At 39.1% G+C, this 72,089-nt stretch overlaps 1 pseudogene; it reads right to left on the bottom strand.

Annotated features, from left to right (window-relative positions):
* Nucleotides 1-30,231: 30,231 nt before the first annotated feature.
* On the bottom strand, nucleotides 30,232-51,389 carry LOC127195328 (60S ribosomal protein L12-like; annotated as a pseudogene).
* Nucleotides 51,390-72,089: the final 20,700 nt, after the last annotated feature.

The following is a 72,089-nucleotide window of genomic DNA, read 5'->3' as shown; positions in this document are numbered from 1 at the left end:
GGCTGGCAAAAAGTGTTCATAATCCATGGTAAAGGAAAGCTAGAATAAAATTTAATTCTTCCTACATGTGAATCAGATCTGAAAAAAGATCATATTGTAGAGCCGTTTCTCTATAGACTGGCCCTGTACCTTAGGCCCATGCCATATTTTCTAGTTGAATTGTTAGAATTAGGCTTTAAAAAATGGTGAATGTGGATTTGGTTTTGTTTTAATCTCAATTTTTTGATAGAAAAAAATTTATAATAGTGTGATGTGGCTGTGTACATCTCTATCACAGAACTGGGGAATCAGAAGCAAAAGTACCACGAGGATGAAAGGTACTCAGTCTAGGTTTCACTGCTACGCAGTATCTTGAAGAAAAAAAAAGAAAATAGAGGGGACATGGAAAGAAGAGAAGGGAGAAGAGAAAGGAAAGAGGAGGGGAAAGGAAGGGAGAAGTGGGGGAAGGGAAGAGAAAGAGGTGGGAAACAGAAATCTTGCAGGAGAAAGGATTCTAGAATAAACCCAGGAAAGAACTAACCCTCAAGTCATTGTAAAGCAGAGACTCCGGCAAAGTAACTAAAGCTACACTCTAGTACTAACGTGGCTCAACATCCAATGGGATCCAAGCGGTAAGTCCCTTTTCCAAAGAATTCTCTCTTTGAGAAAAATTAATGCATAATTTTATTTCAGTGGTTCTTCTCTGTACAATGTCCAGCAAGTAATAGTTAGGAAATATCATCTATAATTAAAACATAGTCAACAGAGGTACATTCATGTACATTGCAGATATCAGAATTACAAAAAATAGTCTTTAAAATAACTACTGTAAAAGTATTTCTAAAATTGAGAAAAATGAATAAAATATAAGAAATAGTGAAATTTTTCAATAGACAAGCAGAATATTTTCTAAGATGCTAACTGGTAAAAATTTAATTATCTAAATGGTGTATTCTTGTACTTGACAAAAAAAAAATCATAGGCACAAAGAGACCGACTAGTGAACTTAAACGCAGATGATGGGGACACAATGGAGTGACCTAAAATCAACCACTTGCAGCAAATGAAGTGTCTGCTTCTATCTTGGTACACTTTATTGACTGCAGACAGAGAAGAGATGCATTTTTTTTATCCTGTGGCATTATGCATTATGACTTTGCCAAACTAATCTATGCTACATAGTAAGCAGTGACTATACCCGCCATTGTTACAACCACGACTATCCAGACACAATTGTAATAGATCTGACACCAATTCTGCCATGACCTAATATTTTAGCTCTCTTAACTTGTCCAAACCTACAGCAGACTATCTGGATCAATAGTTTGCAGTGATGGGAAAACAGCTTGTAGACATGAGAAATCTGAATATGTGGGGGATAGTTCCAAATGTACTCTTTATTAAATGGATACCTTGCTGATAAAATGTAATTCTGATATAATTCACACAGTAGTAGCTCAATCCCAATATGTCTGCACTTTTTCAAAGTGTCTATCTCTTTTGTTCTCCCAGCCCCCATCCAATCACGACATACTGAATGATAGGAGTAGAAATGAAAAAAATCTGCGAAATAGGAATAAAAATGAAAAAAAATCAAAATGCTGTGTAACTGAACTCTCAAATGGGTAACAAATATGTTTGTTAGTTGGGTCACAGCTCTTCCATACAGTCAAGATGACGAGTTCCCACAGTCGCTCTCTGCTGACTGATGTTTAGTGAATGCTTCCAACAAATGGTAGTTTGCATGTGCTTTAGACAGAAAAGCTTGTGTGGTAATTATCATTCGCATATCTTTTCTGCAAGCTCAGGAAATACTTAATCTATCATTACTAAAAGCAAGAACAGAAGTGATGCTGAGCAAACTCTTTGTAACAAGTAATGATGCTTATGCAAAGAATTGTCTTTAAGTTCTAAAGGTTGCTAAGAGATACTTATTAAATTTTGAACATCCTTAGATTGTTTTGGTCAACTTTAGACTAATAAAAGTAACATAGAAGAAAATGTGTTTAAAACTTACAAGTATGAATATCCTCAAAAGTATGAAAGGAAAATTATAATTGTTCTCAGCAGTTTTGTTGAAGAAAAAGTTGATAGGATGACCTAAGTAGTAATTTCAAGCATTACAGATGATTAGTTTTCTTTTTAAAATTACGTGTGTCTTTTTCTGACAAATGTGTGCACATATATGTATATGTGTGTCACGTGAGTATAGTGTCCATGGAGATCAGAAGAGGTCATCAGCTATCCTAGAACTAGAGTTACAGGTGCTGGCTTGCGAGTTAGGGATGCTGGGAGTCAAACTCTGATCCTTTGGAAGAACAGCAGGCGCTCTTGCCCACTGAGCCATTTATCCACCCTGACTATTATGTAACATAAAAGTTTCTGTGAAGAATGATTAGCAACACAACTCCAAGAAGAAAAGAACGTGACAGAGAGTCAGGGAGTAGTTACTGCCACTTAATACAGTTTAGCGTCAGATAAAAGATGTCAAAGGGAGCACGTTATCTCTCAGAAATTTCAGGCCAAAATTAATCAAAACTTAAATCAGAAAATATTATTGTCAAAGACTATTTTTTGGACTTTGATTCCATGAAGTATAATAATCATACTAAAGGACGCTGCTACTGAGGCACTATCATTGTTTTCAGCTAATAGACGTTGTTGCTTCAAGGTAATAGCTAAAAACAAAGGACCGCAAGGACACAAGTTTCTGAAAGGTGATGTGTGACATGGCATAAGCTGCCATGGTGTGAAGTCAGAATCATGCTGAGAATGAGAAAGCTTAGCGCCTTGACTGGCACACTCATGAATAAGCTTCATGAATTTTAGAGACAAATGTGACTTTTCTAACATATAGTTGCTTGGAGTCTCCTTCTCTGCTTTCTCTCTTTCTTCACATACCGCCCCACCCCCACCCCCACCCTCACAGAAAAATCTGGAAAAAAAACATTATCCAGTGAACATTGTCATTCACTGTCATCAGTAAGTTTACTCATTTTTATTGAATTCTTGGGGTTTAGGGAGGTTTGAAAAACATCTAGCTATCTTATGGTGGATTTTAATGTCAACTTACCACAAATTAGAACCACCTGGGTAGAGAGCCTCATCTGAAGAACTATCTCAATTGTATAGATTGATGTGAGGAGACTCACAGCTACAGCAGTTCACTTAAAAGTTTCTGGCAGAGGAAAATTACTCCTTTTCCTTCCTTGGCCTCCCCTCTTGCTTGGGACTCTATTACCATTGCTGTTGCTGCTTCTGATTCCTTTGCTGATATCTGAGCCAAGGCTTCTCTTCCATTTTTGACTAAGGACCAGGACATTTCAGGTGTTCGGTGCAATTGCTAAGGAACCGAGCTTTGTGCACTGAGAAACTGCTGGGTTGTAGTCTTCACAGTGAGAGGTGTATTCTGTGGGACTATTCCAACTGGTGAGGCACTCAGGCTTCAAGAACTATTCAACTACTGGGTTCTCAGCCTCTCAGGTGTGACTGAGCTGTTGCGCTCAGTAAATAGTTGTTGCTATTTAATGTAAGCTGAATTAACAGAAACACACACAAACACACACACATCAATTGATCATTAGTTATGTTCCCCTAGACAACCTTGAATAACACAGGCTACATATACCAAATAAATATTTCCCATTCCAACCCAAGCTCTTAAATGGAATGAACTTCCAACTGAAAAGAAATTCTGCATTAATCAAATGTCCAATGCTGTGATAAGCACGTGTGCTAAGTCAACTTGAAAAAGAGAAGGTTCGCCTTGACTAGTGGTTTCAGTTTCCAGCAAGGTTGCTTGTCCCTATTGCTGTAGGGCTATGATGGTAGCACAGTACATCATAGCAGACACCTGTGGAAAAGGATGCCTGCCTCATGATAGGTGAAAGCAAATGGGAAAGAAGGAAAGACGGATTTTCTATACTTTCTTCAAGAGCACAATGCCAACGTCCTAAGTCCCTTGCACTGGGGTCCGTGGTTAGGCCCTCTTCACATCCCTATCACACTTCCAAGGGGTGGAACCAAGCCTTTACACATGAGCCTTTGGGAGATACTAAAATACAAAATGCAGCATCTGCCTACATAAATGCCATTTCTCATTATTTTGCTCAATGAACTATAATACCACATTAAAGTGTTTTGCTTAAGAACGTTAAAATATTCATAAATAATAAGTTTCTTCAAAGGACAGTTTCACAAGTTAAATGAAATTAATGTCTATGAGTTTAATAGAAATTATAATTTACTTTCTTAAATGGTTACTGTGGAGCTAATAACTTATACTTAATTATGTTTGCTGCATTTTAATTGCATATGTTTCATTTAGCATTTTGGCTTTTGTATGTTGTCATTTGTTAAAGAGGATGTTTCAGTTGCACTGAAAACTCACTGAGGGAAATTCCTTGCATGTCAGCCACAGCCAGTCACATGCATACATAGAGTTCTTCAATCAAACAACACGGAGCATTCATTTCAGCCCTGATATTTCACTGTAGAGATGCTAACATTAAACGCCTCCAGTTCTTGTTGGATAGTTTGTAGAAAGTAGACAGTAGAAGCAGAGGCGCACATATTCCAAAAATTCAATCTCCAGCCAGGACAAACCAACTATCAAGCGTCATGGGAGAGATGCTGATTCAACCATAAGGAAAAGAATGGTAGACAGGACCCTGGAAGTCCTACTCTTGCATGCTCACATGTGCACACCGCACACACATAGACAACACCAAACCATACACATACACACACTCAAAAGAGGGAGGCAGGGTGAGGGGAAAGAAAGACAATGCTTTCTTCTTTATAGAATTGCATTTTTGTATATAAAAAAAATACAATTGTTATCCTATCCAGGAAACATGTTCTGATGTTTGCATTCAGATTTTTACAGCTTACCATCATATTAATTCTCATCAGCAACAAGTACTTTATCCAATTAAGTCTTATAATTTGACAAATATTTTAAGAACTTGATCACTTTAGCACACTGTTTCTTTTTAGTTACTTATAGCATAAATAAATATAAATACTTCTTCAAAGGCTACTTAACTTAAGAACAGGGACACGTTTTAAAAAGACTTTTACTCATTTGTGTTTATCACCAACATTGTACACATACAAGCTTTTTATATAAAATAGTGAGAACAGAATTGAAACCTCTTAGCAATGCTAACTTTTTTCTAGTGGTTATATAATAATTGGGGAGAGGAAGCAGGGGACTACCTCTGACAAGAACTTTGGTACCTGCCATTTGATCTCTGCCCCTTAGGGGAGAGGTTTTGTGGGAACACAGAGGAAAGGGATGCAGGCTATCCAGATGAGACCTGATAGGCTGTGGTTAGATGGTGGGGGAGGATGACCTCATGGGTCAGAGGTCTAGGGGAGCTAGGGGAATATAGCAGAAAATGAGGGAGGATGGGAGCTTGTGGAGGGATTTCAGTCGGGATGTAATGTGAATAAATTATAATTTTAAATGAAAGAAATTTCAAATGGGCGTCTTTCCATTTCTTTTTTTCTATCTGAAAAACAACCTCATAGAATCAAGAACTGAAGGACTGATAAGACATATTTAATCGAATGTGGTGAATATGCCATCTTAAAGGAAAATGGACTGTTTCAACTATACATACCTTTTTTTTTTTTTTTTTAATTGTCTTACTATTGATTTCCTGGTTAGCCTCAGTCTCAGTTAGGGTTTCATTGCTGTGAAGAGACACCACAGCCATAGTAACTCTTATGAAGGAAAATGTTTAATTAGGCTGGTTTACAGTTTCACAGGTTTAGTCCGTTATCATCATGACAAGAAGCCTGGGAGCACGCAGGCAGACACAGTGCTGGAGAAGGAGCTGAGAGTTCTGCATCTCTCAGGCAGTAGGGAGAGAAAGACACTGGGCCTGGCTTCAGCATTTGAACAAGTCTCATCAACCCCCCCCGTGACACACTTCCTATAAGAAGGCCACACCTCCTAACTCCTGTCACGTAACGTCATTCTCTAATGGCGAAGCAGTCAAATCTATGAGCCTATGGAGCCACTTTTTTTTTTCTAAGAGAAGCAATAAATCAGTTGTCAGATCACAATTTATCCAAATGAACATAATGCAACATTGTTCTTAAAAGAAGGGGTACAGGTATAACACAGAAAACTCCAGTATCTATCAAAATATCATTTGTAAAGAACAGGACTCACTCACTTCCATTCTTTTTTTTTTTTTAATTTTTTATTAATTTATTCTGGTTACATCTCAATGGTTATCCCATCCCTTGTATCCTCCCATTCTTCCCTCCCTCCCATTTTCCCCTTATTTCCCTCCCCTATGACTGTTCCTGAGGGGGATTACCTCCCCCTGTATATGCTCATAGGGTATCAAGTCTCTTCTTGGCAACCTGCTGTCCTTCCTCTGAGTGCCACCAGGTCTCCCCCTCCAGGGGACATGGTCAAATGTGAGGCACCAGAGTAAGTGTGAAAGTCAGTCCCCACTCTCCACTCTGAAGAAAGAGATTGAAGATGACATGAGAAGATGGAATGATCTTCCTTGCTCATGGATCGGGAGAATTAACATAGTAAAAATGGCCATCCTACCAAAAGCAATCTACAGATTCAATGCAATCCCTATCAAAATACCCACACAATTTTTTAAAAACATTGAAAGTTCAATTCTGAACATCATATGGAGAACAAATCCCTTCCATTCTTAATCAAACCACCAAGGCCTCAAATTCCTGAGCTCACAAAACAGTCTCACCTCAGCTCCCAGGTAGCTAGGCTACAGCCTATGACCTGCTCTTAACAGTATATACGGTAAACCCCAATACCATTGGCCAAGCATGTACAATTAATGAAAATGTTTACTAATTCTCATCATTACAGAATGTAAAAAAAAAACAAAAAACCATACCTTCAAAAGCTAGTTCCACTCATTGCCAGATCATTGAAAGCAGCCATACACTACCCCACTGGGAAACGTCTAAGTAGATGTTATGTTCTTCTTTCCTAGAATTTCAACTTTTCATTCTTGTTATTAAACAAAACTGTAAGCAGTATCAACATGGCGGTGGTGACAATATGCTTTCCGTGATGGCAATAAAATAAAAGTAATTGGGGAAAACTCTTATGTTTAGGGTGGTACACAAATGTTATGTGTGTGCATTTAAATCAGTGTTCTACACATGAAGCTGTTTTACTGTAAGTTGTAAGGTTGACCTGTTCGACTACACGCAGACTCAGTTTACAAATAGTTGAGGCGAGCACTCTGCCTGCTTTGGTTACTTTTCTCACCGCTGGAGAGAAGCACCTAACAAAAGCACTCTGAGGAGGGAGTGTGTGGTTTGACTTAGTCCATCACAGTGAGGAAGCACAGTAGCATAGCACGACAAGGCTGGTCACACTGTGTCCACTGTTAGGAAGCAGGAGCATGTTGAATGCTACTATTTAACTTGCTTTATTCTTTTTGTTTTTTTCCTTTTTATTCACTCAGAGATGTTTTAAGTTAATAGAGATTAGATATGCTAGATATTAATCTCCATTCAGAAATTTACACCCAACAAGATAGAAAAGATGTTTACTTCAAGTTTGCCAAATACAAATAGTCAAATCACTATGAATGTAACATTTATATAATCCCTGATTGTCTTGTGGTTCTTCATGCTGTATGTAGCTTATTTTATTCACGTGTAATCGTATAAGTGTACATGTTAAAAAAGAAACATAATTTTAAAAAAAAAAAAAAAAAGAGGGCTGGAGAGTTGGCTCAGTGGTTAAGAGCCTGTTTGCTCTTCCAGAGGTCCTGAGTTCAATTCCCAGCCACCACATGGTGGCTCTTACCATCTCTAATGTAAAAAAAGAGAAAGAAAAGAAAAGAAAGAAAGTCAAAAATCTTTTAAGAAGATATCTACCACCAGATGGCACCAAACACTGTATGACACTGAGGAATGTTCAACTCATCGTCTCATACAATATGTTTGATGATTGTTTACTTTAACAGCAGTCTTCTTAGGGACATAAGTAATTTATAGACACAAGTTATTTCATGCAGTTGATGTTTTGAAAGCCAACACAAAAGAATTGATGGAAGGGGAGTTGTACCAGAAAGGCTTCTTCTAAAGTGTGCAACAAAATGAAGTTGAAATGTTTCTTTCTTTCTTTTTTTAATTCACTTTACATCCCGATCATAGGCTGTGCCCTCCTCTCTTCCTGGTCCCACCTTCCCTGTCTCTTCCCCTTACCCCCTCCCCTGCTCCTCATAGAGGAGCCCCCCACACCAGCACATCAAGACACATCAGGACTGAGTGCACCCTCTTCCACTGGCAAAGCAGTTCCACCAGGATGAAGTAATCAAAAAGCAGACAATAGAGTCCACGTCAGAGACAGGCCCCTTTCCCCTTTCTAGGGAACCCACATGAAGACCAAGCTGCCCTTTGCCTACATTTGGTAGGGGGCCTAGGCCCAGTCTATGCTTGGTCCTAGTTCATACTTCAGTCTCCATAAGCCCCACTGGGCCCAGATTAGTTGGATCTGTTTTTCTTCTTGTGGAGCTCCTGTACCCTCTGGGTCTTTCTACACACACACACACACACACACACACACACACACACACACACACACACTTCCACAAGTCTCCCTGTGCTCCCTAATGTTTGGCTGTGAGTCTCCACATCTGTCTGGATCTACTCACTGCTGGATGGAGCCCTTCAGAGGACAGCTATGCTAGGCTCCTGTCTGCAAGCATAGCAGAGTGTCATTAATAATGTCAGGGTTTGGCTCTCTCCCATGTGGTGGGTCTCAAGTTGGGCCAGACACTGGTTGGCCATTCCCTCAATCTCTGCTTCATTTTTATCGCTGCACATCTTGTAGGCAGGGTAAATTTTGGGCCAATGTTTTTGTGAGTGAGTTTGTGTTCCCTTACCTCCACTAGGAGTCCTGTATACTTTACAGGGTGACCTCTCCAAGATCCCTGCTACTAGGAGTCTCAGCTAGAGTCACCCCCATATCTTCCCGGGAGCCTACCTGGTCCTACATCTCTAGCTTGTCACAGAGATGTCCCCACCCATAGTTTCTCTTCTCTCTGTAAGCCTTCTGTCCTCTCATCCCACCTCTCCCCACATTCTTAAATCTTACTCAGAATGGAAAATAAAACAGATAGGTGAAGCCGTTGAAGGGATGGGACAGGGTAGGAGAGTGAGACGTGGGGAGATGTTTCTTAAACAGGGCATTCTGTATCCCCTTGCTTCAAGACTGAGATTGAGAAATAATGTAGCAGAAACCTTGAGAATTCTTAGAGAAAAGGACACTAATTGCTTTAAGCCATATATTTTTCATCACACTAATTAACATTTTCATAGAGAAATTTTCCAGGTGATTGCTAATATAATTACCAAAAGATATGAGGACTTAGAGACAGGAAGCCATGAAAGGCGGAAGAGAGTAACAAGTCTCATATCCTGTACCTCCAACATCTCTTTAAACCTGTTGAACAAGAGGCCACATTCACTGAAAGGAAGGCATTTTAAAATAGCAATGTATTAGCTTTTTCATGAGAGGGTTAGGGGGAAGTGGTCTTGTCATGTATTTACACAAGACAAAAATAAACTCACTCTTAGATCTTTCTACTTTTCAGTCTTCCCATTTAAAATTCTTCTTGCAGCCTAGCTCTTTAATTTCTTCTTTTCTTCTTCCCACACTAACCTTCCAAGAAACACCTGCTTTGTGTTGAAGGTTCAGTGCTTCTTAAACTTGCTTGTCCCAGTCCACAAAGGGTTACTAGTGTCTTAAACAGCACAGAGGACATTGGTTCTTCATCCAGGCCCATCATGCTTTCTTCTCATCAAAAAGTAATATCAGAGTATTTACTTAAAACTCTCATAGCCACAAAATCTATAACTAAGAAAACTGAAGATATATAACATGCATTTCACTCATTTGCTTGATATGTTTACAAATATATAAATTAAGTATATACTAATATATTGTATATTTAATATTATATATGTATGTATAATATATAAATATATATTATAAGGTGTACATGATAACACTTTATTATGTATACCTAATATATGCTAGAAAAACTTCAAATATTTTTGTGTGTATATGAATTCTCTAAGACTTTAACTTGAAGGTAAAATAATGACACTGGCTGTTTTTAAATATTATGAAGAAATTGAAAGACAAAATACAGAGCTGGGCTCCTCTCACCTGCCAGCTTTATAAGTTAGTGATTGAATCTGAATCCTCACTGAGTCCAGTGGCAGCACCCTTCCCATCTTATTTTGGTTGCTTTCATGGTGGCTGTGAATGTTTAGCTTGTAGCATCAAGTGTCTAGTTATGTATATTTACAGTACCATGACAGTTTTAGTTATATGAGTCATCCATATGCATTTTAAATTGTCTTTACTAAATGAAATACAGCTTACTTCTGAAATATCCCAACCCCTGAAAAGTTGATTTCCAAGACAAAACACAAGTAATGCTGTCCTTGTTGAAGTCTGAAATTTGAAAGTCAACCAACAGTAGTGAGAACAGATGAGAAAGCACACAATTTCCTCTGTGACAGTCGAACTGAGAGTGTGCAGTAGCCCAGTCATGCAAGCACTCATCGCACAGCGGAGAAAACGTGCCCAAATTAAAACTATTTTAATCAATACAATGAGATAGTCTTGTATATCCAAAAGCCAATTTCTCTGAAGAATCATTAAGCTTAATAGAAACACTACTTTGTCATTAAAGAAAAATATGCATGAGCATTTTTGCATATATATTTCATAAGATGTGGCCCCAAAGCCTTATAAAATAAAATGAGAAAAATAATTTAATAATATAATGGATGATCACATAAATTATGTAAAAGACTGTAAATGTCATTACACAACGAATAAAATCAAGTCATTCTCATGCCAAATCAATTAAGAAAGAAAGTAATTAAGGAAATAGAATGGAGGAAAGGGCTTTTTGGGATAGATCTGAAAATGGAGCTTAGAATGTTGCCAAGAGATGCTTAACGCCTTTCTGGAACAGTACATAGCTCCTCCCGTATCCCAGTGACCCTGTGGATGGCAGAGCCTGGACAGGCTGCAAACCTGCAGCCCAGTGTGTTCAGATCTAGCAAGCATGGCAGGTCTAATGAGGTTAGCAGTCCACACTTCACTTTGGTCTTTTGCTTTTTTCTCTCATTATTTTTCCCCTAAAAGAGTATTCCTGCAGCTTCTTTGTGAAGCAACACTTTCAGTATCTCAGTGTCTTCCTCCCAAGTAACTCCATTCTTCTGTTCTCTATTGTTAATCCTTTCCCAATTTTAAGTTCTTTCTTCAAGTTTCAAAGAATACTATCAAGAAGTGTAAAGATTTTTCTATATTTTAGTGTTAATCCTTATTTTTTAAAAAAATTACATCAAGTGATGCTGAGTTTGTATCACTAGCCAGTTAATTTATTTTAATTAGGTCATTGCCGACTTAGCACAGATATAGATGAAATCCCTCTCAACATCGTGGCTTTCTGTTCCCTGCTTCCTGAAAACGGCCAGGGGCCTAAAAATAATATACATAAGGAATCATGTTGTTTTAAACATGAAGTCAGTACCATTGCCCTGATTAATCAATAGTCCAAAAAATGTTGGCAATGGAATGCATAAAGCATTATCAGAAGAATTGTCATTTCATTCTCAAGAAACTGAGTTCTTCATGCTCACTTTGCCTTAGTAGGGCAAAGGCCGTGTAACAGAAACATAATCCAGGTGAAATTGAGACCTGTATAGAATTAATACAAAATTATTACTCAATATTTCTAAGTCTATAGTATGAAAACGTCCATAGTGCATCTATAGTAAATTGAGACATATTTTTAAATAAAAAAGCAGAAGTCTGGGATCTTAGAGAATTTAACCAGATAAATTTGCACATTACAAGTCTTAAAACTAGAAACCATATTATTAACTGTGAAACTATGTAATTAGTTTCTTTATGAGTCTCCAATTTTTTGCTAGATAAAATTAAAGCTGCCAGCAAAAATTGAGGCTATTATGAACATGACAGGTCATTTGTTGAGGAAAAGGTTATGTAGAAATAGAATTTGATAATTTGTTTGAAATATTAGCATATATGGCAATAGAATGCATAAAGCATTATCAGAAAAATGTAATCAAAAGCTTTTTGAAACATAAGTCAAGTTGGTTCTTTTCCAAATGTAGTCAGAATCTTAGCAGTAATGGTAGACATAACCTCATTAAATATATTTGCTTAAAGCCAATATATGAGATATTTAGAATTCTAATACTTTCTTTAAAATCATAGGATTACAACATGCCTATGTATAGAATCTACAACAAAGAATAAAAAAATAACAAAAGGTTACAAAAAAACTAGCAGTTCAATTTAAACATTGTTAATAATATATAATTTTCTAAATTATAGCATCTATGCAAGTTGTTGAGTCTGGCTACTTAGTCCAGATCTGTCCTTGGGGATAGGATTCTAACCATCAGCCCTTTGAGTGAGCTGACACAGTAAAAGACAGACCCCATAGGAAGAAAAGGCTAAGTCTGCACCCTAGGAAGGCACAACTCTGGGATGTATGTACTCTACTTCTCTCATTAATGGCTTAGCACCACCTGTCTGTTGTGCAACTTCCGGCAGAAATATAAGGACAGTAGCTACCGAACTGCCATAGTTCAGGACACTGTTGATACGGAAAATAGCTGATATGTTTGCACAAAAGCTTGAGAAGTCTCTAACAGACTATCTCACCCGAGGAACGTAAATAGTGTTGTCCATGGAATGATAACATTTCTAGAAGAGTAGGAGAAAAGAACATATCTTGAGATTCTTAGATGACAGCTCAAAAAGTTAGCTAAGGAGGCACTAATAACTTTTTCACATAAAAACATATTATGATTGCCACTGTGAAAATCTTATTATGAGGAGAAGTAATGTGGCTTATACGTTCTGTAAGTATCTTTGATTAACTACTGACAGCTGACATTTAGGTTTCAAATACTGAACACTCAAGTCTTAGCATATTTAAGTGCTTGCATTTAAAATGTGTATTAACTTATGGTGTAGCTTTTTCAGCTATTCATGATTGGTTTGGTCTAGAATTTGCCTGCACTTGTCAACTGAATTTTAAAGTTGTAAATTCTTTAAGAATTATATGGAAACCTGTTGCCTTCAAAAAAAATTCCTTTTCTCCTTCTTTCATAGTAAGATTTCACTTAGGTACATAGTCACCCAGATAAAGGTACTCTTCTCAGGCTTCGGGTGTGTTCAAGTTCCTGTCAATATGCTGTGAAAGGAAAGGAAGTGAGCAAGTTCTCCATTATTCACCTGCTAGAAAATGCTGTCTTTCTTCTCCTTCTTTCCTATTCCTCTCTCTAAAAAAACACCTTCAATAATTGTGGGGCCTGCATTTTGGGAACAGAAGAGGAATCCTGTCAGGCATAGACCTGACTTCAAATATTGGAAGCCCTCAGCTTTCCCTGCATCACAAACTCATGGATGAGCAAAGAAGCCTTTGTGGTCACCATTTGCTGCAAGTCACCTGTGCTACCTAAGGTGGTGTTTGTTTTGATTATTTTAAATGTTTAACTGGTATTAGAAAAATAAAACTCTAATATTAGTGGTCATTTACTTTAGAGGCTACACATTTATATAACACTCTCATGCTAGTGCTGTACCATGTGTCTTAACAAAGATATTGTAGCCCCTCAAAATTATGAGAATTTCAAAAGGAAACAAACGAGATTGTATTTAAAGCAAAAATATCTCTGAATATGTGGCTGCTAAGTCATCACTTGCAATATTTAGTACATCATAGAATAGTATAAAGTGTACAAATATTTCTGTATGAATTATGCATTAGGAGAAAATAAGAAAGAAAGAGTGAGCAACAGTTGCCTGTGGGTTTAAGAACAGTTAGTAAGTGTTGCTGCACTGAATGGATCAAGTTCTTTGGTGTAAAGCCCTTGAGCCTTATTGACGCCCCACATCAAAGGCATCTTAAGGAAAAAGAGACATCTGGTGTCAAAGGCAAGAAACCTGTGATGCTCCCTAGGGGACAGTGTACTTTGCCTTGACTGAGATTCCCATCATTTCTTTCCCACAAGGTATCTTGATCCATGAGCAATTGGAAGATATTAAGATAATGATTAAAAGATATATGTTAAAGAAGTATTATTTCATTCAAGATGAAAAGTCAATATTTTTTTTATTTTAGAAACTAACAGATATGCAAATAAGACATGGTAAAAAAAAAGGCACAGAAAACTCATTTGCGTATAGCATTCTCTGCAGAGGTGATATCTTTATTCCTTCTGTAACAGAGTTTATTAAATTACAGAAACATTCCTGAGAAGCTGCTCACACAGCCAGCAACCACTTACTGGAATCTAAAGTCAATTCAAGGAAAAGACTTTGACCACTTAGATAGCTTAGAGAAAATTATCAATACCTTCAAAACTCTAATATGGTGTAAGTCCTAGCGTACAGTACATAGTCAAATTTGTGTGGCTATTTTCTGAAGATTAAACATTCCCACAGGAAACTCACAAGAAAGTGCTAAGAATCAGAACCTTGTTCCTGTAGTTATATAAAAAATAACCAATTGCTAGGGATAGGTGGGCTCTGCAAGTTGTGCTGAGAATTTAGTTCCACGGTTTTTATGAGTCATCACTCGAGGTCAAGTGAGACTTCTCATTGATATATTTTTTTGGGAGTTACCAATGTTTCTGTAAGAAAGCTCAATAAACTCATTAGCTCTCCAAGCTGGACATTGGTAGAATCATCTCTGTACTCTGTTGTTGAGGCAAATAGACATTTTTCCATCTGCAACCAATTAACAACCAAAGAACTCTACAGAACCTAAAATGAGATTTGAAGGACTGGTTGTCTAGCCCCTTCTATAGTTGATAACATGTGAAACTGAAGATGATATGTTTGAGGGTAAAACATTGGCAGGAGCCATGCCAGTATGGCTATACCACTCATGCACTATGGGATGGTATGCTTCATTGCTTGTGATGGCAGGTATGTGTGCCCTACTGTGGGAGATAAGATAGTGAAACATCTTTGCAGAAATTCTCCGGGTGGCTATCTTCCCCTACCTTGTATGGATGATATACCTCCTTGGTGAGTGGGTCCCCCCACAAAAACGCAGAGTGATTCTTAATATGGCCACTAGACTACAGAATATACCACTATCTATAGTAGGATGCAGCCTCTGGATATAACACAGTGGGACACTGCTATAAGCAGGCTGTTAAACTTATAAGGCTTCCACTGTGAGCAAAAAGACCACAATGGAGACTGAGCTCCTATCCCCCAAATAACTCCATCATTTAAGGGAAGAATCAGAGAAGGAAAGAGATCTAGAGATTCCGTTCTCTGCAGCAGCCTCTGATTTTGCAGGAAAAGACTAAAAAACGGCTTGTCATTTTTCACAAGTGGCGGGACGAAAGGGGAAAAAATTAAATTATATCTGTTCTAAGTAGCCTTTCTAGGACCCAAACTTGGAACACATGAGAAGCAACAGACAGTAACAATGGAAAAAGTTAGGAAGAAGTGGCAGAGGATAACTTCAAGTACAAAGGATAATACAGAGGCAGGTAAATAAATGAGTCAACAGGCATGTGGGAGCCCTGTAATGACCTGGAGAAGAAACTATAATATCATGGAATATTCTACATTAGAATAACCTAAATTGGAAATGACTGAAATGAAAACTGAGAAGCCTCTCACAGCCTGTCCTGTGAGGCTGTGTGCTTATCAGGTAGATGAGATCAATTCATGCTCTGGAAAAACTGAGTGATCTAATTACACATTCATGGTGAGACCAAGGTTGTATTATCTGAGATGATACAGGTGAGATCAGTTATTCTGGAGTGCCTCAGTGGTTCTTTATGGACACTTGGCTAGTGATGACTGAGGTCTCATGACTATCAAGCCCTGGAAGACAATAAATGTAGAGTAGAAATTTGATGCCCCGTTTACCAGACCAGCTATGACTGTGTTCATAGGAAAATTAATGAACGAGGCATATCATCAGAGTCCTCAGTACTGATATGACACTTGAACATCTCTGGTGAGACCCATGATATGTCATGATCTTTACAAGGTAGAGGATGCTCTGATGGATCTGAGTGAGCTTGACTGGCATGCAGCTGGGTCCATAAGGTTCACAGAGGTGATGGGATCCAGGAGAATCTGATTGAGGGGATCATCAATGCCAGTTGAAAGCAAATGAGGCAAGACTGGTGTCAAGCTGGAGTTATATGGGTAGAAAGACAAATGCTGTCTGTACCTTGTAAATCTCTGGAAGGATCAAAGCTGGAGCAACAGTTTGCCAGAGGGATAAAAGAATCAGTAAAGGACAGAACAGTACTGGGAAAGGCTAAGCTTGCCATAATGATGGTTCCCTAAAGGCACTCAGGCTACACTGTGCACATTTCTCCCTTTCTGGAAGGTATATTGAACAGGGTACAGAAATCTGATCAACCAAAGTCTTTTGAGCAGCCCTGTGTGGTCAACAGGGAGGCAACAGTTGTGGCACCAGCCCAGAAGCCTATTAGACACAGGAAGTAATAGCTCAAGTAGTAGTGCAGCAGGTGAGAGCACAGCCTTACTTTGTGTCGCTCTGAAAACAGGCAGAATTGAGAAACCAGCCCAAGTTGCAAAGAGATAGGGAGATGTGTAGAGGCACCGCAGTGTATAAGATGGCTCATGAAAAATGAGGTCGGGTTACAGAGAACTAGAATAGGTAATACCCCTCTGTCACTGTCAGTGTGCTCAATTGTGTTTTGACAGGAAAAAAAAAAAACAATTTGATCTTTACACGTTGTTGTGTTGCACACGGTTAAAACTTTTTTCAAGTCAGGTGTAGTGGTGCATGCCTTTAATACCAGCACTCAGAAGGCAGGGGCAGGAAGATCTCTGAGTTCAAGGCCTGCCTGGACTACACAAGTTTCAGGATTACACAGAGAAATCATGTCAACAGAACAAAACAGAATCTTAAGTAGTTCATTTGTCACTTGTTCAGAACAGATATGGGTGGGGAGGGCCTTCACAAGCCTGCCCACCATTTGAAAATAAAAAAGACAGGCTACCTTATGCAGTGCTAACCTTCAGTGTCATGGATTTGCAAAATCATTTGGAAGAACAGTACAAATATTTAAAGAGTTACAATGAAGCATGGAAAATAGCACTCCCAGGAGCCAGAATGCTGTTGCATTTCTGTTTTGTGAATAGCTAAGCATATCTTTTACCTACTCTATTGTAACATACAGCTTCTTATTATAAAACTAATGGTTATTTTTCTCAATAGATACTACTTAACAAAGTTAAATCAAGACCAAATAAACAATTTAAACAGACCTGTAGCAGTTTAAATAGAAGCAGTATTTAAAGTCTACTAACCAAAAAACTGTCAATCTTTCAAAGAAAAGTTAATGCCAACATTCTTCAAATTATTCCACAAAATAGAAATAAAAGAAACATTTTAAAATTTGTTTTATGAAGGTACAGTTACCCCAACACCTAAAACACACAAAGACTCAACAAAGAGAAATAGAGACCAGTTTTCCTCATGAATAATGCAAAATTTCTCAATAAAATATATGCAAAACAAATCCAAGAACACATCAGAAATATCATCCACCATGATTAAGTGGACTTCATGCCAGAGATCCAGGGATGGCTTGACATAAATAAACCAATAAATGTAATCCACAGTATAAACAAACTGAAAGACAAGAACACACGATCTTCTTATTAGATGTAGGATATGCCTTTGACAAAATACAACACAAAGTCATGATAAAAATTCCCAGAGAGTTAAGAGTAAAAGGGACATATTTCAACATAATAAAAGGAGCCTACAGCCAACATCAACTTAAATGGAGAGAAAGTAAAGTGTTTCCACTAAAATCAATGTTGCCCACTTTCTCCATACCTATTCAATAAAGTATTTAAAGTCTTAAGTAGAGTAATAAGACAAATGTAGAAAATCAAGGATATACAAATGAGAAAGGAAGAAACTAAAGTACCTTTATTTGCAAATATTATAATGTTATACATAAATGACCCTTTAAATTCCACCAGTGAAACTCCTGTAGCTGATAGACACTTTCAGAAAAGTAGCTAGATACAAAGTTAACTCACAAAAGTCAGTACCTCTCTCATACACAGATGACAAAAGGTCTGAGAAAGAGATCAAGAAAAAACTTTTCACAATAGCCTCAAATAGTATAAAATATCATGGTGTAACTCTAAACAATTCAGTGAAAGAATTATGTGATAAAACCTTAAGACATTGAAAAGAAGATACCAGAAGATAGGAAGATTGCCCATGTTCGTGATTCAGTGGAATTAATGTAGCAAAGTTGACATCCTGCCAAAAATAATCAACAGATTCCATGTGATCTCCATCAAAATTCCAATACAATTGTTCACAGATCTTAAAAGATCATTTCTCAGTTTCATATAGAAGTACATAAAAACCAGGATACCAAAAAGAGTCCTAAATAATAATGATAATAATAATAATAATAATAATAATAATAATAATGATAATAATAAACTGCTGAAAGAATCACCATCCCTGCCCTCAAAGTGTACTACACAACTGTAGAAATGAAAACACATGGATTGGGGGAAAAAAACAGACACATTGATTAACAGAATCAAATTGAAGTCCCAGGCATAAATCCACACACCTATTGACACATGAATTTTGGTAAAGAAGCCATAAATACATATTGGAAAATAGACAGCATCATCAACAAATGGTGCAGGTTCATCTGGACAACTGTATATGGAAGAATCTAGAGTCATACTTATTATTACCCTGCACAAAACTCAATTCCTATTGCATCAAAGACCTTGAAATAAAACTAGATACACTAAATCTGATAGAAGACAAAATTAAGGTATTTGCCTCGAACCCGTTGACACAGAGAAAGATTTTCTGCGTAGAAAATTGTTAGCACGGGGACTAAGATCAACAATTAATTAATAGCACTTCATAAACTGAAAAGCTTCTATATGGCAAAGGACACACTCTTTAGACAGAGACAGCCTAAAAACAGTAAAAGATTTTCCAATTCCACATTTTATAGAGGGCTAATATCCTAAATATATGAAGAACCAAAAAAGCTAGATATTCAGAAAACACATAACCCAATTTTAAAATAGCGTACAGATATTCCTCTGAAGAGAAAACTCAAATGACTGAGAAACAATTAATGAAATGTTCAATATCCTTAGCCATTAGGGAAATGCAAATCAAAGGTACTTTGAAATTTCATCTTACGTCTGTCAAAATGGCTAAGATCAATAAACAAGTGACAGCTCAAACTGGCCAGGATGTGGAGGAAGAGGAAAACTCCATTGCTGGTGGGAGTGAAACCTTGTACAACTGCCATGGAAATTACTGCGGTGGTTCCTCAGGAACATGAGAATCTTTGTACCTTAAGGTCCAACCACCACTCCTACAGATACACACAATGGATGCTTCATCCTACCGCAAAGACACTAATCATGTTCATTGACGTTATATTCATAATTGCCAAAAACTGGAAACAACCTAGATGCCCCCCAACAGAAGAATAGATAAAGAAAATGTGGCACATTACTCAGCTATTAGCAGAAAGTGAAATAATGAAATTTGCATGGAAAGGGATGGAACTCTAGTTTCCATCCATTAAAAAAAAAAATAACCTGAGGTAATTTAGAGCCAGAAAGACAAATATGGTATATATTTACTTATATGGGATATTAGATATTAAGTCAATTATAACCAAGCCACAATTCAAAGGGCCACGGAGTTTAAATATGGAGTAAGGGACAGGATAGGAGGCGAAAGCAGATATATCTCCTGACAAGTGGACACATGTTCCTATCCCTCACCTAGAAGCTATCTCCAATTGATCACCATTTTCTAATGAAAATTTAGTTTTCTCCAAGGGAGTCTCACTGGGCAAACAAACTAGTCTTTTTTTTTTTTTTTTTTTTTTAAACAAACTAGTCTTAAGGATAGGCTGCATGCCTAGCAGGAGATGCCAACAGAGCCAACAGAGTAATGAACTCAATGGACTCTTTAGATGTTTCTTATCTCACAATGTTATGTCGGGGCTTAGTCTTTATCGTTTTTTTTCTTTTTACTTTATTTATATATTCTCTCTGTCCCTCTCTCTCTCTGTCTCCTCTTTGTCTCTCTCTTGTTCTCTCTCTCCCTCTCCCTCTTTCTTTCTCTCTCAGTCCTTTGCATATATATTATGGATTTTAATTTAGTTTTTTGTAGGATTCTTTAGTGAGAACAAGAGGGTCTCTGCATCTATATATGTTTCTTGTGCCTTTTTCTTGAACTCTTTTCTTTCTGTTTATTTTGTGCTATTCCAATGTGTGTTGTTTTTGTTTTATCTCATTGTATTATTATTATTATTATTATTATTATTATTATTATTATTATTATTATTATCCCATGGAGTCTTGTTTGTTGTTTAATGAGAGACAGAAAGGGAGAAGATCCTGATGGGAGGAGGATGGGAGAGATATAGGGAGGGGAAAATGTAATCAGAAAATATGTGACAAAATGAATTATTTTAATTAAATAAATAAATAGAAATTAAATTAAATTAAACCTTTGCTGTTTGTCTTTAGAACTTTCGACTTCACTGTGAGGTCTTTCTCTAATTTTGTTCAAACATATATTAATCTTTCCCTTTTAAGGGTATCTAAGTTTTATAACTTTCCCATTTATAGATTTTTATGTCAAGATTATTTTATTAAAATAGTCTTACCATTTTTTCTGTAAAATTGTTTTCTGCTTACAAATTTCTGAATCACTCACCATCCAGAAATAAAAATATGATCCCTATATTATGTATATACTGAATGTGTATATGTGTGTGTGTGTGTATATATATATATATATATACACACACATTCAGTATATACGCACTGAAACATTCGGGGTGTGTGTGTGTGTGTGTGTGTGTGTGTGTGTGTGTATACATATACTGAACATTCAAATTGATGTGTACAGAATCACTTATCTAAGCATTTGGTCTGGTCTTTTCAGTCTACTACAAGAAAAATACAGGTAACTTAAGCCACAGTTATTTCTCACACTTCTGAAAAACAGAAGCTCAAGAGCAAGGTGCCAACATGTCTGTATCTGATGAGAAAGCATTGTCTGCTCCATCGTCTCCTCTGAGCCATCATATGACTGAAAAGGAACAAAGGAATTTTCTAGACTCTTTATAAGGGCACCGACATAACTCACACAAGTTTCACTCACACAGCTGAATCACCTCCCAACATTTCCTAAATTTCTATAATAATCACAGTTGAGGTTCACACTTCAGTATAGAGATCTGTGGAAAATACAGTTTAGTCTATGTGTGCAATCAGAATGAGAGTATTTTACTAATAAACACTTATTAAAATTATCTTCTAGGTCTCAATTTGATGTCTTAATGTCTTAAAACTATAGTTTGCTACACATACATATTTGAATTAGAAATACAGCTAATGAAATGAAAAGCCAGTTTTCTAGATTAAATTATAAAACCCTACACACTGTTCCTAGGGTTCTAAAATACTTCACAAAGAGGCTTCTTGGATTTAACAGGGCCAAGTGTTTCTCAAACATTCCTATCAGGACTTTACTCCTCATTCATAAGCAAGTGATAGTCTGGTTAAACACAGGCAATATAATATAATTCATTACAAGAAACAGATGCTCAAGGCAGCAGAAATTAAAATCAAATGCTTCAAACAGCTAAAATTTTATGACCAAACTTATTATTTATACTTCCCCAAAGTGACAATAAAACTGCTATGTTTCAGATCTCTTTGGGGAAAATGCAAATAGTTTACTCAAATAAATCCCTATAAAAATCCATTAATGCAGCAGTAATACAATGTAAAGTACCATTTGTTCCCAGAGAAAAGAATAGACAAAAATGTTACAGCATTTATACTGCATAGCATAAAAATATAAAGTATACCCATGTGTGCACATTTATCAAGAGAAGAGATGTGTATAGCAACAGTGCATGAGTTTTTAATCAGCACGAAGGTCAGCTATTTAGAGGAACCCATCAGTGTTGGAGCCTCCAGCACACCCTAAAGTTGAGTGTGGCTGATGAACACCTTCTCTGGGGTACACTAGACTTAGAAAACTCTAGAAATAGTGTTTGTATCATGCTCGTGCTGTTTCGAAAGATATTTCTCCCCAGTGACATAAAAATGGCTGAACTCCCAAATTCCTTTCTGCTTCCTCTTTTACTTTCCCATGGATAGATATTCCTGTTTTTTTTTTTTTGTTTGTTTTGTTTTGTTTTTTTTCCCAGTGATATACAACACTGTGGGCCTCAGCTATTGTGTGAGTTCCAAAGACCCAGAGGCATAGGAACTATGGTTGTGAACTTCTCTCACTGTAGATGTGTCTCAAGCAGATGGCGGCCCGGCAGCTACCTACATCCATCAAGAACTAGGGGAACACGGAAGCCAATGGCTACATGAAGCCGTTCTGTCAGCGTTGCCAAAATATGAGAGAAAGAAAGAGAAGGAGAAAGAAGAGCTATTTAATCAGAGCGTAAATGATTGTGAGAGGAAAGTGTTCTGCTTGATCTTGGGAAAAAGATTCACAGAGGTGTAGAGCAGGAGGAGCTACAGTGAAAATAATAGCGGCTGCTATTTTTATTCCTTTTGCAGATAACAGCGGTGTGCTGAATTACCCAGTTCCCCAAACCACAGTGTAAATTGCTGTACTTTTTAAAAGCCAGCCGAAACATTACACCGGATAATGTTAAATACCTCCTGTGGCATATATCATTCATTTGACTGGGATTGTATTGCCTACCATTTAATTGGTGTTCTTTTTCCTTTTGGCTTACATATTCTGACCGGACTGACTTGATAAAGGGAAACGTTCCTTATGTATATTTTGGGATTGTTTTGACATGTATCCCAGGCCGGCCTCCTCAAACTCTTATGTTGTCAAGGCTGGGTTTGAACACTCTGATTTTTTTAAATAGTATTATTAGAAAGATTTTTTCTCTCTCTCTCTCATATTATGCCACCCTAAGTTTCTACAAAGGTGTCAAAAATAAGATGGGGCAGGGTGGGGGAAGTCAGTCTGTTCAATAAATGGTGCTGGCCAAATTGAATGCCCACCTAACGAAGAATAAAATTAGATCCACATCACTCACCCTGCACAAAAATCAATTCAAAGTGAATTAAAGACCTGACTTGAAGACACTGAAACTGCTAGAGGAAATGCACTTGAAGATATAGGTTTAGGCAAGAACTTTCTGAACGGGACTTCAATAATACACCAAATAGCCCCAGGAATTAGCAAATGGGACTATGGGAAATTAAAACATTTCTGCAAATCAAGACTATCTATCAGCAAAACACACTGACAGCCTGCAGATTGGGAGAAGAGCCTTGTGAGCTGCTATACTTTAGAGAGGGGCTTAATATCTAGCATCGTAGGGGTGGGGTTGGGGATTTAGCTCAGTGGTAGAGTTCTTGCCTAGCAAGCTCAAGGCCCTGGGTTCGTTCCTCAGCTCTGGGGGGGGGGAAATTATAGAAGTGCAGAGATAGTCCAGCCATTAACAGCTAGTCTCACAACTGAAAAATCAAAAGAATGTTTTGAATGCATAGCAAAAAACTAACAAACAAACAAAAAAAACCTACCCATAAAACAAATGGGCTAATCAGATAGCTCTCAAAGGAAGAAACACAAGTTGTCAATAAGCTTTTAAAGAGTGCTTAACACCCTCGGTTATCAAGAAAAGGCAAGTTAAAACTACTTTGAGATTCTGTTTCATCCCAGCCAGAATGGCTATCGTGAGGAAAAGAGAAATGTCAAGGCTGAAGGAAAGGGTGAATGTTCATTCACCGCTAATGGAAGTGAGCTCTCGAGGCAGTCAGTATGGCGGCAGCTCAATAATGTGAAAATAGAGCTTCCGCAGGCCCCAGGTAAGCCACGCCTGGGCACATATGGATGCAAGGAGGCATCTATAGCCAATCACAGAGATACCTGCTCATCCACGTTTATTGCTGCATTATTCACAATAGCCAGGAAATAGAGTCAGCCTAGATCTCCACCATCAGATCAACAGATAATGAGAATGTGCATAGAGAGACAATAGAGATGTATTCAGCTATAAACATAAATGGGATCGTGAAATCTGCAATAAAAATGGATGGCTTTGGGCAGTATTATATTAAGCAAGGTAATTCTGACTCAGAAAGATGAAAATTGCATGTCCTTTCTCATGTACAGGTTGTAACTTAAAATGTCAATAGATGTGTGCTAGAACAACTGAGTGTGGGTATATGTTGTGAAACGAGTGAGGTGACTGCAAACGAGACGAAGGATGTGCTGAGGAAGGGGAAAGGACAAACACAGCAGGAACATGAAAGCAGAGAGTAGGCTGTGTGGGTGGAAGAGTAAAGGGGGAATCTGGGAAATGGGGAAAAGACAAGGCAGGCAAACCCTATCTGTAATGTGATCCACTGGTGAGTTTCCATACCCTACTATTTCTGAAGTTAACATTTAGCTGTCTCGCCTGGTTTAAATCTCCAACTCTCTAGAAGTATAGTATTTTTAAATGTCTCTGGTTTCGGCAATAGTACAATACCACCAAAAAGTCAATTCCATTCAAATTCTAACAAACTCTTATAATATTAAAAATTCATTCTGTCATCACATACAGCTGTTTTTGACAAACTTCAGGAATACTTACCAACACAAAGTCTTATAAACCCAGTATATATTTTGCTGTAGATAAGCTGCATATTTCATGACCTTCTATTGAAAGTATATTAAGCCAGGCATGGTGTTACACACCTTTCATCTGGGCACCTGGAAGGCAGAGGCAGTTAGATCTGTGAATAGAGAGCCACCTTAGTCTGTATATTGAGTTCCGGGTCAATGGAGGCTACGTAAGTAGCACTGTCTCAAAATACATTTATATGTGTGTGTGCTTGTGTGGGGGGTAGGGGAGTGTTTGTGTGAGAACTCTCTTATTAATTCATCAATTCAGCATCAGTTAAGAACCTTGCTATTTAATTTGTTAAATAACATATTTAAAGGACACATGGTTTGGCTGGATGACCAAAATATGTCTGCACCAAAACTGAGTCCATAAGAGCAGTAAAATTAATTGAGAAATGAGGACTGGTGTCTAAGGCCATGGATTATTTGCAGTACATGCTACAGTAACTCTCTTTCTTTTAAGAATCATTTGTTTTCATAGCAGAATCACTGGGCTTTTTTACTGACATTTTAATAAAATAATTTCTTAAGTAATTAATTTTATACAGCATATGTAGTCTGCTTAAGTCCTTATCTCGGTGCATCTTGTTGGTTAATTGGCTGCATCAGTTTTCCATAGCTATTTACTATCAATGAACTAAACTTTTCTGATTTTTCCTAGGAAGCTAAAGAATTTCAATTTACTCTCCGCTCAGTGGCCTTAATCACTTGTCACTCAAAATGCCAGCATATTCTTTCTTTCATATGGGCTAGATTTTTTAAATCTGGATACTGTTCTATAGTTATAAAAATTGTCATCTTTGAGTCAGATTTTTCTTTCAAAATCATTTCACAAAAGAAATTTCAAACAATTTGATTATTTTCTACTATTTAAAATAATATAAATACAGTGTACACCTGCAATAGGATAAAGCTGCATAACATCACTTCCTCTGAAGCTTTTTTGGTGGTGGTGGTTGTTGTTGCTGTTGTTGTTGTTGTTGCTGTTGTTCCTTTTAACATGAGACTAAAACTAATTAGGGAGGCCTGACAGTGGTGTTGTACTCCTTTAATCCCAGCAGAGGCCGAGACAGGCAGATTTCTGTGAGTTCGAGGCCAGCTCAGTCTACAAAGTGAGTTCAGGACAGTCAAGGCTACACAGAGAAACCCTGTCTCAAAAACAGCAACAGCAACAACAACAAAACTAAGGGGCCAAGAACTGTATCTACAATTTCCCAGGGTCCTGTAATATCCAAAAAGCAATTAAATGATGAATGAATTCGTATATTTTTTAAAATGTCCCTGAATGCAATTGCTTGCCTTTTTATAATTCTCTAACTGGAACTGAAACAAGAACAAGTCATAGAGAAAACTAAAGCCAGGGCCAGTGAGATAGCTCACTGAGTAACGGTGCTTGCTACCAAGCTAACAAGCTGAATTCACTCACCAGAATGGAAAGAGAGAACTCTCTCACTGAAGCTGTCCTCTAGCCAGTCACCACATGTTTGCCATAGCATGCACATGGGCACATAAATAAACTATAATGAGTAAATAAATAAACAAATAAACAAACTAGAACTTTTTCCCCAAACAGTAAATATGTAGAAAATCCTGAAACTAGATCCAGAAAAGCCCTATTTGATTCAGATAAATCTTTAAATTACTAAATAAATTGCCTCATTTATTCTGCATTTAAGATTATTTTCCATCCCAGCTATTCAGCTGAAAATCCAGTTTTCAAATCAAACTGGATACATAGTGGACACTTTAATCCAAACTGATGAATTGCTATAGCACTGAAAATTGACTGAAACACACATCAAATTTAGAAAATTCACTTCTGTGTTTTAATAGTCAATGTAATATTATTTTTAGGATTGCCAGGTGTGCTTTCATGGATGATTTTATATAAGTTGAATTGTCTTTAAAGGAAAGCAACTTGATTTTATTTATTAAATCCCATTTCACTAATTAAGGGGAAGTTGTTGAGATATGAAGGGAATTCTTTTTTTTTTTTTTTTTTTTTTTTTTTTATTAATTTATTCTTGTTACATCTCAATGTTTATCCCATCCCTTGTATCCTCCCATTCCTCCCCCCCCCCCATTTTCCCATTATTCCCCTTCCCTATGACTGTTCCTGAGGGGGATTACCTCCCCCTGTATATTCTCATAGAGTATCAAGTCTCTTCTTGGCTACCTGCTGTCCTTCCTCTGAGTGCCACCAGGTCTCCCCCTCCAGGGGACATGGTGGGAATGCAAACTAGTACAGCCACTTTGGAAATCTATCTGGTGCTATCTCAGAAAACTGGGAATAGGGCTTCCTCAAGACCCAGCTATTCTACTCCTTGGAATATACCCAGAAGATGCTCCAGCACACAACAAGAAAATTTGCTCAACCATGTTCATAGCAGCCTTATTCATAATAGCCAGAACATGGAAACAGCCTAAGTGTCCCTCAGTAGAAGAGTGGAAAAAGAAACTGTGGTACATATACACTATGGAATACTACTCAGCTATTAAAAACAAGGAATTCCCGAAATTTGTGGATAAATGGATTGAGCTAGAAATGATCATAATGAGTGAGTTAACCCAGAAGCAGAAAGAATCAAATGGTATATACTCACTTATATCTGCATACTAGCCCAAGGGGCATGTCCCACGAAAGCCTTCACTTACCAGGAAGGGAATTCTAAGAATGAATCATGTCGCATCCCAGGCCCTATGCTATCCTGTCATCTGACCTATACCAGCCCCTAAGCTGTCTTATCATGTGACCTGTCCCATGCTCGAAGCTATCTTGTCATGTGTACCACTCCCTAAGCGATCCTGTCATGTGACTAACAGCAGGCTTCTCCATCCTATATGCATCTGGATCTCTGCTCATTCTGGTGCTTTTGAATTGTTTGCTGTTTTACTTTACTCTGGACCCATGAGGCAAAGCAAACCTTTCTCCCTTAAGTTGCTTTTGCTTGGGTATTGTCACAGCAACAAGAAAAGGAACTAGGAGTAAGAAAGACCATTCAGACAGGGTTATAGCTAGGACAAATAAAGCAGTTACATGCCACACCTAAACTAAACACCTGCACCAACACCTCCAGGCTCTCGTTTTTCCTACAGGGTTGGTACCTGGTATCTCTGTCATACAGGTGAGGAAAGTGATGAAGTTCACGCTGCTAACAAGAGTAAGGCATCTGACTGGAGAGATGGAGTAGCAGTAAAGAGCTCTTGCTGCTCTTCTAGAGGACCCATGTACAGTCCCTAAAATACATGTCAGATGTCAGATGGCTCACAGCTGCCTATAGCTCTGGTTCCAGGTAATCAATGTTGCTTTTCAGCCAACACAAGCACACACACACACATACACACACACACACACACACACACACACACACACACACACACACAATTAAATAAAAATGTTAATACATATTTTTAAGGAATAAGAGTGCTCAGATATGATATCGCACTGAACTCTATAAAGATCCTAAATGTTGCCCCCTAATTTTATTATTTATACTTTATAGCTGGCTTTTAAAATTAACCACATTCAACAGTTAAACTATCTTATTATCTATGTTTCCTTTAGATTTGTTTCCAGTCCATTGCATTGGCACTTGTTAAAGGAGCTATTTTGGTCTTACTATTAATAGCTCCTGTTCTCTCTCATTTTCTTGACAAGTTAACACTAATTTACTTCGTAAAAGGACCCTCTGCCTACTGAAGAAAGGAGGAAAAAGAGAACCAAGTGTCTGTTCCAGGTTTAATGTAACTTTTAAATGCAAGTATAATTTATTTGTGGGGGGGGGAGAATATTCTCATCCAGTGTAAATCAGTAGGACTCAGTATGGTCTGGCTACAAGGCAGTTATACAAAGATAATCATGTGCTCTTGAAGCCAGACTCCAAGTGTTTAAATCCCAGCTTCACCACTGCATTCACCAAAACTCATACATTACACTGTATTGTTGCTTTGATGTTGTTTTGAGGTTTAGAGATTAAAAAACAGATAGGCATGTAGAACCATGCAAATCATATCAAGCATTATTGAAAAGTGTTCCAAAATATTTGACATGGAGAGAAAGACAGGAGACTGATCCCCACTAAGGATACCATGTAACAAAGCATAGTTATGGAAAGTGTGTGCTGAGTGAGTGACCCAAAGATCTTAATCCTCTGTTCATCCATTGCAAACTGAGACTCTGCAATTTGTCCCAGATCTGACTTGTGTCCTTCTTTGAAAGTACTCTCTTTCTTAATGAATTTTACCTTATACCACTAAAAGAAAACAGTACGATAAAGGGATAAGATTGTGGCTTATATTCTACTAACTTTGGCAGTATATTTTAAAACAAACAATAAGATGTTTACATTATCTAGCACTCTTGGCTACTAGTAAAAAACAGGAATAATGGCTCACTGATGTTGTCTCAGGGATGATTTGCTGAAATCCTGCATCATAATGTGTACATTTCAAGTTCCTAGTAATTACAGCCCCATATACGAGACCTGAGGAGCTCTCCTCCCACTATCTTCCTGTACTCAGGCCACTTCCAAACAGAATGGAAAACTGTCCAAATCTCAAGTGTCAGGTATGGTTAATCACAGCATTTGGGAAGCAGATACAGATGGATCAGGAGTTCAAGGCCAGCCTCAGTTATATAGCAAATCTGAAGCTAGCCTGGGATTCAAGCGACAAAAAATATAAACAAGCAAATAAGGAACCTTCCTCAGGACCCTGTTGTGTTGGATTTACACCATAGTATACACCTTAAGGCTGTATAATCTCCTATGGCCTATTCACCCTTTCTTCTATAGGATGCTGATGAAAATGATACAGTCCTAAACTTAAGTAAAGCAAAACTACATTGAAAAGATCTTGGCCAGTTGTGTGTTCTCTAAAAATTATTGTGCTCAAGATTATCTTTACCACAGCTAACTCCAGATAATTTCTTTCACGGTCAAATTCCTTGAAAACTTTAACTCTAAGAAACCGAAGTTTAATCTATCTATTCTTGGGAGTTAAACACTACCACTAGAAAACCAAGGTGAAATAATTATTAAATAATCATTCCAATGACATTTTTATCCAACGCTTTCTTACATTTGAGTCTAAAACTTACTCACACTGTGTTTTTATTACATGCATTAATTAGGACACTGTGTGCTGTCTCAACATATGCACGTAGTGTTCACTAATCAAATCTTTTCCTGTCCTTACATTTATGTTTGGAGCCTTTACATTCCTGTCTTCCAGGTCTTCATAAAATACATAATAGTTTATTATGAACTGTAGTCACCCATTGTTTTAAAGTGTACTTATTAACTATCTTTCCTTGTTGAGGCCTGTTTTAAACTAAAGGGGAAAATTAAAAATGCTCTACTAAAATAGAATTTAGAGCCAAGTTACTTTACTATAAAGTTAGAGTATGTGGTGAGGAGGGGAGGAATATAAATAAATTTCTTTGTCAGACAAACATTTTTGAAATATTCTCCTTTGTTTCTTTTTAACTAGCTGAATATTCTGCTACATGACTGTTGATGTCACCTATGATGTCACGAAGACGGCAGCCATACACATTGCAGCCTACCAACTATGTAGTTCCCAGTATCTCCTTAAAAGTTCCAGAATGGTCTCTGGCTAAGGACCGGTGCAACACACATCAAGCCATGTTGACAATCTCCTCCAGGTGGTATCCCTACTGTGTTTAATGTTTTTCTGCTGCTTTCTGTCTCTTGCTGGCTCCTTAGGGGTTTTGATGATCAGGGCAGAGGCAGAAGTTGCACACTCAGTCTGGATCTGTTCTGAGGGTCAATTTCACTGTCATACTCAAAACCTCCCAATCATGTGTTGCCTTGGCAATGTCTTCAGCAACCTCTTTTGGAGCAGAGATGGAATTTGGGGGCCAGCATGGTTTTGATGCCAACCTCACCTCCATGGTACCTCAAGTATATAACTTTGACCTCACCTGGGCCAAACTTGGGTTTTATGGTGGAGGTGAATGGTGTCAGAGAAATCTAGTTTGTAATGGCCAAAGTTGTTCCTCCTTCAAGCCAAAAGCCATGAAAATAAATTCTAAAGGCAGGATTGTTGGCACACACCTTTAATCTCAGGACTTGGGAGGCAGAGGCAGGTGGACCACTGTGATGTTCGAGGCCAGCCTGGTCTACAAAGCGAGCCCAGGACAGCCAAGATAACACAGAGAAACCCTGTCGTGAAAAAAAAAAAAAACAAACAAAAAACAAGAGTAAATTTAATAATAATAATAATAACTACTACCACTACTGCTACTACTACTACTACTACTTTCATATGGCCAAGAAGATCACTAGCATCTCTCTAGTGGAGTATGGATGATTATTATGATGATAACCCTGACTGTAAACTTGATAGGATGTCTGTCTTCATTTCTCTTCCTATTGCTATGATAAAACATCCAGACCAAAGTAACTAAAGAGTAAATGAGTCTACTTCAGCTCACAGTTTAACATAGAGTCTGCCAGGGTGAGGAAGGCACAGCAAGAGGAACTCAAAGCTGCTGTTCATATTAAGCTCACATTGGAAGAAGACAACAAGGGAAGGCATGGATGTTAGTGTAGGAGCCTGGTTTCTCCATGTTATACAGTTCAGAGCACCAGTCCTGGGAGTGGAGCCATCAACAGAGGGTGGGTGTTCCAACCTCAGTTGATATAATCAAGACAATCCCATGCACACATGCTCAGAAGCCCTTTTCCCAAGTGATTCCAAGTTCTGCTGAGTTGACAATTAACACCAGTCATTATAACTGTCGTGAAAGCAAATCTCCAGGCACATCTGTGAGGGATTATCTAGATTAGGTTCACTGGGACAACTGAGCCCTAAATATGAGTGGAAATGTTCCAAGAGCTGTTTACTAGACTGAGTAAAGACAAGGAAGAAAGCTGAGCACAAGCATTCATTGTGTTCTGCTTCCTCACTGCACACAGGATTTGACCAGCTGCCTCACACTCCTGAGGCCATATTTTTTCTGCCCTGGCAAACTGTCACTTCAACTGTGAGCCAAAACAAGTGCTTTCTTCATTAAGTTGCTTTTGTAGGAAAAGTATTTTGTCCCAGCAGTGAGGAAAGCAACTGAAGCAAATATGCATTGTTATCTTTACTAGAATGTTCAAGTTCAGTAGAGATGGGAGTTACCCTATAGAACAGTAGTGGGGAAATATTCTTGCTACAGTGGCTCCTGTTATGTTAATGCCAAAAAATTTACAGATATGTAAGTCTCCATAAATCTAATTCTTGAAGTATAAGATAAAATATGTCATTTGTAGTTTTTATAATTGTATGAAAAGCCTAATTTTGTCATTTTGAAAACTACCCTTTAGCTCCAGGTAAAAAATTAAAGTGGTTGACTAAGTGATTGCACTTGCTGCAGTGAGAGCAAAAGTCAAGAAAGACTTTGTGCATCTACTAACACAAAGAATATTAGTGAAAATATTAAGAAATTTCCTAACTAATGAGAAGAAAGCAATTATAGTGACATGGGATTACAAGCATGAAAGTTCATGAATGAGAAATAGTATTTAGTTGTTCAACAATAAGAAAATCAGAAAGAAAAACAAAAGAAGCCAAGATACAGCTAAGATGTCAGCAACTTTGAGTAGAAGACAAATAATTGAAACAAGATAAGTGTGATTAAGAATAATAAAAAGGTAAATTATAAGAATATTGTGACAGCACAGAGGGATGGCATGAAGTTTAGAAAGAGAAGTTAATTAAGCCTGTTTGGAGGAGTTAGAAGTGAGATGAATCTTTAAAACTGAATGAAAATCATGAGTTTGGAGAGACCACGGTACTCTAGGTGATCTGCACCCACATCAGAAACACACAACTATCCATAACTCCAACTCTAAGCAAGCTGATGGCCTCTTCTGGGCCCCACAGGCACCTGCACAAACCATCTATAGACAAATACATATAAAGGTAATTATAAATAAAATATTTTAATTGGTCTAGATGGGAAATTAGAATGAGCAACTGAAGCAGAGAATAAAAGGTATGAGGAATCGTGGAAACAACTTTTCAGCTAACTGAAAATACTTCTGCATTGCTGGATTGCGAGTGCTAGTCAACTTGTAACTAGGAGAAAAGCATTGAAAACAATTAGTATCATTCTATGCTTATAGCACCCTAGTATAGAAAGAAGAATTATTCTTTCTATATCAATTAATACAGTAAAATATTATGGCAACAGTTTTCTTTAACCAGCTAGTTCCCCAATGATTGAGACAGAGAGACTATGATTTATGATTCAACTGTAAGCACTATGCTGGGCAGATTCTAACTTACTCTAATCCTAGTACCTTTAAACCACATAGAAGTTAATTACTTGCTAATTTGATGACTCCTTAGATGGCTTCTGCTCCATCAGACTGTCCTTACAACCATGTGATCATCACCATCTTGCCTCGCCTCGACTTTCCGCTCTCTCCAGCTTCCTGTCCTCCTGCCACATCTTCTGCTGTCCTTTCTCTCCCTCCTACCTTTCTGCTCTCAAACACAAGCCTGGGCACCTAAAATTCTACATCACTTTCTTCTGCCCAGCCATAGGCTTCAGCCTCTTTATTTAGCCAATCAGAGATAATTGGGGAACATTCTGTATCATCACATACTTATAGGAGATGGTTAAACATTTATAACAATGCCCATGCAGGGCTATAATAATATCTCAATGCATTGAAATCAGCATTTGAAAACACAGTTGGACCTTCCTCCAATAACCTAGACTTGAACTCTGAACCATAGCCCCCTTCAAAAACAATCAAATGTAGTGCAAACAATTTTCTTCCTAAGCAGGCAGCAGAATTTGACAGCATTAATCGTGTGGGTTCTGGCCTTAGGCCATGCCAGAGCCATGCGATATGTGCCAAGGAAATCTGCAGATTTAGAGTAGAACCAGCTCAAGAAAGTGAAGTGAGTTGTCATTAACCAACCTGGAATAGATCAACCAAGCCCTTTGATGTTGGACATAGAGCTCCAGTACTTGGAGTTTTCCCTGCTGGGTTTCAGTCATTTTACTTAAGAACTTCTTGCCTATACCCAACATCTTTCCCTTTGAAATGGTAATGTATACTCTGTGGTATTGTATGTATGTAATTGCTTTTTTGATTTTATGGGGAGTTACAATTAAAAGGTTGCTTTGAGTCTCAGGAGAGACTTGAACTTTGAAACAGCCTTGAAACTGAAAGCCTATGGGAACTAAAGGCATTTTTCCACCATGATATGACCACAAGCATGGGGCTGTGAGGAGACACCATGATAATAGCAACTCTTAAAAAAATATATTTAATTAGGGCTGGCTTTACAGTTTCAGAGGTTTAATCCACCATCGTCACGGCTGGAAGCATGGCAGCAGGCAGGTAGACATAGTACTTAGGAAACATAGTGCAGAGTGAAGGAGCTAAGATCAGAGGCAGCAGGAAGTGAGCTGACTTACCCTTCTGACACCTCAAGGCCCATCCCCTAGTGGTGCACTTCTTCTAACAAGACCACACTTACTCCAACAAGGCCACACCTCCTAAAATTCTACTCCCTCTGAGGCTATGGGGCTATTTTTTTCTTTTTTAGTTTTATTTCTTTTCTTAACATATACATTTATATTATTACCCATAAGTAAAATAAACTACATACAACAGGAGGAACCACAAGACACTCAGGAATTATATAAATGTTACAATCATAGTGAATTTAGCAAACTTGAAGTAAACATCTTTCCTATCTTAGTGAGTCTAAAATTCTGAATGAAAATCAATATCTATCATATCTCATCTCTATTAACTTAAAACATCTATTCAGACCCAAAAACATCTTAACCCCTAAACAATAAAGCTTAATTGTAAGACTAAACTATGTGGTCTTCAACCCCATCAGAGACTGGAGAAGGAATAAAACTTAATTACCTGGGATCCAAGATGGCGGCGAGCAGTGTGGACCGCGTTTGGAGGCTCCAGTGAACAATTCAGGGAATTGCACAGATTTCTGAGCCAGGAACACCGAGGTCCGAACATCACGGCAGCAGGAGTGCTCCACGGTTCGGAGGGACCAGGGTGCGGAGGACCTGCGTGCCCCTGCACACGGGAGGAGCGTGGTTTTTCTCTGATCGGAGCGGCAGCGGCAGAGGCGGCAGCACCAGCGGCACCAGCAGCGGCGGCTGAGGTTTGCAGCTCATAGCCTTCCGGTGGAGGCGATTGGTGTGGTGGCTGGTGGGAATTGCAGCGGGAGAGGGGACTCGGGGCAGGATTTGGGTCGCGTGGAGCCTTTGGACCCAGATTGGACTCGGCGGACAGTTCGGCCCCAGAGTCCCGGGTATTGGCCCGGCCCAGCAAACAATTCTGCCTGAGGCACTAACTCAGCGTGGCCATAGCTCCCCTGCTGTGGCGCAGGCTTAGTTGAGCACGCTGCTCCACACTGGGCACCACCTCAGCTCAGCGGCAGCTCCCCTGCGGGGACACAGTGCGGGCGGAGCACTTGTTCCACCACTGGCGCTATCTCAGAGCAGCCGCAGTTCTCCTGCTGTGGCGCAGGCTTGGTGACGTGCTCGGTTCCATCCTGGGCACCACCTCAGCTCAGCGGCAGCTCCCCTGCGGGGACACAGTGCGGGCGGAGCACTTGTTCCACCACTGGCGCTATCTCAGAGCTGCCGCAGTTCTCCTGCTGTGGCGCAGGCTTGGTGACGTGCTCGGTTCCATCCTGGGCACCACCTCGGCTCAGCGGCAGCTCCCCTGCGGGGACACAGTCCGGGCGGAGCACTTGTTCCACCACTGGCGCTATCTCAGAGCAGCCGCAGTTCTCCTGCTGTGGCGCAGGCTTGGTGACGAGCTCGGTTCCATCTTAGGCACCACCTCAGCTCAGCGGCAGCTCCCCTGCGGGGACACAGTCCGGGCGGAGCACTTATTCCACCACTGGCGCTAACTCAGAGCAGCCGCAGTTCTCCTGCTGTGGCGCAGGCTTGGTGACGAGCTCGGTTCCATCCTAGGCACCACCTCAGCTCAGCGGCAGCTCCCCTGCGGGGACACAGTGCGGGCGGAGCACCTGTTCCACCACTGGCGCTAACTCAGAGCAGCCGCAGTTCTCCTGCTGTGGCACAGGCTGGACAGAGCTCTCGGTTCCACCAGCTCTAAGACTCTGGTTGGACACAGTGTACAGTTTGAATCCAGAATTCCTGGCTGAGATTGGTGGTCAGTTCGGGCCCTGAGTCAATAACTGACCACAGCACGCACTTTGGGCCAAAAGGCCCTAGTGGAGCTTGGTGCGTAGTCCCAGCCCAAAAATTCTGGCTGGGCCCTGTGTGCATTTTGGGCCCAAAATCCCTAGCTGAACTTGGCAGACGGTTCTGGCCCTGAGAATCTAGCTGAGTTCTGCCCGTGGTTCGGTCCCAGTGCTCCTGGCTGGACTTGGCAGGGAACACAGAAGGCTGTGGATACCTTGGCCTAACCCAACGCTCATTCAGAGACCCAGAACAATTGCAGGATCCACAGCAGAGGGGGACTGAGGATCACTGGCTGTGAGAGACCAGAACAACAGGGCTAACCTCCTAACATCCACACCAGTGAAGCTTTGAGCTCGCAGCCTAGGGAAATCGTAAGAAAACAAGTGAATCTATCGTCAGACACCCTCCATTCAACTCTGGAAGCTACCCAACAAAAACAAAGACGGCAAGATGTCTAAAGGACAACGAAAAAGCATACGCAAAAAACCCCAAAACAACATGGCGTCTCCAGTTTCCAGCTATCCCAAAGAAAACCACCCAGAGAACTCAAATACAACGGAAATACAAGAAAATGACCTCAAATCCTTAGTAATGAGGATGATAATGGAGGAAACAAATAAAATTCGTAATCAAATGCAGGAAGACGCAGACAAACAGGTGAGAGACATAAAAGAAGCACATAGAGTGGAACTGGAAAAATTGCAGGAAAATGCAAACAACCAGATGAAAGAAATAACTAAAACGGTTCAAGCTCTGAAGACCTATAAAGAGGCAATGGAAGAAACTCAGGAATATACAAAAAATCAGATGAAAGAAATCAAAAAATCAGTTCAAGATCTGAAAATGAAAATGGATTCAATGATAAACACACAGACAGAAGAAAAACGAGAACGTGAGACCTCAGAGAAGAAGGCGAGCAACACAGAGGTGAGCTTTTCTAACAGAATCCAAGAGATGGAAGAACGAATCTCAGGGCTAGAAGATACAATCACAGATATTGAATCAACCATTAAAGAAAATGCCAAATCTGGAAAACTCCTGACACAAAACATCCAAGAAATTAAGGACACCATGAAAAGAAGAAATTTGCGGATAATAGGCATTGAAGAAAGAGAAGACATCAGACTCCAGGGCCCAGAAACTATTCTCAACAAAATCATAGAAGAAAATTTCCCCAATCTAAAGAAAGAGATGCCTATAAACATACAAGAGGCCTACAGAACACCAAATAGAATTGACCAGAAAAGAAAAAACTGCCCGCCACATAATAATCAAAACACAAAACATGCAGAACAAAGAAAAAATATTAAAAGCTGCAAGGGAAAAGGGCCAAATAACATTTAATGGTAAACCTATCAGAATTACACCTGACTTCTCAGCAGAGACCATAAAAGCCAGAAGGGCCTGGACAGAGATCCTGCAAACCCTAAGAGAACACAGATGCCAGGCCAGACTACTTTACCCAGCAAAATTATCAATAACCATTGATGGAGAAAACAAAATATTCCATGACAAAAACAAATTCAAACAGTACCTATCCACAAACCCAGCTTTACAGAAGGTACTAGAAGGAAAACTCCATCCCAAAGGGTCAAGCTACAACCAAAACTACCCAGGAAATAGATAACTATCCCATGGCAAAAACACAACTACACAAACGCTCGACTGGAAACAACATCAAAATTAAGACTCTTAACAGTCACTGGTCATTAATATCTCTCAACATCAATGGCCTCAATTCTCCAATAAAAAGACACAGACTAACCGAATGGGTACATAAACAAGACCCAACATTCTTCTGCATCCAAGAAACACATCTCACCCATAATGAAAGGCATTACCTCAGGGTAAAAGGTTGGAAAAAAATATTCCAAGCAAATGGTCACAAGAAGCAAGCAGGTGTAGCCATTTTAGTATCGAACAAAATAGACTTTCAACCAAAATTAATCAAAAGGGATGAGGAAGGACACTTCATACTCATCAAAGGTAAAGTCAACCAAGATGACATCACAATTCTGAACATCTATGCTCCCAATACAAGGGCACCCACATATGTAAAAGATCTCCTAAAAAAGCTTAAACCACACATCGATCCCCACACAATAATAGTGGGAGACTTCAACACCCCACTCTCACTGAAGGATAAGTCATTGAAACAGAAACTAAGCCGAGAAATAACATCATTAACCAATGCCATGGGTCAAATGGATCTAACAGATATCTATAGAACCTTTCACCCAAACAAGAAAGAATACACCTTCTTCTCTGCACCCCATGGAACCTTCTCCAAAATTGATCACATCGTAGGTCACAAAGCAAGCCTCAACAGATACAAGAGGATTGAAATAATACCTTGTATCCTATCAGATCACCATGCTCTTAGGCTGCAATTCAACAACAACAGAAATAACAAAAAGCCTACACGTTTGTGGAAACTAAACAACTCTCTGCTAAATGACACCTGGGTCAGGGAAGAAATAAAGAAAGAAATCAAGGAGTTTCTGAAATTCAATGAAAATGAAGAAACAACATACCCAAATTTGTGGGATACATTGAAAGCAGTGCTAAGAGGAAAATTCATAGCACTAAGTGCCTTTAAAAAGAAATTGGAAACATCACACATAAGCATCTTAACAACACAACTGGAAGCCCTAGAAAAAAAAGAAGCAGAAACACCCAAGAGGAGTAGACGCCTGGAAATTATCAAACTCAGGGCTGAAATTAACAAATTAGAAACTAAGAAAACAGTCCAAAGAATCAACAAAACCAAAAGCTGGTTCTTTGAGAAAATCAACAAGATAGACAGACCATTAGCCAAACTAACTAAAAGGCAGAGAGACAGTATTGAAATCAACAAAATCAGAAACGAAAAGGGAGACATAACAACAGACACTGAAGAAATTCAAAGAATCATAAGATCCTACTTTGAAGGCATATACGCCACAAAATTTGAAAATCTAAGGGAAATGGACGATTTTCTTGATCAAGTTCACTTGCCAAAGTTGAGTGAAGAACAGATAAACAAGTTAAATAGTCCCATTTCCCCTACAGAAATAGAAGCAATCATCGATGGTCTCCCAACCAAAAAAAGCCCAGGGCCAGATGGTTTCAGTGCAGAATTCTACCAGACCTTTAAGGGCGAGCTAATACCGATACTCTTCAAGCTACTCCAAAAGATAGAAATGGATGGAAAATTACCAACTTCATTCTATGAGGCCATAGTCTCATTGATACCTAAACCTCACAAAGACTCAACAAAGAAAGAGAATTTCAGACCAATTTCTCTTATGAACATAGATGCAAAAATACTAAATAAAATACTTGCAAAACGAATACAGGAGCACATCAAAGATATCATTCATCATGACCAAGTAGGCTTCATTCCAGGCATGCAGGGATGGTTTAATATACGGAAATCCATCAATGTAATCCATCATATAAACAAACTGAAAATAAAAAACCACATGATCATCTCCTTGGATGCAGAGAAAGCATTTGATAAAATTCAACACCCATTCATGTTTAAAGTTTTAGAGAGATCGGGGATACAAGGCACTTTCCTCAACATAATAAAGGCTATATACAGCAAGCCAATAGCCAAAATCAAAGTAAATGGTGAGATACTCAAGGAAATTCCTCTCAAATCGGGAACAAGGCAAGGCTGCCCACTCTCTCCATATCTCTTCAATATAGTACTCGAAGTTCTAGCCAGAGCAATAAGACAACAAAAGGAGATCAAGGGTATCCAAATGGGAAAGGAGGAAGTCAAATTATCCCTCTTTGCAGATGATATGATAGTGTACATAAGTGACCCTCAAAACTCCACCAGAGAACTCCTAAAGCTGATAAACACCTTCAGCAAATTGGCTGGATACAAAATTAACTCAAAAAAGTCTGTAGCCTTCCTATACACAAATGACAAGCTTACAGAGGAAGAAATTAGGAAAACCACACCCTTCACATTAGCCACAAGCAATATAAAATATCTAGGAGTTACCCTAACTAAGCAAGTGAAGGACTTGTATGAAAAAAATTTCAAAACTCTGAAGAAAGAGATTGAAGATGACCTGAGAAGATGGCGTGATCTTCCTTGCTCATGGATCGGGAGAATTAACATAGTAAAAATGGCCATCCTACCAAAAGCAATCTACAGATTCAATGCAATCCCTATCAAAATAACTACACAATTTTTTAAAGACATTGAAAGTTCAATTCTGAACTTCATATGGAAAAACAAAAAACCCAGAATAGCTAAAACAATCTTGTACAATAAAAGATGCTCCGGAGGAATCTCCATACCTGATCTCAAACTGTACTATAAAGCAATAGTGCTTAAAACAGCATGGTACTGGCACAGCAACAGGCTGGTTGATCAGTGGAATCGAATCGAAGACCCAGATATGAATCCACACACATATGGTCACTTGATTTTTGACAAAGAAGCCAAATCCATTCAATGGAAAAAGGATAGCATCTTCAACAAATGGTGCTGGTCTAACTGGAGGTCTATGTGTAAAAAAATGAAACTGGACCCATATTTGTCACCTTGCACAAAACTCAAATCCAAGTGGATTAAAGACCTCAACATAAAACCAGAGACACTAACTCACTTAGAAGAAAAAGTGGGAAAGAGCCTGGAACATATTGGCACAGGAGACAACTTCCTGAACAGAACACCAACGGCCCAGGCCTTAATGTCAACCATTAATAAATGGGACCTCATGAGGCTGAGAAGCTTCTGTAAGGCAGGAGACACTGTCAAGAGAACAAAGCGACAGCCTACAGACTGGGAAAAAATCTTCACCAACCCTACATCTGACAAAGGTCTAATATCCAAAATATATAAAGAACTCAAGAAATTAAACACCACCAAACCGAATAACCCAATTGAGAAATGGGGCTTGGAACTAAACAGAGAATTCTCAACAGAGGAGTATCAAATGGCTGAGAAACACTTAAAGAAATGCTCAACCTCCTTAGTCATCAGGGAAATGCAAATCAAAACAACTCTGAGATTCCATCTTACACCCATCAGAATGGCTAAGATCAAAAATTCAAGCGACACCACATGCTGGCGAGGATGTGGGGAGAGAGGAACACTCCTTCATTGCTGGTGGGAATGCAAACTAGTACAGCCACTTTGGAAATCTATCTGGTGCTATCTCAGAAAAATGGGAATAGGGCTTCCTCAAGACCCAGCTATTCCACTCCTTGGAATATACCCAGAAGATGCTCCAGCACACAACAAGAAAATTTGCTCAACCATGTTCATAGCAGCCTTATTCATAATAGCCAGAACATGGAAACAGCCTAAGTGTCCCTCAGTAGAAGAGTGGATAAAGAAACTGTGGTACATATACACTATGGAATACTACTCAGCTATTAAAAACAAGGAATTCCCGAAATTTGTGGATAAATGGATTGAGCTAGAAATGATCATAATGAGTGAGTTAACCCAGAAGCAGAAAGAATCAAATGGTATATACTCACTTATATCTGCATACTAGCCCAAGGGGCATGTCCCACGAAAGCCTTCACTTACCAGGAAACTGGGACAGAGGGGAAGGCATCCTATTGGGACTCTAAATGAGAGACGCATGGGAGAACAGCAAAATAAAAGGATCCAGAGGGTCCTAGAAATCTACAAGTAGAACAATATGATAGGCAGATTTGGGCCCAGGGGTCCCGCTCAAACTAAGGCACCAGCCAAGGACAATACAGGAGGTAAACTTTAAACCCCTTCCCAGATCTAGCCAATGGTCAGAATATTCTCCACAGTTGAGTGGAGAGTGTGATACGACTTTCTCACGTACTCTGGTGCCTCACATTTGACCATGTCCCCTGGAGGGGGAGACCTGGTGGCACTCAGAGGAAGGACAGCAAGTAGCCAAGAAGAGACTTGATACCCTATGAGAATATATAGGGGGACGTAATCCCCCTCAGGAACAGTCATAGGGGAGGGGAATAATGGGAAAATGGGGGGGGAGGAATGGGAGGATACAAGGGATGGGATAAACATTGAGATGTAACAAGAATAAATTAATAAAAAAAAATAATAATAATAAAAAAAAAAAAAAAAAAAAAAAAACTTAATTACCTGAGTGAACCAGAAGGGCAGGTTAGCAGCTTCCAAAATGAAAAGATGACAAAGACAATTTACTGCCTGAACAGTCACCTAAAACTCTCTATTACATTGGAACTTCATCTTCAGCCTTCTGGCCCAATATATCTGACAGACATATTTGCGAGGCAGGAACTATTGAGGACTTGCTTACCCTGTCTTGGCAGAGTTTGGCCATCGACTCTGCTATGGGGCTGTTCTTATTCAAACTGCCACTGATAGGATGAGGAGGAGGGCAGCGAAACATTGACTTCTAGACATGACAGTTGCTGTTGCAGCTATCAGTTTACACCAACTGTACAATATCAAGCCGGGAAAACTTGCAGTTTGAACAGAGAAAGGGCTCTGAGGTCCTACCCTTATCAGAAAAGCTATTAATAGTTAATGGCTGCTAAGGGAAGGAGAATCACTCTCCTTTGAGGTATGACGGCTGATAATTTGCCCATGCCTGTGCAGATACATACTTATCCATATGCATATGGGAGATATGAGGGAGAGGTAGAAAAATATAGTGATGGACAGATATGGCAAAAATATATTGTATAGATGTCTTCCGAGTCTCTGCTCACACCGATCACTGCACCACGATATCTCTCACACAAGAATCCCATTTGGGAAGTCACCAGGAAAAATTAACATACATAGAGCCCTCTCTTAGGCCTGCCTTGGAATATTGCAGGGAGTTAGAAATGCTTACAATTATTCTGATATCAAGAAACTGTCAATCCATGGTGTGTTTGTTTGTCTTTGGTGCTTGGTTTTGAGGCAAGAGAATAGGGAGGGAGTGAAGTCAAGCCAACTATGCACAAAATTAGCATACTAGGAAACTGGTTGGCAACACTAAGCTATTTTGCTTGAAGCCAATTTTTGAGGCTTCTGTTCATTGCCATGGAGGAGCTGTCAGAAGTGCTAGACCCAGTTATAGACCCAGAATTTCCTTGGATGTTTCTGAAGTCCTACAGGCAGAAATGTCAGCAAAGGTCCTGAAGAAGCTGACCCTCAACCCCAGTGCCAAGCGGTCAGTACTTCATTGCATTGCGGTAGCCACCTGATTAAGAACAGATCGGTCTCATGAGGTCCCATTTATTAATTGTTCACCTTAAGGCCTGGGTTATTCAGAAAGTTGTCGCCTGTGTCAATGTGTTCCAGGCTCTTCCCCACTTTTTCCTCTAACTGATTTAGTGTCTTTGATTTTATGTTGAGGTCTTTGATCCACTTGGACTTGAGTTTTGTGCACGGTGACAAATATAGGGCCAATTGCATTTTTCTACATGAAGACATCCAGTTAGACCAGCTAATTTGTTGAATATGCTATCCTTTTTCCATTGAATAGATTTGGCTTCTTTGTCAAAAATCAAGTGACCATATGTGTGTGCATTCATTTCTGGGTCTTCAATTCGATTCCATTGATCAACCAGCCTTTTGTTGTGTCAGTACCATGCTGTGTTAATTACTGTTGCTCTCTGTAAGGCAGGAGACATTGTCAACAGAACAAAGCAACAGCCTACAGACTGGGAAAAGATCTTCACCAACCCTACATCTGACAAAGGTCTAATATCCAAAATACATAAAGAACTCAAGAAATTAAACACCACCAAACCAAATAACCCAATTGAGAAATGGGGCTCAGAACTAAACAGAGAATTCTCAACAGAGGAATATCGAATAGCTGAGAATCACTTAAAGAAATGCTCAACATCTTTAGTCCTCAGAGAAATGCAAATCAAAACGACTCTGAGATTCCATCTTACACCCATCAGAATGGCTAAGATAAAAAATTCAAGTGACACCACATCCTGATGAGGATGTGGAGAAAGAGGAACACTTCTTCATTGCTGGTGGGAATGCAAACTAGTACAACCACTTTGGAAATCTATCTGGCACTTTCTCAGAAAACTTGGAATAGTGCTTCCTCAAGACCCAACTATTCCACTCCTGGGAATATACCCAGAAAATGTTCTACCACCCAAGAAGGACATATGCTCAACCATGTTCATAGCAGTCTTATTCATAATAGCCAGAACCTGGAAACAGCCTAAATGTCCCTCAATTGAAGAATGGATAAAGAAACTGTGGTACATTTACACTATGGAATACTACTTAGCTATTAAAAACAAAGAAATCCCAAAATTTGTGGACAAATGTATGGGACTAAAAATGATCATACTGAATGAGTTAACCAAGAAGCAGAAAGACTCACATGGTATATACTCACTTGTAATTGGGCACTAGCCCAAAAGGCATATCCACAAAAGTCTTCACTTACCAGGAGATTAGGATAGATGAGAGGACATCCTACTGAGACTCTAGGGAAAAGAAATATAGGAGATAGGGAAACAGAAGGACCCAGAGGGTCCTAGAAACCTACAAGAAGAACATCGTGATGGGTGGTTCGGGGCCCAGGCGAGTCTGCTCAAACTGTTGCACTAAGCAAGGACAATACAATAGTAAAAATCAAACCCCTACTCTGATCTACCCAATGGACAGGACATTCTCTACAGTTATGTGGAGAGCAGGGACTGACTTTGACATGAACTCTGGTGCTCCATATTTGACTGCCTCCCTTCGGTGGGGAGCCCTGGTGGCACTAAAAGAAAGAATACGCAGGCTACCAAGATGAGACTTGATAGCATGTGACCATATAGTGAGGGAGGAGGTCCCCCTCGGTCACAGAACTAGGGAGGGAAATAAGGTGAAAGCAGAAGGGAGGGAGGAATGGGAGGGTACAAGTGATGGGATAAAAATTGAGTTGTAATCTGAATAAATTAATTAAATAAAAATTTAAAATTAAAAAAAAAACCCAGACCAGTGGAAAGCAGAAGTGCCTTTCCCAGGAGAAGGGTCTGCAAGTTATGAGATCCTATAGCAAGGATGAAAAGATTTATTCAGATTGAGAAGAAACTAAGACGTCTTCATGGAAATGAGTATGAAGAGAACAGTGAGCCGTTTAGATGTCTCTGCACTTCCTGCCTATATTAAGGGTGGGATCCTTCCGAGAATGCTAAAGTAGGGGAAACTTAGGATAATCGATTTAAAGTGTACACTGTCCTTATTGCTGATAATGTCTTGCAGCAGATGTGAAAGCTTTTTGTTGTTGTTGTTGTTTTGTTTTTTTAAGACTTGGTTTTTCCCAGGGCTAGGGAGTCTCTTCCGAACTCGTTAACCTTTAAATTACAGGGAACGTGTGAAGTTCGAATGCATATGAGGTATGTCAATGACTTAAGTTTACTTTGACCCAAGGAAGCAAGAATGAGTAGACGGTGCTGTGTGAGCTTCAGAAGCCTCACGTCTGGGGCTAAGGAAGAATGTAAACAGAATTGGCAGTAGTTTGGTTTAGAAGGAGATGGGAATACATCTTTGGATTTTCTAATTGGCAGAAATTAGTGATAAGGGCAACCTTGTTATCTTCTTAATAAATAAATGCACAAAACAGATTGAAATGAACCATTGGAGATTGGGGATTTTTTTTTTACATGTGTATACCAATACATGTGCAGGTCAGAGTAACTTTTCAGTATTTGTCTCCCCATGGATCACATTCAGTTGATCAGGCTTTGTGGCAAGCACCTTGGACCACTGAGCTGTCCGTCTGGCCTCTTGTTTACATTTTTGTGTCTATGTGTATGTGCATTCCATGGGGACAGTGTTAAGGGTCAGTTCTCCCCTTGTGGATCAAACTCAGTGTTGTAGGAATGCTGGCAACCTGAAACAGATCCTTCTCTGCAGCCCTGCCTGGAACTCATTCTATGGACAAGGAAGGACAGAGACTCAAATTCAATAGAATCTTTTCTTTGCTTCTAGGGTCTTGGGGATTAGAGGTATGGGCTATTAATGCTGCTTATTTTTGTCTGAGACAGATTATACATCTCCTGGGCCTGCCTCTATCTCCAAGTGTTGGCACCAATGTCTGCAAAATGTTTGTGTATTTGTTCATGCTATGTAATCAAGAATAATTGATCAGTATATTCCTTTTTAAAAAGAGAGAAGAAGAAATAGAAATATTGAAGAGAACTCAAGCTAAAGTTAAGATGGAATCACAATAAAATCTTTGATAGCTATTCATTTTTTTAAATGTCAACTTAGCAACCCTGATTAAGTATGACCTATTTCTTTTGTTTGTTTTTTTTATTAATTTTAAAAAAACTTTTTACATATACGTTTATATTATTACACATATATACAATAAACTACCTATAGCAAGAACTGTGACACAATCAGGAATTATATAAATGTTACATTCTTAGTGTTTTGGATATTTGTATTTGGCAGCCCTGAAGAAAACATTTTTCCCATCTTGTTGCATCTAAAATTCTAAATGTAAATCAATATCTATCACATCTTGTCATTATCAACTGAAGACATCTATCTAGACCTGAGAACATCTTAACCCCTAAACAACTAAGCTCCATTGTAAGACTGAACTATCTGGTCTTCAACCCCATCAGAGACTTGAGAAGGAATAAAATTGATTACCTGAGTATACCAGAAGTGCAGGTTAGTGGCTTTCCAAATGAGAAGATTACAGAGACAGTTTGCTACCTGAATAGTCACCCAAAAGTCTCTATAACATTGAAGCATCATCTTTAGCCTTCTGGTCCAATATATCTGACAGACAGATTTGTGAGGCAGGAACTATTGAGGACTTGCTTACCCTGTTTGGCCATCAACGCTGCCTGCGTCCAAGCTTGCCCTTATTAAGTCAGAATTCTGTCTGTGGTAGAAAAAAGGACATTTTGCCCAGTGGCTTGGTTGCCACATTTGAAACCATCTCCATAAAGAGATTCTTTGATGCTCATCATCCTCTTTGAGGTAGGCTGGGTGTTAGGAGATAACCTGCCTCATTGTCAGTGAATATTTAAAATAAGAACATCTTTAAGTGCCATATTCTGTATGTCTCTGAGATTTTTGAAGACTTAATCTAACTATTTTACCTTAGCTTTCTATAATGACCTATTTCCTAACTAATCAAATTTAAGAAGTTTTAAGCTTTTATTAATAAATCATTTATAAATATAACTAATTCAGTCTCTAAACCCTAGTCTATTTTAAACAAGTAACTACAAGAAAATAGTTGCTCTTTTTTTGTAATACTAATGTCTTCTTAACAGAAAAACATAGTGTCAAAGGTTTAAAAAAAATCACCTAAAATAGTATCAGAAACAACAAACATTATTATTAGCAAATATATATATCATTCTTGCTTCTACTTGAAAATACATAAGACTGTACATTTCCACAGTGCTTAGAAGCTAGAAAATCAGTGAAAAGTCTGGTACCAACTGGTTTGGTATTTGATGAGGCCTATTTTCTGCTTATAATGTGGTACCATTTTGTTGTGTCCTCTGGAGGACAAATGCGGTGTTGTCATGTAATAAAAAGCAATGAATGTGCCAGAGAGTTCTAGGCCACCCCTGCTTTACACGCCTTCAGACATGAGGGCAAAATCCTCAGGACTTAATCACTTCCTACAAATCCCATTTCTTAAGGAAATCATAAAATGGGTTCAGTTCCAACATAAATTTTGGAGGGTTAAAATCATGACTGTATTTTCATGGTACTTTAAAGCATTCTAATATATATATTAGATATATATTATCTATAAATATTATCAATTAAAATATATATATGGTTCTGAAAATGTAAATATATCAGTTTCAAGTTTTTATTCTATGCAAAACATTTATTTAGTTAGTTAATTTTGCATCCCAACTGTAGTTTCCCCTTCCTCTCTTCCAAACACACCCCCCACCCAGCTCTCCTCTTCTCTCCTCCATTTCTATTCAGGAAAGGGCAGGCCTCTCATGGGCATCCACCAGCCATGGCATACCATGTTGCAGTAAGACTAGTCACCTCCCCTCATATTAAGGATGGATGAGGCAACTCAGTAGGAGGAAAGGGTCCCAAAAGTAGGCAACAGAGTGAGAGGCAGCCCCTGCCCCCACTGTTGGGAGTCTCACAAGAAGATCAAGCTACACAACTGTAACTTATGTGCAGAAGGCCCAGTTCAGTGCCATGCAGGCTCTCAGATTGTAAGGTCAGTATCTGGGAGGCCCAATGAGCCCAGGTTAGTTGATTCTGTGGGTTTTCTTGTGGTGTCCTTGACCCCTCTGGCTCCTACAGTCCTTCTTCCCCATCTTCAGAAGGATTTCCCAAGCTCTGCTTATTGTTTGGCTGTGGATCTCTGTAACTCATTTCTATCAGAACTGAGTTAGGCGTCAATTTATGATTATAGCAGAATATCATTAGAAATCATTTCATTGGCATTTTTTCCATTCATGCTTGGTTCTAATCTAGGTATTATCCAGCCCCTAGGTCCTGGCCCTCAAGACTGGGTCAGGATGGCCTCCTTCTCGTGGAATGGGTCTCAAGGTGGGTCAGTCATTGGTTGGCCACTCCCACAGTTTCTATACCACCACATCTTTTACTCCAGCACATCTTGTAAGCAAGACAAATTGTAAATCGAAGGTTTTGTAGCTGGGTTGATAGTCACATCCCCCTCCTCTAAATGTCCTGCCTGGTTGGTTCAGGCTCCATATTTCCCATTACTAGGTGTCTTAACGAGAAACACACTCATAGATTCCCTGTAGCTTTCACTGAACTAGGTTTTTAGTTTGATCCAGTGATGCCCCCTTCCAATTCCAGTTGCCTCTCCCAGTACTCTGTGTTTACGGAGTATCTTGTGTATTGTATAGATGTATCGCTTGTCAATTAAAAAACCTATGCCCTCTAATAATAATGCATAAGGGTTCTGTAGCCAACAAGAAGCATTGTCTATGCTTAGTTATTCATGTCTCAGCCAGTCTCAGAGCTAGTCCCTCATCCCCTCCTGATCACCCCTCCCTCCCTCATTCCCTCTCCCTCTCTCCCTTTGTTTCTACCACAGACAGAATTCTGCCTTAAAAAGGGCAAGCTTGGATGCAGGCAAAGTCGATGTTGATGGCCAAAGTCAGCCAAGACAGGAGAATCAAGTTCTCAATAGTTACTGCGTCACAAATATATCTGTCAGATATATTGAGCCAGAAGGCTAAAGAAGATATTCCAACATTATAGAGATTTTTGGTTGACTATTCAGGTAGCAAACTGTCTCTGTAATCTTCTCATTTGGAAAGCCACGAACCGCACTTCTGGTATACTTAGATAATCAATTTTATTCCCTCTCAAGTCTCTGATGAGGTTAAAGAACAGATAGTTTAGTTTTACAATGAAGCTTAGTTGTTCGGGGGTTAAGATGTTTTCAGGTCTAGATAGATGTTTTAAGTTGATAATGACAAGATGTGAGGGAGATAGATTTACATTCAGAATTTTAGACACATCAAGATAGGAAAGATGTTTTCTTCAAGGCTGCCAAATACAAATACCCAAAACATTAAGAATGTAAAAATTATATAATTCCTAATTATGTCATGGTTCTTCTTACTATAGTAGTTTATTGTATATATGTGTAATAATATAAATGTATATGTAAAAATAAAAAATATTTAAAGAAAGATAGGAATGTAAATTTATTTTCTTCAAATCAACAATTACCTCAAACCATGTATTCTAAATACTTTGCCTATCCCATCTTGTACTGACTTGCATTAATGCCAAATAAATAAGTACTTAAAAAAAAACAAAAACAAAAACAAAAAATAACTATGGCCTATAGGATAGGTAGACTAGAAGGTTAGAAAGTGGGAAGGCAAACTGACAGAAAAGATGATTCTGGGATAGTGCCAGGCACATGAGAGTCACCCAGCAATGTGTGAGGAAGACAGATTCATGGTACCTAAGCAGAGGTAACCAGCCACATAGCCAACCTAAATATAGAATAAACTGGTTATTTTCAGTTATGAGCTAGTCAGAGAAGACCCTAGCTATATGACCTAGGTATTTGTAAAAATATTTTGAGTCTCATGACTCCAGGAACTTAGGACCAGGAGGAAAAAACACTGAGGCAATCTCTCCCTCCATCCTCCCCATACCTGATCCATCCTGTTCCCATCCCCACCCCTCCCCTATCCAGATCCACCTACTCCTGTCCACCTTCGAGGTCCTTTCTATAAAAAATATTTTAATACAGATTCTATCTGATAATCTTTACCTAATTTCTAGCCCTGTTCACTTTCACTTCTTGGTAAATTTTATAGTGTCTATATATGGTACCTTCCACTGCCATTTCTTCAAATTAGGGTCATGTACAGTATATGGTTCCTCGGGTTTCATCAACAAAGTAAACTGAGCTTCATGATACATCAACAGTTTTCATAGTAATCCCATTTTGATGGCTGGAACATGGAGCAGAGGAATCCAGTGAAGGAAGCATGGGGTGATATTCACTAGAAAGCTGTAACAATGGCTGTGAGTCTGGGTTCTTCCAGCTCACCTGCAACCATCTGAGACTTAACAGAAACATAATAACTTCCAGAGTAATTAAGCAATTATTCCAGTGCTGGCTATGTATATAGTCAGGAATTCAGAGAGACCTTAGGCAGAGTTCCTGAGGGAGGTCTACATAAACATCATTACATAGGCAGAAATTCAACCATTTTCCTTAATTGATTTTTATACCACTAACTATACTGACTAAATATATCTTTGTTATCAACTTTTTAAATTTTGGACTAGCTTAATTACATGGATTTATGTATCTGATACCTCTTGCGGCTGTCATAAGTTGCTATAAATTTGACATCACAAAAGAACAGAATCTGGGTGTGGTGGCATATGCTCAGAGTGGGTAGCATTTGGGAAACAGAAGTCAGGGGACTGTCTCCAGTTTGAGACCAGTCTGAGCTACAAAGTAAGTTCAAAAAAGAAAAAGAGATAGGATATGGAGGGAGTGGAGGGGGAGGGAGAGGAGGGGGCAGAGAAGGGGAGGAGTCAGAGGGGGAGGAGGAGGGAGAAGGAGGAGGAGGAAGAAGAGGAAGAGGAAGAAGGGGAGGAGGAGAGGGAGGAGGAGAGGGAGGAGGAAGAAGAGGCAGAAGGAGGAGGAAGGGGAGGAGGAGAAAGAAGAAGAGGAGGAGAAGAAGAGGAAGAGGAAGAAGAAGAAGAAGAAGAAGAAGAAGAAGAAGAAGAAGAAGAAGAAGAAGAAGAAGAAGAAGAAGAAAAGAAGAAATAATTTCCTGGTGATCTAGGGATCCGTTCTCACTGGCTAAAATCTATGTGTCCTCTGATTCCCACAAGGAACATGCAACTCTTCAGAAAATCTGAGATGAATCACCCAGCTCAGAAAGCTCAGAATCTTTAATTTTACCTCACCAAAAAAGTCCTTTTTGTCATCTAAGGTAACAAACAGCTCTGGGTCCCAGAGAGTAGACATGGCACCTGGAGGGACGGCAAGTTTGCCTGCCCCAGTAAAGTATTACCAAACAAGTAGCTAATATTTTATGTCTTAGAAAGTTGTTAAATTATAACTAAATTTAGGAGTTCTTTTTTACATGTTTTGAGAAGCCTCCATTTGATTTCCAAAGTGGCTTCAAAAACCAAAGTGAGCCTGCTACAGAGACACTGGAGTGTCCATGATCATTGCTACACTGTTTAAAATACCCAAGCTATTCAATTAGCCCCATTGCCCATCGACAGATGAAGGGGAGAGAAATGTGGTGTGCAGACATAATGGAATTCTACCCAGTCACAACAAAAAACAAATGACATTTCCAGGAAAGAATGGAACTCAAGATTAGAAAAGGGGACTGATAAAGACAAATGCCATTTTTTTTTTCTCACTGAGAAGTAGGGGTGGGGGAGGACAGGAATCTAGAGGGGAAGCACCAGGGATGCAGAAGAGGTGGACAACTGGAAGATGAGACAATTGAAGGTGATAAAAGAGGTAAGTGTAGTCAGAGCCCATTATACACACAGAAATGCCCCCAGTGAAGCCCCTCACTTTGCACAAGTGCTTATCACCAATTTAAAAAAAATTACTGTAGCCACATAGACTAAGTAAAATACATGTTTCCTTTCACTGAAGTAAAGAAATCACCAATGTTTTTAAATGTCATGAAATAAATTTTAGACAGCATTATTTGATGGACCCAAGATGTGTCAATAAAAATACATAAAGGGGCTTGAAAGGTAATGACGTTCAAGCCTTTCTCTTAGGAGCATTTGACAGACACATAGAGGACTTTTTCATTTTTAGTTTAGTTTTGTGTTTAAATTGACATGTAAAAATTCCATATATTTATTAGTTATCATGGTATTTTGACACACACATACACTCTGTAATGTTAAATCACAGTAAGCATTTCTTTCTCATGAAACTTCAGTCGTATTTTTGTTAGTAAGACATTCAGAGTTCTTTCTCATGGCACATGGATGCAATACACTACAGTTTTTACCTTATCTCTGTCCTCCAAGGCATCACAGCAGCACTTCTTGGTCCTTTCTGGGACTCACCACCTACTCACCAGATTTTTCCTTCTGAGTTCTTAAAAGACAATGTTAATGTCAGTGTGTGTCAGTAATTTATTCCACAAAGAATATCATTTAGTTAAATTGTAACTAGTGCCATTGCTGAGACTATGCCCCAGGTTCTTTTGGTAATAAGAAAATAGCAACTCCAATTGTTTCTCTGATTAAAAGTAAGGGGATTCTGGGAGTTTCTGGCATAGAGTGACAGGTCAGAGACAATAAAGAGCTGTGTGGATGTTCTAATTCTGAATCTCGTCTTTTCCTCAGTTCTGCCCTAGCACAGGCAGGAAGAAGCAAGGACTGGTAGCTTGACCTGAAGGAAAATCCACACAAAGAAAATTCCAATTATTAAGGTCACCAGACTGGATCCATCCCAGCAACTGTGAACTAATTAAAACTCCTTCTTCATCATACCTACAGACAGTGGTACGAAACGCTCTCTTCCTAGGAAAAAAACAAAAAGAAAACAAAAAACAAGAGAAAGACATCATTCTTAAGAAAAATAAATGCAATAGCATTTATGAAGATAAAAAGTAAGTTTTATGCAGGCTGGAAGCTGCTTAGGCTGTGAGCCTGACTCTTTGAAAAATAAAAACATAACATTTTATTAAGTGTTCAGCCAACCTAGATGGCTGGCAGATGGCTGATGATGTTTCCCTTGTTTACTGGTTGCTTTTGTTGACCATTATTGCATTCTGTAGGTGGATCTGACACTTTATTCTGATTAATAATGAGTAATTATAGAAAATATTACTTTAACTTGTAAACCTTACCTGATATGCATGGGTGGCCTGTGCATTCCAAACTAAAAATGCCCATAAAACTGAAGTCAGAACATGTCATCTTTTCTCATGACTGCAACCATGGCAATTGGCCCAGTAAAAAAGACAAATTGGAGTTTGTACAAGGCCTTGGGTATCCTGCTACTGCCCACAGCCCCCTTGTCTTTCCGACTACCTCCTCTCCTCTTCCTGACTGTCATCTCCCTAGTACACCCGTCTCTCTAAAGACAGAAAGAATCCTACCAAAAACATTGACCTGTCTTGCAACCTGCTTCTTCCTGGGGACTTCAGGCTAACTCCCTCACCTTCTTCAAACCTTTACTTAAATTTCTCTTTCATACAAGGAGGCCTGACTCAGCTGTCCTTTACAACACCGTACAGTGGCCTGCACCACTCCTCCTCCAACCTTTTTCTGCTCTTCTTTGACACTTGTAGCCTTTAATTTCTTATGCAATTGACTGAATGACTGATGACTCTTCGACTGATTTCTTTTTTGTTGCTGTTTCTCCCAAACTTTATGTGAATACTATGATGACCAGAGGTTTTGACTGTTCTGTTTGTTGATGTACTCAAGATCACAGAGTTCAAATGAGGACAGAGCAGACCTTTCTAATACGTGAATATAAACCAGGAAAATGGCCTATTAAGTATATCCTAATCCTTGCAATAAATGTTTAAGTCAGGTGGTTTTTTTAAAAAACTGTTCTTTATAGATTGGCTAAACTCAGAACTTTAGACGTTAAATGATTCATTCACACCAAGCAGCGAGTAAATGAGCTCAATAGCTTAAATATTTTCAACATACCCCAGTGAAATTTCATTTTCTTCCATTCAATAATTGCTTCTTAAGTGGTTATGCCATAAAAGGTATCAAGGTATAAAAATCATAAATGTGAGTAAAACATGGAAGTTATCCACAAGGAACTTGCCTTTCCTCAATACATTTTTGAATGGGAGCACTCAACAACTGATGGAGGATCAGTCTAGCCACCTATGATAAACACACATGCCCTATGCTTTGCCCTGATCAACCTGTCTGAGGCCCATTCTGTGATTCCTGGCTGGAAGACTTCACCTTAATAAAGAATATGTGCTTTTGTTTCTGAATTATGAAATAGACAGTAATCTCCCTTCTGTTCTGCCTTTTTCTGTATTTGCCTTTTAAAGATATATTTAATTTTTAGTTCATGTGTGTAACTGAGTGAATTTGTGTGCACCATACACATGTATGTGCATGTCAGAAAAGCCTGCTGTATCCCCTAGAACTAAAGTTACAGATGGTTATGAGTTGTAGAAAATGGGTGCTGGGAACCAAAACCAGGTCCTCTGAAAGTGCAGCAAGTGTTCTGAATATCTCAACATCTCTAGCTCCTATTTATTAATTAATTTATAGTAATTTATAGTAATTTCATATATGTACAAAACACAGTATGGTATGCCAAAAATTCTATAGTGTTTTTAATAATCAGAACAAAGTAGGTGGCATCTCAGACATACATAATTTCCTTGTGTCAGAATATTCAAAATCTTCTCTATTAGCTATTTTGAAATGTACAAGGAATTTTGTTAACTATTGGCTATATTCAAACTATTTTACTGTGGAACACCTGGAGTCATTCATTCTATGCAACTGTACTTCTGTATTATTCATTGCCCATCCTCTCTCTATTTGCCTCATCTTCAAAATCTTCCTGGATCTGATAACCACTATTCTTATCTCTACTATTTTGAAGTCAATTTTTGTTTCCATACATAAGTAGGAATATATGGAGTTTGTCTTTCAATCTCTGGCTTAATTAATAACATAGTTTTCCAGCTGCATCCATGTTGCTGCATGACAGAATTTTATCTTATTTTTCAATGTTATTTTATGTGTATGGATTCTCTGACTATGTGTATGTCTATGAACCACAAGCATGTCTGGTTGTGACCAGAAGAGGCTGTCAGATCCTGTAGAACTGGAGTTTACAGATAGTTGTGAGCTTCCATCAGAGTGGTAGGAATTGAACCCAGATCCCGCTGAAAGAGCAGCCAGTGCTCTAAACTACTGTGCTACCTCTACAGACCCCCCAATATTTATTTTATTTAGTTTTCTTTTTAATGCATATTTTATTTATTATAATTTATTCCCATTACACGCTAGTTGTTATCCCCTCACTCTTATCTTCCCATTCCTACCCTCCTTCCCTCTTCTGCCTATTCTGTCCCCTAGTCCTCTGATGGAAAGGAGAATGCCTTCCTACCCCAACTGTCTGGTAACAACCCATTAGGTCTCATCAGGATAGCCTGCATCCCTTTTTTCTGTGTGCCTGCTAGGCCATCTTACCAAGGGGCAGTGACCAAATCATGGATACCGGAGTGCGTGTCAGAGGTTCAGCAGCAGTCCTCCCTCCCTAGCACATGGAGAATTAGTTGTCCATCATCTACTTCTGAACAGGGGTCTTGGTTCTCTGCATGCATTGTCCTTAGTTGGTGCATCAGTTTGTGCAGGGCTCCCTCTGTCTAGATCTACAGGCCGTGATGGTCTCCCTGTGGAGCTACTGCTCCTTCCCTGACCTTCCATCCCCCCAATCTTCCCTACAACTTTCAATGCTCAGCCCAGAGTCCCAGTATCTCTCCAGATACCTTCCCAGGTGAAGTCTCTCAGAGGAGACCTATTTAGGGCTAATATCCACTTATAGGTAAGTATATACCATGTGCATCTTTCTGGGTCTGGGTTACCTTACTTAGGATGGTTATTTCTAGTTCCACCCATTTGCCTGGAAATTTCAAGATTTCCTGGTTTTTAATAGCCGAGCAGTATTCCATTGTGTAAATGTACCAGAGTTTCTTTATCCATTCTTCTGTTGAGGGACATCTAGGTTGTTTCTAGATCCTGGCTATTACAAATAAAGCTGCTAAGAACATAGTTGAGTGTGTGTCCTTGTTGTATAGTGAAGCATCTTTCAGGTATATGCCAGGAGTGGTATAGCTGGGTCTCAAGGTAGCACTATTCCCAATTTTCTGAGAAAGTACCAGATAGACTTCCAAATGGCTGTACGAGTTTGCATTCCCACCAACAACGGAGGAATGTTCATCTTTTTCCACATCCTCACCATTCTGTTCTGTCACTTGAGTTTTTGATCTTAGCCATTCTGATAGGTATAAGATGGAATATTAGAGTTGGGGTTTCTTTTTGTTTTGAGGGGTTTGTTCAATATTTTTTACATATACATTTATATTATTACACATATATACAATAAACTACCTATAGCAAGAGGAACCATGACACAATCAGGAATTATATAAATGTTACATTCTTAGTGTTTTGGCTATTTGTATTTGACAGCCTTGAAGAAAACATCTTTCCTATCTTGGTGCATCTAAAATTCTGAATGTAAATCAGTCTCCTTCACATTTTGTCATTATCAACTTAAAACATCTATCTAGATGTATCAGCATCATTTTAATTTGCATTTACCTGATAACTAGGGACTTTGAGCATTTCTTTAAGTGACTCTCAGCTATTTTATATTACTCTGTTGATAATTTTCTGTTTAGCTCTGTACCTCATTTTTTAATTGGGTTATTTGGTTCGGTGCTGTTTAATTTCTTGAGTTCTTTATATATTTTTAGTTATAGCCCTTTGTCAGATATAGGGTTGGTTAAGATCTTTTCCCAATCTGTAGGCTGTCGCTTTGTTCTGCTAACAGTGTCCTTTGCCTTACAGAAGCTTTTCAGTTTCATGAGGTCCAATTTTATTAATTGTTGACCTTAGAGCCTGAGCTGTTGGAGTTCTGTTCAGGAAGTTGTCTCCTGTGCCAATGAGTTCCAGGCTCTTCCTCACTTTTTCTTCTAACAGATTTAATGTGTCTGGTTCTATGTTGAGGTTTTAATCCACTTGGACTTTAGTTTTGTACAGGGTGATAAATATGGATCTATTTGCATTTTTATACATGTTGTTTAGTTTTCCTTTGTGTATATGTACCATGGTTTTCCTCCAATTATTAATTGATAGATACCATTTGTTTTCATTCCACGTCTATTGTGAATAGAACTGCAATGAAAATGGAAGTGCAGATGTTTCCCTGACATTTGATTCCATTCCCTTTGGATGCGTCCCTAGGAGCAGCACTGTTGGATTCTATGGTAATTCTACTTCTAGTTTTGTGAGGAACCATCACACTAGTTTTCATAGCGATTGTAGTTAATCTACATTCTCAACACCAGTTGACCAGGGTTCAGCTCTTTCTGGATCCCCACATAATTTTGTCTTAAAAATATTTTATATCCCATAATTAGGAGATAATTACATAGACAAAAATGTTTCTATCATCCTTAACTGCTAAGCTCCTATTAAATGGGTTCCCATTTTCCTTTGATATGATGTGTGTATTGAGACGGGAGGAAAATAAATAAGATTTTAAGCAAATATTTCAGGCCTACAATCTGGCTATTCTCCACAATGGAACTTATGCTACAGTATTTTCAGATGCTAATACATTTTGACAAGGCAATAAAGCAAAAGATCATTAAATTAAAAAACCAAATTATTCCCCCCAAAAGAACCATGAGATTTTTCACTGGTACCCATTCCTAGTTTCTTCATAATTGATCCAGAACCATGCTTTTCTGTTTATGATAAAGATGAGAAAAGGCTGGACTGAGTCAACTCTGGGGAAGACATTGCATCACTGACATGTAATGTCATTTACATTAGATGTGAGGAAATATTAATGCTTTGAGTCTGACTACGAATCAAGATCTTGCTTCATTTTGTGATGTTCACAAAATCCTTCCTAATGTGCAAGGTAGGTGAGCTCAAAAGCACAAATAAAATTATATGTGTGTGAGCACATATGTACGTATATATACATATATGTATATAATCACTATAGAGTCTGGTTGGAAAAGAATAAAAGAAGAACACTTTGTAACTGCCTTTTGAGGAGTAGAAAATCGATGTATCATGGTGGATCAGGTATTGGTCCTGAAAAAAAAAAAAAGAACAATGAAACAAAAGACACATAAATGATCAGGCACACAGCATAAAAGGATGTGTCTGCTAGGTTATGGTACATCTAAGAGGAATGCAGACTAGAAACTGAAACTAAGAAGTGAAAGTACTGTTCAAGCAGGCCAGTGTTGGGAAGAGGGTGACCAATATCTAAACTAAGCTTCAGAATGTATTTCTATCATGTTATTAATAGGAAAATAACCAACAAGGCAAAGAAACTATGTATGTAAGATGCCCCCACTCAAACATGTGAGATTATTTCATACATACTTTGATATTACAGATCCAAGGTGGAGAAACATGACACAACTCTAACATATGTTACCTAAGCAACCTCTCCCAGGTGTGTGCTGCCCTGAGAGACCTTGCCTGTTGGATTATTCTTTGGTGTGGCTGAAAGTTGTCTGAAGAACCCAACTACTAAGAGAGGCTGAATCGCCAAGCCTAGAAGAATCTGGCCTTTCCTTAATTACACAAGTCCAGTCTCAGAAATGCTAGTCTTTTGCATGAACACTTGATAGTATGTTGAACCCTCATCCAATGACTGCTGTTTGAGGGAAATGCCTACCACTCAACAACTGCTAAAACATAGCTGCCCTAAGTCCTACCCTGTCCCCAGTCACTGGAGAATGAACCACACAGCTAAGCATCCCAGTTCTAACTAAGTAGGCATGACTCATGATTAGGTTCTCTCTATAATTATAAATGATACAACATAGAGGTCCACTGGAAATCTTCCTGTTCTGTCTCTTTTTCTCTTGTTAGTATGTATAGAACACCTGTGGTTCTCACATCCCTAGAGCTGATGGGGCCTTGGCGGCCTTCTTTCTATATAAATGCTTCTCATATGCTCTTCTAGACCCGTGTAACGACCAATATTTTAATGTAATGCACTAATAGTTTAATACTTCTAAAAGGACAATGCTTCTGACACACCAGCAGGTCCTTAGGGTGTTGTAGAGTAAAAAAAAAAGAAAGTCTGCTGTAGCAATATACCATCTTTACTCTTTCCTTTTTCCTCTTTCTCTAAACTGGGCTGCGAATAGCAGGAGATGGCTGTTTATCAACAGATAATGTGATTTTATTTTCTTTTTTTGTCATCTACAATCATACATTTTGCTCATGTGAAGTATTCCAGACCTTTAAAATTGATCTATCCTGTCAAAAAAAAAAAAAAAAAAAAAAAGATTATTCTATTAAAATTTGACTCAAGATTGACTTTCTTTTTCTAGACTTTGGAAGGAAGTAAGATGCAAATGCAACTTAACAATTCCAAGATTATATTTCTGGTTATGCTTGCATTTCTGAAATGGAAAATAATGAGTCTATTGATGAAGGTTTTAACACTGGTGATAATTGCAAAGGCTTTTAGATGATTAGCTAATAGATAATAAAATCACACCGAGACTGTCTAAATTTTAAAGGTAATATAATGAGACTAAAATAAGGAATAACCCAGACTTTTTTCTCTTAATAGATGGCAATTAAGCCTTATGATTGCTCCAGGCTTAGTATTCTTCTCTACGAGTATTATCACTCATAAAAAATATTTTTACAACATAAAAATGATATCAACGTCTTAATATTGTCCACATGACAACCATGCAAAGCCCCTTACCTGTTACTTCACAACATGGCAAAAGAATGACCAAGCACAGACAGCATCAGAGCTGAGAATGCCCCCCCCAAGCTTACACGACTGTACATGGCAGCTGTAGGGCCCAAGCCCTCCTGTCCTGAAGCACAATGGGGTTATCTGATTGGATGCTGTGTGTACCAAAATTTAGGTTTATTGCTTTTTCCTAAACCTGCTTTCCTCGGTCTCCACATCTCCTCCTCTTTCCCTATCTGGAAGGGTACTTTCTAGCACAAGTTTCTCTTCCCTGCACACTGTTTCTGTCCTCAGCCATCGACAGTATTGTTAGTTGAAGTTCTCAAGGAGCTTTATGAACACAAGTCAATAGAAACTAATGTAACAGTTGTCAAATCAGATACCATAATTCCATTTCTCCCATAGGGAGCCACAGAAATGTGACTACAGAGGTGTTTTCATAATTGCAAATCTTGGAGGAAGAACCCTGTTTAATCAAACTGAGCAGAGGTCTGGGATGCGGCTGTTGACAGTCTGTGAGGGCTTTCTTCGTCACAGCAAGTTTAGAAACCGCTGGGTAAATCAAAGCAGAACTGATGGTCAATAGTCCTTAGAGGCCAAGGACAAGCACCACTCAGCTGCCCTTCTGATCACCTTTCAATGCTTTCAAAACCCTGGTCCTGCTCAAACACTGGCCCAGATCAATTGCTTCAGGATGTCTGGAGTAGGGCCTGAGCCTCAGGACTTTTTAAAAGCTCCTTGGGTAACCACATGTGCAGCCAGTGTTGAAAATCCATACTTTAGTGATGGGCACAATCCATCAGACCATTTTGTTTTTATCCCCTGGTTCATGTCTCTGTCCCTTGTTCTGTCTCTAGATGGCAATTATAGAGGTGTCCTGTGAATGTAACTGCACGGTTACCATCTCTGGCTTGAATGTCTAAATGGCCTGTCTTCTACCTAATCAAAATATTTAAGCACACGAAACTGAAATTTAAAAAAGAAAATGTACCTTAAGTTTTTTTTCACTTATCTTGATTGATATCTAAACTGATTTTAAACATTAAATAATTTTTTAAGAATTGAGTTTCTATTCCTTCTGTGTAAGTACAGCATTGTGTTTCAGATGCTTTTTCCTCCCATCCTTTAACTCCCAGAATAACAACTCATGAGACTCAGAATATAATTACAAATACCTAGGCCATATACCTAGTCTCTTCTCTGATGACATCATAACTTAAAATAACCCATTATACTAAGTTACATTCTGCCACATAACTAGTTACCTAAGCTCAGGCAACATGCATCCATCTTCCTCACTTCTTACCAGCTGAATCTCACACATCTGGCTCTGTACCAGAATCCCTTCTGCCTGCCAGAAGCCCCACCTATTTCCTCTCTAATCTATAAGCCATAGGTTTTTTTAATTGACAGGTGTTGAATTTATACAATACACAAGTGATTCCTCCTATACCTTCTTTAAAATATTTTACTTTTGTTTTGTGGAGACAAGAAAGATATGTCAGTGCTTAAGAGCTTTTGCTGCTCTTTCAGGGGATTAGGCTTTGTTTCTTAGCACCCACATGTCAGTTTACACACACCTTTAATCCCGGCACTTGGGAGGCAGAGGCTGGTGTATTCCTGTGAGTTCAAGGCCAGCCTGGTCTACAAAATGAGTCCAAGATAGCCAAGGCTACACAGAGGAAATCCTGTCTTGAAAAACATAAACAAAAACAAAACTGTCTGTATCTCTAGTTCCAAGAGATTTTCTTCTGACCTAGTCAGTACCAGGCACACATGTTCTGCACAGACATACATGAAGATAAACACCATTGTGCTGATTGGTTTTAGTCAACCTAACATAAACCTAACCAAGAAATATCTGGGAAGGAGGAATCATGTAGTTTTATTAGCTTTTAATCATTGAGCCATCTCTTTAGGCGAGGAAGAGGGAATCATAACTGAGAAAATACCTGCATTAAGATGGACCTGTAGGAACAATACGACAGCCTACAAACTGAGAAAAGATCATCACCAACCCTACATCTGACAAAGGTCTAAAATCCGAAATATATAAAGAACTCATGAAATTAAACACCACCAAATCAAACAACCCAATTGAGAAATAGGGCACAGAACTAAACAGAGAATTCTTAACAGAGGAATATCGAATGGCTGAGAAACAAAAAATGCTCAATGTTCTTAGTCACCAGGGAAATGCAAATCAAAATGACTCTGAGATTCCATCTTACACCCATCAGAATGGCTAAGATTAAAAACGCAAGCAACACCACATGCTGGCGAGGATGTGGAGAAAGAGGAACACTCCTTCATTGCTGATAGGAATGCAAACTAGTACAGCCACTTTGGAAATCTGTCTGGCGCTATCTTAGAAAACTGGGAATAAGGCTTTCTCAAGATCCAGCTATTCTACTCCTTGGAAAATACCCAGAAGATGCTCCAGTACACAACAAGGACATATGCTTGGTTATGCAAGAACATGGTTATGTTCATAGCAGCCTTATTCATAATGCCCAGAACATGGAAACAGCCTAAGGGTCCCTCAGTAGAAGAATGGATAAAGAAACTGTGGTACATTTACACTATGGAATACTACTCAGCTATTAAAAACAAGAATTCCCAACATTTGTGTACAAATGGATGGAACTAGAAATGATCATAATGAGTGAGTTAACCCAGAAGCAGAAAGACTCAAATGGTATATATTCATTTATATCTGGACACTAGCCCAAGGGGCATGTCCCATGAAAGTCTTCACTTACCAGGAAAGTGGGATAGATGTGAGGACATCCTATTGGGACTCTAGGTGAGAGAAGCATGGAAATTGGGGAAATAGAAGGATCCAGAGGGTCCTAGAAACCTACAAGAAGAACACTATGATGGGCGGATCTGGGCCCAGAGGTTCTGCTCAACCAAGGACAATATGTGCAGTAAGCATCAAACCCCTACCCAGATCCAGCCAATGGACAGGACATTCTCCACAGTTAAGTGGAAAGTGGGGACTGACTTTCACACAAACTCTGGTGCCCCATATTTGACCATGTCCCCTTGATGGGAAGGCCCAGTGGCACTCAGAGGAAAGATAGCAGGCTACCAAAAAGAGACTTGATACCCTATGATCATATACAGGGGGAGGAGGTCCCCCTCGGTCACAGTCATAGGGGAGGGAACTAGGGTGAAAGTGGGAAGGGAGGAGGAATGGGAGGATACAAGGGATGGGATAACAACTGAGATACAATATGAATATTATCAATAAAAAAAAAACTTAAGTTTTTTTTAAAAAATATTGACCTGGAGACAAGATTGTAAAAACTTATCATTAGTGACTGGCACTGTGAGTGGCACTGTGCCTGGGAAGATGATACTGGAGTATACAAGAACTCAGGCTATGCAAGCCATGAGTAGCAAGCCACTAAGCAGCACTCCTGCATGGTCTGTACTTCAATTCCTGCCTCCATGTTTTTGCCTTGAGCTCTTGCTCTGACTTCACGCAATGATAGAGTATGATCTGAAAGTTGTAATCTGAGATAAACTTTCTTCTACCCAAATTGCTTTTCATCACAGCAATACAAATCATAACTAAAGAAGAAATTGCCACTGGATTGTAGGATATCACCGTGTGACAGGCCTATCCACATTGTCTGAAGTTGGGGCATGGGGTGTGGAACTTTAGGCAGAATAGACACTATTCTGTGGGAGTTTGGAAAACAAGGATGCTGAGAGCAATGTAGGCAGTGCAAGCCTGGCTTGTAAGTTTCATAGGGTTTTAAAGACCACCAGAGCCAGGGGTGGTGGTGCAACCCCACGCTCAGGAGGCAGATACAGGTGTATCTCTGAATTCAAAGACAGCCTGGTTTACAGGGTGAGTTCCAGACAGAGTTATAGTCAGGGCTACACAGAATAATCCTGTCAAAAAAACAAAACAAAACAAGAAACAAAAGTAAACCAAATAAAACACAACAAAAAACCAGACCTGTTTGGGTGATATTGTAAGTTAAGACTCTGCAGTTCTGGTCAGCTGGCATTAAAGGGTCCATTGTGATTAAGAAGAGAGGAGCACCGTTAAGTCAAAATCTTCTGGGCAGTGTTTCCTTAGGTTCAGCACACAGAAGCCGTGGTCCAGACAGGGTTAAGGCTGTGTGTGCATTTACTGGCAGCCAAACTTGGTAATAACTAAGAGTTTCCCAGGTGACACTGGTTTTTGAAGGCGTGCAGGAGTCATGGATAACAGCTAAGGCAAGGCCATTGGTGAAGGTGCAGCCTCAGTTGCAGCAGCAGCCCCAGGATTATAGGAGTCATGGGGAGAAACTGAGGCTTGACACCCTGTGGAAGGGCCAGAGTCCCTAAAGAGAGCTCATAAGAGGTTATTGGTGAAGACACCGGCAGGTTGCAATGGAGACATCAAAATTTTGGAGTTGACAGTATGACAGAATGATTACCAAGTACAGAAGCAGCTGTGGGGTAGGACCAGCTTGATGTGCTATGTATGTTGTGCATGGCAGAGTCAGAGAGGTGAAGCTTATCCAAGCCCACTGGAGATTGTGAGTCCCAGACACCTTTACACTGTTGGACTTCAGTTTTCCTTTGCTCTGATTATAACTGTGCCCTGGTGCTTCCTTTTCAAACTAAGTATATAATTTTTATTTTATTTTACAGGAGGCCACAGTTAACAGTCTTTGAAATGTTAGAGAGATTTGACGTTTTAAAGAGACTTTGGGTATTTTAAAGAATCTAGTCCCAAGATGCGTTCCTTCATCTATTGAATTCTGTTAGAGAAGCTTACCTCTGTATTGCTTGCTTTCTTCTCTAAGATCTCTCATTCCCGGTTTTTTCTTTTGTCTGTACTTTTATCATTGTTTCCATTTTCGTCTTCAGAACTTGAACAGCTTTATTCATTTCCTTCATCTGATTGTTTATATTTTCCTGAATTTCTTTCAGTGCCTCTCTATAGGCCTTTTTTATGTCAACCTTTTTGCCTGCATCTTCCTGCATTTGTTTATGGATTTTATTCATTTCTTCCACTGTCGTCTTCATTACTAAGGATTAGATGTCATTTTCTTATATTTTAATTGTGTTTGAGTTCTCAGGGTTGCTTTCTTTGGGATAACTGGGATCTGGAGATGCAATATTGTTTTGGTTTTTGTTATTTGTGTTTTTACTCTGGCTCTTAGTCATCTTGCTGTCTCTGATGTTGGGAGGTAGCTTCTGGAGTCCCTCATTGGTCCTTGAGAGCAGTTTGTTGGTGAGTGATTATAGGTCGGTAGCCTTTGCCTGTGGTGGTCAGGGAACTCTTCCCTGGGACAGGCAGGTGACCTGGTTTCTGCTCCTGAAGACTTTGCTCCACACTCTGGGCTCCCCACAGGGTCAGCCAAGGTAGGTGCTGGTGCTTTGTAGCCACAGGATCAGTTCACGGTAGTGTATGTAAAGACAGTTGTCCTGTCTTTGTCTGGGCTTTGAATACCCTGCCCTTGGGCCTTGGGGCTTTCAGTCCTAGGCTCAGATCATCCTAGTGTGCCTGAACTCCTGCTCGCTTCTAGCAGTTGTTTAGATTTCTGCCTGATCCTTACAGGTAGTGGGGCCTAGGTTCCACCCTCCAGAGAGAGAGAAGATTCTGCCTTCTTATTGTTGTTGGTTGGCTATATTTCTGCTGTATCCCCTCAGGCCTGCCCAGCCTCTCTGAGAGCATGGAAGGCCCTGCTGGGCTATGGACTCTGGCTAGGCTGGTCCTACCCAATTGTGCAGGACCAGTCTGCTGGGGCAGATCGCTAGGTTTCTGCCTCATCCCATTTACACCACGCAGCTGTCGCTGTAGAGAGTGTCCACAGCCATCTGGGCCCCCGGGTGGCACCCGGGGCTTTCTGTGAACTGGCACAGGTCAGGTGGGTGGGGATCTGAGGACAGATCCACCCATTTTCCTGAGGTTTCCCAGGCCAGGAGCTCTGGTGCTTCACTGCCCATAGTTCAGTCTTATATACCGAGTTTGTACTATACAGCCCAGATGCAGTTTGCGGGCAGGTTCCGGTCCAGACTCTGGGGACTGGGCCCTTGTCCTCAGTGGGCATTTGATGACCTGAGGCCAGACCCTCCTGTGGTGTGCAGTGTGCGGACCCCTCTCATCTAGTGTTCTCCGGGTCTTATGGTCTGTGGCTCCCAATCGGGTCCATAGTCACCTTCCTGTAGATCAGATACAGTGCGTGTTCAGCACCGCCAGTGGCACTTTTAAAATCTGGAGTTCCCTTCAAGACCAGAAGCATCAGATCACTCCTTAGAACTACAACTACAGTGTGGGTGCTGAACTCCAGTTCTTCCCAAAAGCTGTGCACACTCTTAACTGCTGCACCAGCTCTCTATCTCTATGACTGTCTATTTCGAGCATACATACACACATCTACGTACAAACCCTGAGTCACGAACATAGAGTTTACATAATCTACATTCAAAGTCTTGCTTAATGTTTTGCTCTTTCCTGAAGCAGTGGCATTCTCTGTCAACTCACCTATATAAGAAGCAACTGTAAGAGGTTCATGGTATTAAGCCAGCACGGGCAAGATAGTGAGACACCATGTCCAATACATTTTTCTTTTTTTTTTTTTTTTTTTTTGTATTCTTTGTATTTGGAGCCCTAGGCTCCAAATAACTGCATGCTTTTTTTCTGTGAGAGACTAGACATACCATAGATAAAATCTCCAATGTTATTGAAGATTAGAAGTTAAAGTACCAGAATTGGATGCAGCGTGTTTACATCAAACTGTGCTGTTACTACCGTTGCCAGAGGGCATCATCAATAGAGTGAGGATGATTCAGGTTCCTGAGAGAAAATGGGAAGCCAGCAGCTAGCACTGAGAGCAGAGAACATCCCGGGTCAGGCAATCTGAGCTAATAAGGTGATAACAGAATGAAGGGTCCTGTGCCAGCAGCACCTACTGGCTTTTTTTTTTTTTTCCTGGAACAGGTTTGAATACACTTTTTGTCTAAAACTTGCCCTCATTTCTGAATTTTCTCCTCTGAATGTGTTTGAACCTGGGCCAAGGTGCTTTCAAATTCCCTTAAGGGTTGAGATGCTATCTGCAGTTTCTGTCATAAGAACATAAAATAGGGTAGCAACAGTCTACTGATTGGAAAGCAGAGAAAAATTGAAAATTATCTCCAGCTTATGTCTAAGTCAATTTAAATCTAAGGATGGGCTCAAACTGAAGCAGGACAAGCTCACAGTTTTATGAGCCAATTCAAAGTGAGTTTTAAAACAAATTTAGAACCTAAAAGGCAATTTAATTCAAAATTCCTCTAGGCAGAAAACCAATGGGACTGTAAAATAGCAAAATGCAAATAAAAGAGCAGATTCAAGGGTAAAAATATTTTACAAGTTCCAGTGACAGGACAAAAATTCTATTTAAATATCAGGTAGCAGGAAACTGCTGTTGTATAACATAAATGTGTGTGTATACATGTATATATTGAGGGGTTTTTTAAAGGAATGCACTAGAAATTAGCATATTTCAAGAGAATTTCACTTCTGTCGATCACTCAGCCCTGGGTGAAACAGTCTACTTCTAGGGTCTTATATGCCCTTAAGAGAAAAGCATTGTAAAGTTGGCCCTTTGGCCACAAAGTTGTTGGCTCTGTATCTACCCAAAGCCTCCAACTCTAGTCTGAAAGGCCTAAGCATTTCATTATCTCATAAGTAAAGTACTTTAAGATCTGATTTCATCCTTCTAACTTCCTGTCCCTATAACAGTGTACAATCCTAAGCTTGCCCTACACAAAGGGTGCCATTAGTTCAACACAGGAAGGCAGCGTGTTCCTAAGGGTTGGAAAATGTTTCAAGGTTGGTAACGTGTTCCAAATTTGTCTCTTCCTGAAGCGACATTCTAAAGGCAGTTTTAATTAAAGTTGATGAGACTAATCTCCAGCAAGGAAGAATATTTGTCCTAACTGATAAGGGCAAATATTCACTGAGTAACCAGGATTCCATTTCTTCCTTTCAACAACAAGCTTACTCTCAGTGATCCTGTTTCCCACCATCTTGCCTCCTAACTACAGGAACACTGCATTAGCCTTCCTGTTTGTTTGTTTGTTTTATGAGTTTGTCATTCGTAAAATTGTCTTACTTTCCAGGAATTTTTACTCCTTTTTCTCTAACTGATTCTAATACTTGACATTCTAGTGACTACTTCAGTTATTCTTGAAATTAATTTGGGTAACAAGACTCAGTCTTAACCAGAAACGATACACTTATAGGTATAGGGTCTAACTTCATGGCAACCACATAGTTTCAAAGTGAATAAAGACTCCTGATTTACCATACAATTCATAGAAGCTAAAAGGTGAATCCCACAGTGAGTCTTCATTGATCTAGAGTAAAGCACAGAGAAGCTGACCATGTAATTCTGCTGTAAACATTATTGATTTACCTCTTGATATACAGCGGCTCCCAGGTAGCCTTATGGTGAGATGCTCACCAAGCAACAGCAGGTAACAAACTAAGTCACCTGATGGGAAAACCTTGGCTTCATGCATCCCAGTGGTTATGGGATGTTCCCAAACTTAAATTTGTACTAATTCTTTGTCATTTTCTCAAGAAAAGCCCTTCCTTAGCCTTAGCTAACCACACAGTTTTACATGCCCATGGACAGTGCAAGCTGGTACAAAGAAATCATGAGAAAAGATCCTTAGAAGATCATGTGCCAGCTTCTGGGATATATTGCAGATTTTTTCTCTCTCAACAAATAAATCACTAAAAAGCTAAGGTTATTAGTGTATGTCAAATCCAAGGAGGAAATAATGCTGTGACCATCATTAGTGCACATTCGGTTTAAGATAGGTTGCATTTATGAATACTTTGAGAACATTTTGAATACTTTAATTTACCCACATTTTGTTTTCTATTTCTAAAAGTCTATCCAGCATTATTTGGTTGAGAAGTCTACATGTGGTAGCACAAAATAAATTGTTACTCTAAAAGTGTTTCTGTCACATTCAGTAGAAAATTCATATCATCTTTGGCAAGATTTTGAGTCTGAAATGGTTTGGACAATGCCTTAATGTTATGAAATGTGTGAGGTTTCTGGTTCTAGACAGCATTATTAACTTTGCATTTTCATTCTAAATTTAATTATAGATATACTTCTTTGGGAGGTATTTTTATTTAAAAGGTTATCACACATCTGTTATGATTTAGAAGCCTACTTTCCTAGAAATCTCATAAAAAAAGAAAACTCTCTTTAGAAAACATCGGTGTCAAACATAATTTTTCTATATGCTTCATTTTGTTCTCTGTATAAATTATTCAAGTATGTCTTTCTTTTAACCCAACATTTTCTCTTCCAACTTATCATAAAAATGTATGCTATAGTGAAAAAAAGGAGTGAACAGATTTCAGTTTTCCCTAGTGTTTAGGAAATGCACTCTGATTTCATAGGTAGAAAGAGTTCTTTTAAATTTGCAGGAATATAAAAATCTATGTTGTGCATGATTATTCTAGAGAGTTCTACTTGAGAATGCCGGCATCTTGTCTTATATTCGCAGAGCACATTTACAGGTAATGATGTCTGAGGGGATGCTTAAATCTCATTAACACTGTATTTTCTCTCAATCAAAGATGAGATGCTTCTGAAGTGCAGGATCAGTAATAAACTAAATTTTAAATCACATGTACTGGGCTGGATGATGATGACTACTACAATTGATAACCTGCTTGAATTCTAAGAACTTACTTGGTAGGTAGAACTTTAAGGTATCCTCTGCCTTCCATACATGCTCATGAGCCATGATACACATGTGTGAACACAAGAACATGCAAATAAGTAATACATGTAATAAATAAATACCTACAAAAATTTTTTTTGGTTTTTTGAGACAGTGTTTCTCTGTGTAGCCTTGGCTGCTTGGACTCGCTTTGTAGACCAGGCTGGCCTCGAACTCACAGCAATCCGCCTGCCTCTGCCTCCCGAGTGCTGGGATTAAAAGCGTGCGCCACCACGCCCGGCTCAAATTGCACATACTACTAAAAAAACTTTCTTACCTTGTCTAAACCAGTGAAAGTTATCATGATCTGGAAGAAAGAAAGCTGAAGGCTAATAAGGTTGAAGCCTTCAACTGGTCTTGGCTTTTGCTTTCTGTGTATTCGCCCCACCCTGGCCATTCCCAAACAAAGTCCTTTTTAAAACTGTAACCCAAAACTAAGAAAATCTTAAAGCAAATGGACAAGGCAAACAGACTCAACACTGTCTACTTTGTCACAAAATAAATAATTCTGTAGCTCACCTGCAAGCATGGAATACACACAATATAAATGTCAGGTGCCATTCAAGTGGCTTTTCACATAGTGACTAATCTAAATTTTTCTGGTTTTAGCATGATCATAATTCCACTAATGCAGAAACTAAACATAGACAGTCTTTAAAACCTTTACCAGCATCTCAGAGATAGTAAACTGTACTCCTGGGACTCAAAACAAGGTAGCTCACTCCAAAGTCCACACCCCCTCAACTGTGCTTCCCCAAAAGGCTTAATGCCCAAAATTTATTTTGACCCAAACTGAACTTTGTGTATGAGTTTTCTGTAATGATCTGAATCTACTATAGATAAACATGCTCTTTCCTCTATTTTGAGTGAGTGTGTGTGTGTGTGTGTGTGTGTGTGTGTGTGTGTGTGTGCAGTGCAAAGGTCAAAGAACAAACTTGCAGAAATAAACTCTTTTTTTTTTTTTTGATCATGTGATCTCAAGAACTGAACTCTGGGTAAGAAGTTCCCTCTGCGCCATCTTTTAGCCCCCAAAATTCTATTCTTAAAAAAAAAAAAAAAAAAAAAAAATTTAAAACCAAGTAAGTCAGAAGCCATTCAATCAGGCACTCTTTTTCATAGTGTCTTTCCAAAAAGGAGTTCATGATGAAGCAAAACCATTCACATGTCAAGAAGCTTTTAACTGCTGTGACTGCAAATGTGACTAATGTCAACACAGTGGCCCTAATGGCACTGCAGATAACATACTCTTTTAAAGCATGTAAAAAGCTATCCTCTTACACTGAGGAGAGATCCTGGATATTAGAGCAGCTATTTGGCTTCTGCAGCAGTTCACAATAACAAAAATAAGCCCCAGGGGAACAGAAACAGGAAACATGAGAGAGGCCTCTAGAAAGCAGCAGAGTCCTTGAGAGCTTTCCCTAGAATTCAAGCTCTGTGGGAGCCCCTGTGAACTGCTGGGCAAGAGTTGTTCTCAATCTTAAATAAGCAGAGGAACTGCCTGTACACTTGTGAAATTGCATGCACCTGGGCCTAAGGCTTTGCCTTTCTGAAGAGCACAGAGGTGATGCCGTGGCTACAGCAGGAAGCCACTAGGAACTATGCTGAGCAGTGTGCTCTTTTTTGTTCTTTTCTTTTTAATATTTTATTTAACTTTAATTTATGTGCATTAGTGTGGGGGTGTCAGATCTTACAGTTACAGACAGTTGTGAGCTGCCATGTGGGTGCTGGGAATTGAACCCGGGTCCTTTGGAAGAATAGGCAGTGCTCTTAACTATCGAGCCGTCTCTCCAGTTCTCCTTGTCGTTCTTATAACTCCTGCAATCGCTTGTTCTGCCTTGCTTGCTCAGTATTCATTTCTTTTCCCTACACAGCTGAAAAACAGCTCTGGAAATACATAACATGCAAAAGGCCAGCCTCCTCCTCAACAAAGGGTACAGAAATATGCTATTAGGTCACTCCGTACAAGGGAAGACTTCCATGACACAGAGCAGGAGCATGAATAGTGAGTGTCCTTATGTAGGGAATGCTTTTCATTTCATCTCCACAAGGCTCTACTATGTCAGGTGAACTTGCCAGGTACAGTTTGTTTGTTGCATGATATTGGCAGCATTAAGGGTTTTATGCCCTGTACATAAGGAGTAAAATCCACATACTCTCTGTAGATTTCAGCCAAAGTCCCCTTAGTCTTTGCTTAACTTTAAGTTCCCATTAGGCCAATTCAGATGCGATTTTCACTTGAGTGTTAGATTAAATCACACTGTCATCTAGTGTCACATTTTTTAAATGAAATGTCCAAATGAACATAGCATAACATATTTATAAAACTTCCTGGCAACACCGTCTGATCTCATGTGAAGAATTTTTAACTTGAGAAATAAAGGAAAATAATTATTGTAGCAGATTTGCTGATAAAGGTCAAAAGGATATGTTCACTTTATAGATGGAGGAATTATGGCTCAAATTAAAAGATCA

Source organism: Acomys russatus, chromosome 11 (genome assembly GCF_903995435.1).
Source record: "Acomys russatus chromosome 11, mAcoRus1.1, whole genome shotgun sequence".
Lineage (NCBI taxonomy): Eukaryota > Metazoa > Chordata > Mammalia > Rodentia > Muridae > Acomys > Acomys russatus.
Note: the sequence above shows the minus strand (reverse complement) of the source record. Positions and strands in the feature narration are given on the sequence as shown.